Below are 72,089 nucleotides of genomic sequence, written 5' to 3'. Positions count from 1 at the left end.
CAAATTCAGTGGCAAGGAAATTAGCAGTATATCAATGATGCTTAGACATCAATTACTAAATTACATTTAACATGTGGAAAATAGCACATATACCTACACGTCCAGGAAATGTACTGAATTTGAGGTTAATATTTGTGTTTAGCACAGCCCAAAAGCAGACTGAATGAATCCATTGTTCCTATAGCACAGCCCAAAAGCAGACTGAATGGATGCATTGTTCCTATAGCACAGCCCAAAAGCAGACTGAATGGATGCATTGTGCATATAGCACAGCCCAAAAGCAGACTGAATGAATGCATTGTGCCTATAGCACAGCCCAAAAGCAGACTGAATGAATGCATTGTGCCTTTAGAACAGTCCTGATAAGGGCAGTAGACAGGGGAGGCCCCTGCTGTCCGTGGTCCTGAAGCCTTCACAGGATTTGGGCAGCTGTGGGAATGTACAACAACAGTAAAATGTGTGGGACTAGCCATGCTTCCCAGCAGCACATCACCATCACAAACAACATGACTCCCCACTAAATCCATGCTACCCAGCAGCACATCACCATCGGCAACAACGTGACTCCCCAGTGAAGCCATGCTACCCAGCAGCCCATCAACATCAGAAACAACGTGACTCCCCACTGAAGCCATGATACCCAGCAGCCCATCAACATCAAAAACAATGTGACTCCCCACTGAAGCCATGATACCCAGCAGCCCATCAACATCAGAAACAACGTGACTCCCCACTGAAGCCATGATACCCAGCAGCCCATCAACATCAGAAACAACGTGACTCCCCAATGAAGCCATGATACCCACAGCCATCAACATCTTACATTACAGGCATTTAGCAGACGCTCTTATCCAGAGCTACTTTCACAACTTTTTACATAGCATTTCTTTTGTTTTACATTGTATCCATTTATACAGCTGGATGTATTACTGAAGCAATGCAGGCTAAGTAACTTTTTCAAGGGCACAATGGCAGTGTCCTACCCAGGAATCGAACCTATGACCTTTCAGTTACAAGCCCGGTTCCTTACCCACTGTGCTGCACTGCCACCTACACTGTCACTGGCCAGTCAGAAACAACGTGACTCCTTACTGAAGAGTCTCTCCATTCACTACGAATGTTTCTCCTCTATATTCTCCGATGCCTCCCTTTTACAATTTAGCCTAATTTTAATTTTACTGACAATGGGCTGGTCAGTAAAGAATGGCTTTCTCCTGGTGCCTCACTTGCTGTTTTTTTCTTTTTCCTAGTTTCAAGTAAAGTGTCTTGGTTACAGAGCCTCTGAAAATAGTGCTTTACAAATAAGATTGAACAGAATTGAATTTAGGAGTAGTGGAATTGTGTTCCCTGGAAACCACGGCCATGTTTCAAAGATAGGTCCATTAAAGTCAAGTAAATGCACGTGTAGCTATATTTCCCTGGGGAATGTTGAAAAAATGCTTATTTCTTATATTTGTTTTTTCATTAACGCCACATTTCTAGTGTTATTTGTGAGAAAGCTATTAGCGCTACTATAGAAGATTTACCACTATGTTGTGATTTGTTGCGGGTCAGACAATATTATGAGGATGTTGTCCAGCCTCTGACTTCACTTTGAAAACATTTATTTGAACTGGAATACGCAGACGAAGAGCTAAATTAATGTGGGCACAGAATAGTATGGCTTACGGTCAATTCTGCAAGTTTCGAGCTTGCAAGCTTTGTATTGTTTCCAGACGGTTGACATTTTGGGAAATGTATAGCAGCAGTATTCCAATAAAGCTTGCGCATAGACTCTGCTCACCTTTCTTACATCATAAACCCGGAATACAGATCAGCCAAAATACAAATAAACCTGCTGGTCAGTAATCTTGGGTTATTATAAAAATAAACCGGCCGGTTCTGATCCACGGCCGATCGATCGGGGGACCCCTATTAAAACGATTTTGACTTTATCATGGTTAAATAAAATGAATAAAAATAAATAAAAATAACGCAATGTCCTGCACAGTCCCCAGATAGCAAGCCAATATAGCACCTTTGGGATAAGGTGGAGAGTGAGTTTCATAACATGGATGCGTGGCCAATAAATCTCCAGGAAACTGCGTGATGCTGTCGAGTTCATATGGACCAAAATCACTAAGAAATATTTCCAGCACATTGTTGAGTCCATGCTGCAAATAATTCTGGCTGTTCTGGAGGCAAAAATGGGTCTTACCCGATACTAAATTAGTGAAACTAATACAGTAGCCACTTAGTGTTCCTGTTACATTTCAGAAAACCCTAGTTCAAGAAAGAATATTATACTTTCAGTACTGTAGTAAACTGAGTTTTTGCACAGTCGGAATGCAACGTGTCAAAGAATCAGCGGAACGTAGCATTAGCAGTGCATTAATGGCGGTGCGAATGGCATCATTATGAAGTGGGCCATTTTGACGTAAATGTCAAAGCAATAATCTTCCATTCCGTTCCCGGTAATGGCCGTTTCGCCGCATGTAAATCCGAAAGAGAGCGAGGAGCGCAATAACCGGCAATTCATCAATCACTTTGCTTCATGACGGGTCGGGGTGGCCTTGTGTGTGTGGGTGAGATGAGGGACAGCTTTCAGGATAATCACACGAAAGAATGGAAAAGCACCGCCACACAAAGGCTTCCAAGTAGCCTGGATATAATCACAATCAAGTCAGTTATTATGTTTGAAAGCAACTTTTATCACATATTGTAGGGCAGCTGTTGGTCTGTTTTTCTGCAGTCCTGTCTTTCAGGGTATTAAAAAAAAAGGTTTATTTTAGTGTAACTCCCCAAATGCTCCTCTGTTCCTTTGCTTTAACTTTCCGGCACTTCCCTTCTGGACCTCCAGACCTCTCGCCTCTGACAGCAACCTCTTAGTACATAGCATGCGCCCAAATGCTTTCTCATAGTAAACAATGAAAGAGGTGTTCTGTATTATTTCATTGGCTGTTCAAAGCTGTATTTCACAGTTTTGAATCGCACACATCTTGTATCAGCTGGGCCTTGGAGATGCCCCCTTTTTTCTCTATTCCTCCACTTCTCCTATCTACACTCGACCCCATCTTCAGCTGCTTTGAGCTGCCTATCTAAGTATGCCTCAGTGCAGGTAACTCTGTCTACGACTGTAACCTAAACATTGGTATTATTAGTTAAAATTTCAGTTGGGACCTTTTTTGTGTGAAGTGTGCATGCTCTCCCTATGGGTTTCCTCCAGGTACTCCAGTTTCCTCTGCATAGGTTTGTCTAACTGAGCCTATATTGCCCATAAATATGAGTGTTTGAGTGAATGGTGTGTGACCTGCGATGGATTGGCAACCTGTGTTCCTGTCTCTTGCCCCATGTCCCCCATATCCCATGCATAGCCCCCCCCCCCCCCACCCCCCCGACCCCCACAATCCTGACAAGGAATAAGCGGAGTAGATGATGGATGTGCGGAACTATGGTTTATATAGCCTAATAAAACCAGGAAATTCTTTGTTGTCCCCCTGTAGAGGACTTGAGTCCCTGGTCTAAATCTCAAGAACCATATATTCTATGATTCTGAAACCTACACTACATGGGAGATTCAATAAAAATAAGATAAATGATACCTTCGAAAATATTTCCACTGCAACATGTTTTGTCATCCAAGACAATTGTATTTTGTAAAATAAATGATAATACACACAGGAAATAAACAAATCCTTATTGCATCTCTACTGCATCAACTCTTGGCCACACATGCACATCTGATCATAGATTGCATCAAATCAGCTCCTTATTGACTGATGAACTGATAAAGGTTCAAAGACATTAATTAAAAGGCATTATTAATGAGTAAACTCATCAAACTCAAATGAGTAAACTTTTCTCTTTTTTTGTATTAAGCCTAAATACACCATACTAACATTCATCCAAACTAAGGTCACATGATACAGCCTATCCATGTGCGATCACTGTTTGAGTACAGCCCCTTGGAAGCCATCTTTGAGCAGCTTTCTTCAGCTGCTTCTTAGGGACCAGACTCCTTTTGTAATATTTTGGTGCATATGAGTCAAACTACACCATTCATAAAACAATAAAATGTGATTGCAATAGGCATTGCTTCCCCTTATCATTCTGGCACTAGTGTGGGGTATACCCACACTGTGAAGCTGCAGACCTAACTGTTTATGTTTTTTTTTTTCCTCCTCAGTGATCAAAGAGCTGTGTCTGACTGCATTCGATCCTCAGGCCCCGAGCCCCAAGGTGATCTGGTGAATTCAGCCAGAGCTGCCTTTCCTCAGAGCTTATTTTGGTATTTTGATAGTTTGAGGACTCACCAAAACCTTGCAGTTTGGCAGAATCGGGGGCGTGTTGTAGCTGTGGGTCGGCTTGGTGGTAGACAGAGAATGGTGAACAAGATGTCTTGGTGGCCATTTTGGGAAAGCCCAGTGGTACAGATGCATAAAGCAGGCTACTTTGTGACTGAGGCGTGACCTTCATCGCTCACTAAAACATCCGCTTGTGATTAAGGCTCTGTGCGCACCACAGACACGGAGGAGAGTGTACCCATCCCCTCCCTCCTTCCCTCTTCATTTTTGCTTTCCGGCACACATTTCCCCTACAGCAAGGTTTCAGTATCAGTATCAAAAGGAATAGAGCTCTTTAGAGACAGCAAGACAAATAAACAGGCTTCGGATCAAACTGAACATTTGCAAAACAAGCCAGTAATAGAGATTTTCAAATGGTTCCGTTGTTTTTGTTCCCCAAATTAAATCTCCATAGTAATGAATAATTTAGATTTAACTCTGGAATTTTCTACTGCATCCCATTCAGAGCTATGTGACAAGGTTCTTTCTTGTATTTTTTTAATGTATTTATTCATTCGTTTTTTTTGGAGGGGATAGGCGGTTACTAGAGCAGGACAACATCCCCTATTTCTGTTCGGATATTAATCCAAAGAGAACAATTAGTAGGAGTTTATCTTCTGGAATGAAAGGAGAAAAAAATTGAATTATTTTTTATCGTCACCATAACCAGTTTGACAGGCATTACCTGGCAATCTGCTGCCAGTTTGACACATTTAATGGGAAGCCGCGTTTGGATATTGGGACTAACAAAAGTATGAACCGTAACAATATTATGAACCATATCATCTGGTCCCAATTAGTCTCGCTTGAATAAGAAAGGCTTTCTTCTTGTAGCTCTGCAGAGACCTCTGCACTGCCTCTTATTTTACTGTCCTTATGTAGCGGGACCAAATCTCAGTCACTGGCCTGTTTTAAATGCTGAAGGAAGTTTCCTGTTTGGAGTGAGTGTGTGCCGTCTCCCCTGGTCTCATGTGAGCCAGTGATTATATCTCACACCCTGCAGGCCACACAGTACTACAGGGGAGGGCTAGCGCTAAGAACAGCTAAAATGTACTCCTTACTGATGACAGCTGTGCTGTCAAACCTAAATGCCAATCTTAGTAAATGAATGAAATAGTCTTACCTTAGAAATGGAATGCATAATTCATTTCGTAAGTTACAGACCAGAGAATGCTTGCAAAGATATATGTTGCCCTGACCAAAAGGTTCCAGGTATTTGGTTACCTCTAACCCTTTGAGTGAAACTCAACTCTTGGGTCTCACAGTGTGGCAGTTTTGTTTGTTCGGGGAAAATTGTTGCATGGGACAGTCACAGTGAGGACTCAATGAAGCCCTGTGGACTTAAACCCAGCTTCCCCCATAGATAATGTCAGCTCCAAGCTCTCATTCGTAGCTCGTTAGTGATACAGCCCAGCAATGATGCAGCCAAATGATACAGTATATACAGTATACAGTACCCTCCATAAAGTTTGGGACAAAAACATATTTTTCTTTATTTGGCGCTGTTCTCCTCAATTTTGTAATCAAACAATTTGGTTAATGTTCAGATGCTCTGTTTTCATTAAATGTTATTTTTATACATTTATTTATATGCCGTGTAGAAATTACACCACTTCTTATACATACATTTTATACATTTATTTATTTACTTATTTCTCAGCCTCTCAGGTCTGTCATTCTGACGTGGTCAAGTCAAAATGTATAAAAATACCCTGAAATCAAAGTTGAGAATCTGCATTTTAACCTCATCGGAATTGTTTGATTACAAATACAAGATTATAGAGTACAGAGTAACATCAAGAAAAACTATGTTTGTCCCAAACATTATGGAGTGCACTATATTTGAATGTATATAACCAAGCCGGTGCTAATCGTGAGCTTGTGCAAGTAATGGAACTTTGTTTCCCTTGCTCTTGCTTGTATAGGTTGTTTTGCTTCCTGCAAGTACTGGAGTTGTTTTATGTTAATCACTAAATAACTCATTTGCACTCAGAAGATTAAAGCTTTTCAATGAATCTAGGCTTAATGCTAATCAACCTCTGTGCTTGCTAATCATGTAAGTTTATTTAAGATTATTTGCTTTATGCATCATCGTTAAGGGGAAAAGTATCCTAATGATGGGAAGATGTGGGGTTCGAAAAGGACGGGCCGCTCAAACAAACAAAATTGCACTTGATTATAGACTTTAATTAAGTGCGGCTTTTTGCTGCAAAGATTATTTGCTTCATTACTGTAAGTGCAAAATAATCATAAGACTATACATGTAGCCACAATGCTGTAGTTGCTAACTCTTTTATCTAATAGCCTGTCCAAACTTAATCACATAGCCTTTCACTGAAGAGGTAGAAAGAAAGATTTGCAGCTAAATTTCCTTTCCCAGTATGTTGTGGCTTGAAGATGAGCTTCATCTGAAACAGTGCTAGGAGGTATAAAATCAATTAATTACATATCTGACTTTTATTTTGTGCTGAGGGTATTAACATTGCTATGGCTCAGAACTCCAACAGAGTTGCAGAAGGTGTGTGTTTACTTGGCTCATGGAGCAGCAATATTTTAATCATACGCAGTAATAAATCTATAAATTATATATTTTTTAATCATTCTGATGATTCTACCATGATAAAATCCACATGAGACTTGCTGGTGCTTAGTTCAGGCATTAGTCACATCTTTTCAAGATAATATTTTAATCCTCTTGATAATGCTAAAAATTTAGTCCACTGGAACTACTGTGCTATGTACTACGTATTAACATGTTGTTAAAAAGCAATACTTTTATTACAAATTAAAGGTTTATTGGTTAACCATAGCAAGACTGTAAAACCTAGTGCCATAATAATATTTTAACCCTAAGCCTTATCAGAATTCTACCTCAGACACCCAAATCATATGTACAACTTTTATCCTATCCCAAACCCTACCTATAACCCATATTATTTTGTGTGATAACATCTTTTGTGACAACATGTAAATGTATTTAAGATACATACTACATTAACCTAAAGGTTTAAAATGTAATGTACAAATAATGTGTTAATTTTTTTTTTTTTTTTCCCCCTCTTGGTTTAGTTTTTTTCCTTAACTGTAATGTCTGCAATGCTGAATTTAGTTTTTTTGTTTTTTTTTCTCCTGTGACTGTTTTCATAACCGTGCCTGTTGGTCTGAGGACCTGTCCGATCTGTTTCCAGAGTCACCTGCAGGCTCTCCGGAGTCATCACTTTAAGTTCAGCTCGAGTCGGCACATTCTCTTGCTTTTTTTGGACAGAAAGCAGACATCGTTTCCCTCAAGCAGCTGGAAAGATGGCTGAAGAGTGTGTAAATGCCTCAAACTGCCCCTCTGAGCTAAAGACCGACAGTGTTTGCTTCCAGCTGATTTATTTATAGTTCATTTTATATATATACATATATTTTTTACTACATTCAGTTTTATGATGTCTGCACTGCTCTGGGCGATTCTTCCTCTGCTGTCTGATGCACTTGTTTTTATTCTAGCCAGGGTGCACACGTCATTCCTTAAGGCTGCTTGGGTTTTCCAGGAGGGTAGCGTGTCCTGACCCGATTTCCGGACCCAAGTGGCTTAATGAGCACTGAGAAGCCCAGACCCGCACCTTCGTCTTTCTCATTTCACAGAGCTGTTTGGAGTCTGTCATCTTGCAAAGAAACATCAGTCAAAGTTCCAACTGCTGTAATAAAAGGACAGGTTTATTTTTGTCATATTCTTACCAGTATGTTATTACTACAAGGAGATGAGATATCAGTTTCTGCGCCACGGCAACGGGCTGAATGCTGGCATTGTCACGTCGGAACTTTGTGCACAGGGAGGCACTCGTTTGGTGTGGGATCAGTGGGCTGTCAGAAGAGACATTCTCTCTCTGACACGTTTCATCCCACCCTCAGAAGGTTTGATTCATCCACCTGCCTAGCTGTGACTCTTCATCACATCCTCTCACTCCTCAGGGCTGAGGTGCTCCTTTCCCCATTGATAGATTCTAGGACCCTTAAAATGAGATGACTGAGTCTCAACCTTGGCAAATCATAACTAGAGGTAAGATAGCAACCAAGCTGTGACTCTGGCCAATGGCAGCACATAGACAGTGTCAAAGAAGGTGCCTGGTGCAACCCAAATGATTGCTGCAGATACATTTAAGATAAGGATAATTAGTAAGAGTCAAGAAAAAAGTCAACTGTCAGGAGAAATCAAACATTATTTAAATGAACTAAATTAAAGTAATGATGCATGAGATCAATAAATGTATTATATGTATATAATGTTTCTATATGTGACACAAGGGATATTTTTACTATCTTTATAGCACTATCAAACAGCACAGCTTCCTCATTGGTTCTGAAGTCTAGTTTAAGCATAAATACATAGCAGTATATTAGAGCATAGGGTGCCATTTTTCAGCTCAAAACAGCAGCCTAAGTATGCAGCAATTCAGTGCTGACACAAGCAAACGACTCCTGTGAAATTATTTTTTTCTCAAAAGTAGGAACAGTGTATATAACACATTTTTCATTTTGACTGTATTGTTTTTGTTTTGTCAGGACGCATATTGACACAGAATGATTCCCTAAGAGACACAAACTAACTTTCTATGTGACTCTGGAAAATCTTTTATATCTTTTGAAACTGCTGATGTAATTTGTGTTGGGGAGGTTCTGTTTCCTTAGTGAAGGATATGACCACCGGTTGTATTAGATTATGGAGACTACAGATGTTACAGGCCTGAGGCATTTCTCATTAAATCCACAAAGATCAGGGCCTGGTTTATGTCCACTCCTCTCTTTCATCTGAAGGCATAAGAATCTCCAAGCTACTTTGCTGTTTATGGTACAAGGAGTGTCTGTTTTTATGTATTTATATTATTTAAATACTCAGGCTCTGCTTAAATGATTTAAAGAGCAATTCCAGCTTCTTGCGAGGCAGAAATAATTACCCATGACCCCCATGGCTTTTACTGACCAAATGATACTGAAGAATTTGATCAACAAAACACTGAAAAGAGCAGTTTGTTTTCTGTGCCATTCCTTTCCAACCACACCTGAAACACACAAGCTCACATTATTATATACTGGAACACCAAACAGCAAGCCAAGGTATGTAGGGTTTATGTTCCAAGGGAAATAACCAGAAAGTCTTCACATGCTGGGACACTATATGACCAAAAGTCTCCGGACACCCCTTGGTCTGGGAATGTTTTTTTATGGTTTTGGTTAGGCCCCTCAGTTCCAGTGAAGGCACATATTAATGTTACAGCATAAAAACACATTCTAGATTATACGCTTCTCCAATAGTTTGGGGCAGGCCCTTTCCTGTTCCAGTATGACAATGCCTCCGGGCACACAGGATTGTGAAATTGTTTTGTCAAGATCGGTGCGAAAGCAATTGACTGGCCTGCAGAAAGCCCTGACCTTAACCCCATCCAACACCTTTGGGACCAACTGGAAAGCCAACTGCGAGCCAGGCCTAATCGGCCAATCAGTCCCTGACCTCACTGATGCTCTTCTGGCTGAACAGAAGCAAACCCCTGCAGCAATGCTCCAACATCTAGTATAGCCTTCCCAGAAGATAAGAGGTTGTTATAGCAGCAAAGGGTGGACCAACTCCATATTAATGCCCATAATTTTCGACGAGATGTTGGATGTCAGGTGTCATATACGTTTGGCCAGGTATTGTATTAATTCACATGAAGCCAAAGGGGTCTAGGGTACTCAAAAGTGGCAGCAGTCACTTAAGATTCATGGAGATGGTACAATGCAATCAGAGCCAGTGGCAAGTTTCACATCGGATGAACCAAGCCAGTCTGTTGAATAAAGAAGAGTTAACTTGCAAGTGGAAATGTCAGATACAATTTTAATATTGCATATAAAGAATTTAATGATTTCTTAAAGCATTTGTGATGATGGTGCCATCCGTAGGGGATTTGTTTGTTGTTAACTGATGCATATTCATCTGATGCTGATGCATACGTAATCACTGTCATTAAATGAGGCCAATATTACTGCTGCAAATTGTTGTGCACCCTACAGTGATTATTTATTTATTTTTATTTGTTTTGCCTTACTTGCTCTTAAATGTGTTCTCAAGTATGCATTTACAGTGGAACCAAATGAAAGGCCAAAAGTTTAATAACTTGCCATAATGTAATAAAAGTCTAATGTAATGCAATAAAATCAAATGTAAAAAGTCTGTGATAATGTAATAAAACTCCTGTAATGTAATAAAATTGTGAAACTAATGTAATGGCATTTTGGCTCCTGACGCGCCCCTGTTCTACCTGCCATTCCTTGATGTTTCTGTCTTTCAGCAGGTTGGTGTAGGTTTAGGGGGGGCGTGTGGTCCCTTAACAGGCAGCCCCTCATTGTTAAAAAGAGCTCCGGGGGTCCTGCGCTCTCCCTCACCCTTCTTTGCCGGACAGTCTTTTGTTTTTGCAGCTGCAACACAGCCAACATTGACACATCCAATACTCCGCTTACACACTGATACCACACATCCCATAGTGTCTGTAAGTATCATAACATTGACACATTCAACACTCCGCTTACACACTGATACCACACATCCCATAGTGTCTGTAAGTATCATAACATTGACACATTCAACACTCCGCTTACACACTGATACCACACATCCCATAGTGTCTGTAAGCATCATTTCGGCTTTAATGAATAACTATTATCCCTAAAGGCCTTTGTCGCGTGTCTCATTTTCCCGTTGGTGACTGTAAGGTGCACTCCTGCAGGTACCCTTGACCAAGGCACCTGCCTCAGAACTGGAGTTGGTCCCCGGGCGCTGCACTGTGGCTGCCCATTGCTCCTAGATAACTAAGGATGGGTCAAATGCAGAGGACAAATTACCCCACTGGGTTCAATAAAAGTATATCTTATCTTATCTTATAACTAGCGGTCATAACACTCATAATGTAATAAAATTCCTTTATTGACCATTTATTACAGGCCTGGTGACCATTTTGGATAATGTAATAAAATCAGAGAGTAATTGTGGTGTGGGGATGGCTGGTTTAAGCAGCCACACCTGCCCTGGGTCAAGCTAATTAGACCTGGCCAATTGGATAATTGGTTAAGAATTAGATAATTGGCCAGGCTAATTGGACCCAGGAACAGGAGTGGCTGCACCTGTGCGTAGTGAGGTAATCACTGCGCACAGGTTAAATCTGCCATCCCCACCCACAAAAGAGAGCCTCTCTGTCATGATAGTATTTTACATCTGCTCATTTGGCTGTACCATCTTGCCAAACCCTCGTAAATAAATGTGGGCTATTTGAACATCTTCTCCCTGTGTCTCTGTGCTGGAGGGCCCCTAGGAAAGCCACTTTGGTGGCCTGTGGCAGGCGTGTTTGCCACAGTAATGTAATAACTCACTACATCATCTTTGTGCTACACTGTTTTTTGGGTTTTGGGGTGCTATTTGTTACACTAGAGTAATGTAGTATGCCTTTGTGCCATTCTGACACGATTCATGCCATGTTTTGTTGTGTGCTTTGCAGTACCCTTCTAGAACATTCTAGTATGCTTTATGGTACTTTGGAACATTATGGTGTACATTTTATGATTCTTTCATGCTTGGGTGTTTTCTGTGGTACTTCTTTACTATGCCCTGCAGTACCGTGTGGTACTTTATGATTTCTGCGGTACTTTTGTGGACTACTTTTGATGATTGATGACAATATAAAGACCCGAACCCCACACTTTTGCTTCACGAATCGCACGCTAGTTTTGTAGGAACTTTTCTTAAGGAAAAAGTAAGTCCAAAGGCATGCAGGTGATAGGAGAATATAAATTAGCCCTACCCATAGGTATGGGTGTGTGAGTGAATGGTATCTGTGCCCTACGATAGATTGGCCTGTCCAGGTTATATTCCTGCTTCTCACCCAATGCACGCTGGGATAGGCTCCAGCACTCTCCGTGACCCTGACCAGGAATAAGTGGGTATAGATAATGGATGGATGGAATCCATTAAAGACACTTAAGTACACTTTTTCTGAACTAAATGCCAGGTAATGTAATAACCATTTCAATCATGGCTTACCACTTTAGGATAGAAAAGTTTAAAATAAATGTTATAAATATTCCAGGATATACTTTCAAAGCAATCAAATTGTATGATTTGGGACATGCTGGGACGAAATATTGCCCACTATTCACCAACTTGTTAATAAATATTTTTTTTTAAATGCAACAAAATGCAAATAAAAACACAACTACTCCATAACTCGATTAGTGAAGCAAACAGTCCCTGCATTGAAAACCTTTCTTAAAAACAGGAAGGAGCATTGACATGATCAAATCGTGCTTACGTCTTAACGTTAAAAAAACCGTTTGCATGTTTTTTACAAAAAGGATGGATTTGGTAACTGAACCCGAAGTATTTGTCCAAGGGCAGAAACTTGAGGTAGTATATGAGTTTAAATATCTGGGACTCATAATTGATTCACAACTTCATTCTTAAAAACATACAAAGAAAATAGTGAACATGGTGAAATTTAACCTGGCTAATTTTAGATTTATTAGAGACAATCTTACGACAGAGGCTGCAAAATTGTTTTTGAATGCCATGATTCTCCCTCACATCACTTACATGTTTGTGTCCAACTAGTTTGACAGTAAGACAACTCTCAAACCCATTGAGACAAACACGCTCTAAAGGTCCTAGACAAAAGGTCAAACCGACATCATCACTGTGACATCTTAGCAAAGTATGACCTCCTAAATTGGGAAAATCTGGTCAAATTTGCAGACGCACGTTTAGTTTTTAAAATCCTTAATGGTCTCGCTCCTCCTGTGCTGACAGAGTTTGTGAAAAAAAAAACTACAAGTAGGTTCACTAGGGCATCCACAAGAGGGGATTGCATAATAGCATTAAGGAAAAGCGCTTTGAGCCAATCAGCCTTGTCTTTTAAAGCATCACATATTTGCAACACCCTGCCTGCAGACTTGAGAGACCTGACAAACATTGACACATTCACCCAAAATTTAAAAATTTGGTTATTGGGTAATCAACAATGTCAACATGATATCTAAATATGCCGTCAGTATTTTCAATTTTGTTTATATGTGTATACTATGTATATGTATGTGTGGATATGTGTGTATATATGTGTATGTATGTATGTATGTATATATATTATGGCTGTTAAGTCACTGCTAAACTGCATGTGTGTTGTGTAATATTGTGGAGTATCTGCATGTCATCATGTGATCACGTTTTGTGCTTTTTTATGCTTTAATACCTTCTGTATGTGCTTGTTTTATGCTGTATATGCTTGCCTTATGTGCTCCATTGTTCCTTTGCATGTGCCTGCTTCTGTGTTGCTCATGCCTGCTTGAAAGCTCTGTGTGTCTGTTTTTATGCACTTTTAATGTTGTACCATGGCTTCTAGTCTGGTCTGCTTGTTATTAATGTGTTAACATCAGCCTGCCCAGGGACAACAGATGGAAATTAGCGATCTAGCTAAATCTGGCACATTTACATCACATAATAGTGATGTTGATCAATGTGTATTGTCCCTGTCAAATAAATAAATAAATAAATAAAATAAATAAATATGCAAATATGCTTCAGAGGACTGTGGAACTGTGTGGCAAAGGAGAAACACTATGTCACAGTCATAACAGAGGCCATAGTGCAATTAAATCCAAAAGGCCAAATGAAGCAGATAGTGAATGAGTTGTAGGGGAAGCGACCTCTGATAATGAACAAATTGCTAATGAATGTAAAACCTTTTTTTCATTCAGTCTGTAGATTTGCCTTTGTGAAGCTAAATGCTCTTGCTGCGCACTCCCATGTCACATTTGCGAGCAAACAGTAACAGTCTAGTATAACCACTGGGAGCACTAACAGTGGCAATAGCAAGATTTCAATGTACAGAGCATCGCTTGGCCAGTCCAGCATTTCTTTTAAGGGTGCCTAATTCAGGAACACACTACTAAATGAGCTGAAATTATCAGAACATTTTTAATACTTTCAAAAATAAGACTAAGTTCTGGCTACCGCAAAATTGGTTGCGCGGTCATATCTGAAGTAACCGTGTAATCGTCTTCCTCTGTAATCATGTTGTGATGAAATGTGCTTAATTTACGTAATATACACAAATTGTTTTTGTAGTTTTTGAATATTTTATAGCTGTTATATTTTCATTTTCTTGTTTTTAAATTTTCTACCTTTTAAAAAATAAAGCCCATCTAGGGACGAGTGTTGGAAATCAGCATAAGCTAAACCCTCTAAATAGTTGCATCAATAAAGTAAGAAATATTAAAAATAAGGGGAGTTTATCCCAGCATGCATTGGGAAAGAGGCACACCCTAATATCCTGCTATCCACAGTACCACCCAGCTTTTGTTCCTGTTATATAAAAATATGATGTTTGTAAGGAGGAAATTTTATTTATAAACCACATTTATGTGCATGTTCCATGCATGCCTTCTCCACCTTGTCCCATTAGATCATCTACAAGCACATTTCTAATTGCATTGCTATTGTCTGCTGGGCCACATCTTGAAATGTATCGAATAAGAAGGGGAAATGACCTGACATAATACTACAACCTGAATCTTGCTGAGACTTGTTTTGGAAGGAGCAAACAACTTCTTTCCCCAATTAGAGCTGCAGTGAATCCAGATAATGTTGTTAGTGACAGACTGTGGTGGATTCCAGAACAGATGGCTGTTCTGAAACCAGCAGGTAACGCAATTATGAGGAATTGAGGAACAGCCAGGAAAGCAAAAACGCTGATTCCACGGCCCATTTTCATAAATTCATTCATTTTCATCGTGTTTATGTAGCATGTGCTCTTGTCAGGACAGTTACAGTGTAATAGAACACAAGTGCATTCATCTGATTTATCTGAGGAAAAGTGCCAGAACTGACTAGAAACATTTCCAGATCTGCGAGGGAGGAATCAGATCCAAAATGGTTGACAATGCAGTTCTCATTTCCTCTTTATCTCTTGTAAGGGGGATGTAGGAAGAAACACATTTTCCACAAAGGTCACAGTTACACAGGACAGGCTGTGGTTGGTTATTTATTCATTTAGGTATTTATTTACCTATTTATTTATTTCACAGGGGCTCACACATGATTGCGAGAGTTTAAGAGAGGTCTTGCAACCAACTGCCAGCTGGCATTAGGAAAACCCAATAAAAAAAAGGAAAAAATTAGGTCATTTCAGCTCCACACCCAATCATTGGATCCTATCGGACACATAATGAATAATTTGTTTTGCTGGGCTGATTTACTGGGACAAAGTACTTTTTCAAAAGTAATGTGCAAAACAAGGTTGGATAGTTTCAGAAGTAACACCTGTGGGCCTCAATAAACATGGTATTTAATCCTGACTTTACTGTCATCAACAAACTAAAGTGAAGGCAGATGATTTGCCAACGTGAATTCTGGGAACATGTGAGCCAGTGAGAAAATTGTCCATTTAAGATGCTGGCTATACTGTTTATGGTGCTCTATGTACTGCTTAAACTATCATTTGAGTTCAACTTTTGTCCTTAATGTTGACTTAAAAATAAATGCAAGAGTACATTTTGACCATCACCAGCATATTCTTCTGATCAATGAATTCACCAAATTTTTACTTTAATAACTAAAAAATGAACGAATATACTAATTGTGATCCTTCATAGTTTTGTAACTCATTTAAGCTTATCTTTGCAGGATCCAAGATGAGTCCAACTTGCTAATCACCACGATACAATGAACATGCCAAATTTATATCTTTGTAGGCATGACAGAACAGCTGAAATACTGATATGATTTAGATGTGTTTAGTTGCACATACAAAAATGTAAAAAAAAGGGTGTAAAGGTGATTTAGATCTCGTGTAACATACTGTGGTATATTTTTCAAAACCGCTTAACATGTCAGAAAGTGATTCTCTTCTCACTTTCATAAGTGTGTGTGTATGTGTGTGTGCATACAGGGTGTGTACATTCCAAGATTGCCTTGATTGCTGGGGTTACGCAGTTCAGATACATTCCTAATATTGTATTTCAACTGGAGACAGCATCATGATTGACATATGAGATTTCATGTTACGCTAATAATTATTATTGCGTAGTGTTGTGAATGATTTATCTTTACAGTTTCCACGTGTTTTCTGGTTTTACGTTATCATATTAAATGTTGTGTATCTGTCAAAAACGGCTCCTTTATTTCAAGTTTGGCTCGAATCCATGTGTATCTGTTCAATGTACACTTCAGACAAATGCAACGTATGGTTATTTAGAGCATTGTGCCTGGAACCATGCTGAGCATGTACTGTAGACTGAAACCCATAAACACTCCTGTAGCCTGGAGTACGATGTATGGCTAGGATTCAATCAAAATCTTTCCTTAACTCTGACTTACAAACAAGTGTAGGAGTTACATTTCCCCACATTGATTTTGTTGACTGCTGAACTGTGTTGCACAGGGGAGTGAGAAAAAAAGCCAATTCGATTGTGCGTTTAAAATTACAGACAAACTGAATACAGGCCATAATCTTCTGAAAGAATTGGCAATGTTCTTGTTCATTCTTTTTTGATATTCTGAAAGCCTTTGCCTGAAACATTTTTGAGAACTTGACTCTGGATGTTTGTGGAGATTGGGGCCAGCTCAAAAGCTTCGTAATTCTGGGGCGGGGCAGGTCCGGGAGGGGGGCTGGGGGTGGGGCTTCCCCTATCCAGCACAATAAAATAATTAAATTCTTGCTGGCTTTTAATCATATTTAACACCTCATTAAATCACCTCGCAAGTAACTTCTGCCAATGTCTGCCTGATGTTGCCACGGTTACCGTGGCATTTTGTCAGCCTAAAGCCAGCCAGAGGTCATGCCACATCCACAATTTCAGGTTCAACTCTTTCTTGCGTATGGGTGGTAAAGCCAAATGGAATGGCTGAAATATTTACCCGTCATGATAACTGTAATTATCCATGGTGTGTGTTTACTCTAGTGGCCAAGTCTTTGCAACATTCATTACTGTGCCATTTTACCTGCACACACAGAGTTTGACAAATTGTTTTATTTTTGGAGGAAACATGATTTTAGTGGCCATGATGCACAGCATCTCTCTCTCTCTCTCTCTCTCTCTCTCTTATTAAATACTACTAAATGACAAACCATATAATTACAGATTTACATTTACCTTGTAGATTAATGTGATACCATGCGATAAAAAAGTCCCCATTGTTACACTGCAATGATGAATACATCAGTGATGGACCATGCAAATTCCACTTGCTCAACATGTAATAGTGCTTTCAGTCCCGGTTGTGTGGTGTACAGTTCCCCAGTGAGGGTATTATGTGACAGAAACTGCTCCAGAGCCTCATTATGTAACAGTGCCACTAGCACACTATGTGGTTTTAAATTAAAAGTGCTGTATTTTGTTTCACATCGTGTCTTCTGCAGACATGACAGAATAAAACAGTCGCCACTTCATTCATTACAACAATTCCAAAAGTAATAACCTTTTGTCATTACACAACTATATTAAAAAATCTGTATTAACATTTGAGGTAACATGGGTAAATATTTGGCAGCACAGAGCAATCCAAAGTACAAGACGTCCAATCAAGGCAACAGGGGCTAGAGCTATTAGCAAAGGGAAAAGTTTTACCTTCATTCCTTTTATTATTTTCTTTATAAATCAGCTCTGTTTTTAAAAAAATCTTATTTGATCACTTTCTTATGAACTTAAAATTTGAGTCATCTTGCCATTTGTGAGGTGGTGACACCTCTCACTCTGATTTCTGCAGGTTAATTGACCCTGACGAGGGGCAGGTGTGTGAGTGCTATGGTGAGGTGATGGCACCTCACAGGCATTTGCTCTGAGCTAATTGTCCCTGATGATGGTCAGGTGTGGGAGGCCTTTATCTAGCCCCTGTTTTCTGGGGTTCAGCGCAGACTCATTTTTTGTCAGACTCTTGGTGTGTAGGGGTGTGAGAATTGGCAGAAGTTACTGTGTTGATCCTATCTGCCAGATTTGATCACCATTTAGCTTCTTCTCGAGCTGTTTATCTCTTTGCGCTGTGGAGGACATTTTGTCCTCGTCTCTTTAGTTTTCCTTTTGTTTTCTACCCGCCAGGCTGCGAGTGTCCTTTTTCTTTTGTAAGTGACTCCACTCTGTTTTTCTAGTGGGGGTTTTCTTTCTGGGTAGATCCGCTGCGGCGGTGTTTCATTTCTTTTGGTTTTCTGAGCCCGCTGACAAGTTTCAGTGAGTGGAGGGAGCGATTACTTCGCTCTTTATTTGGTTTTTCCCCTTCCCTTTCTATAGCTCGGCGATTTTGTGGTTACCCCTCAGGGTTAACTTTTAGATCCCCTCAGTCCGCAACTGCGTCCCACCCTCCTCAACCGTGACACCATTGTTTTAAAATGATCATGTATCAAATTCAGTAATGCCACAATCACTCTGTCTGCACATTTTCAGCATGAATTATTCATGTTTTTGTCTCAAGAGGAGGGTGCAGGGGGTGTGACTTTATTTGATTAATTTGAAGGGCTCGGTGCAAACAATGATAACTAGATACAATACATCTTTCACAAAGAAAGATTTTGGGAATTTTCAAAGGTAAAATTGTGGACAGAACCGAGTTTGCATGTTCATACCGTGACTCTAGAGATGCTGTACCACTGAGCCATTGTCCATATAAACCTGCTACATATGGGGAACATATTCCTACTAGAATCTGTGCTGGTCATTCAGTGTTGGCCATGCTCCAGTCCCAGTGATCCCAGTTGAAAAGACCTTTCCATTCTGAGTTAAATGGCCCAAACAGAGCTGTCTGTGCCAGTGCATATTAGCAGTGCACCACAGACATGTTCCCATGTCAGTAATCTATTATCAATGAATGCTTAACCCCAGTTCCTATGTATATGACCTACAAAAAATCACAAAGGTGTCATATTGTGGCTGTCTCTCTAAAACTGACAAAAAAAGAACAAGTAAAGATATGCTTTCCTCCATGATATGCTAATGTGCAAACATAGATGTTCAGATGTGTTTTCCCTAGTTATGCTGACTGTACTCAGCTGTAACTGTTAAGCATGTGGAAAGCTCTTCAATGGGAGTCTTAACTAAATGTTTGTTGGATATTAAAAAATAATGTCCTAAATTCAATGAATTTCCTTCAGTTAACTGAAATTTATTTTAATTCACCCCAAGAAGCATAGATAATGGTTTTGCATGGATTCAATCTCTAAAGTTCTGAAATTGAACTCTGAAGTTAGAAATCTGTGGGTAATCATAGACTCAGGGCTGTGCATGAAATCTCATATTATTAAAGACATCACAAAGTCTCTCTTTATCACTGCAGAAATATAGCAAAAGTGAGGTCAGTTCTATCCCTGTCTGATGCTGTGAAAATGACCCATGCTTTTATATCATCTGAACTGTCTTATTGCGATGCTCCCTGGTCACACAAATTATGTCAGTGGAAAATTACAGAGTTCCCAGAATGCAGCAGGCAGAGTGCTGACATGGAGCAAGAAGCGAGTGCATCACCCCAGCACTCATATCTCTGAACTGGCTCCCGGTCAGTTTCAGAACTGATTTCAGAAAGTTGCTGTCGATGTTAAAAGGCAAACTTTGGGTAGAAACTGACTACATAACGGACATGCCTTGTGCCTAAAGAATGTTTATATCAGCGACACCTGGGCTCCTGGGTGTTTCCCACAGCCTTGCTTTAAGAGCTGATTTAGATAATCTATGCAGTGCTTGGGGTGGCTGGCGGCTATTTAACACACAAAAAAACTTAGTGGACTTAATAGTAACTAATAATCCTCAGAAAAACTTGACAACTAACAAACTTGGAGAGGGGAGAGAAGGTAGTAGCTTTATAACTAAATACCATCAATGAGGAAAATTAAACATAGGAAGAATGGACAAAGTAAAGTTCATTGAAGACCTACAATGAGCGATACCAGGGGTGTCATAATGAATCCTAAGAGGGCCCCGGTGTCTGTGGGGTTTTGGGGTTTCCCTTCAATCAGCTGCCAATTAAGGGCTTGGGTACAAGGTGTGTGGATTCATTTCAATAAGTCGAGCCAATCAGTGACTTAAATGAGACACTTGTGCTGAGAACACTCCAAAAACAACAGCAGACACTGCGGCCCTCCAGGGCTGGAGTTTGACACCTGTGAGCCAGAACATCCATAGATTTTCTTTCTTGTGAATATTCCTGGCAACACTGCTGGTTGTTGATGGTATTGGTGGTTGATGGTTTTATGGATTGAATTTACTGTAGTATACTTAAAATCCCCAGCAGCAGGTAAGTATCCGTAAATGTGATATGTTAGTATTAGCATTAGAGAACTTTTAATTAGACCTCTTTGTAAGAATGTTTTTATCATCAAAAATGAAGGAAAAAGATTGTCCGCTAAGAGTTCTGCATGTATCTAGAAAGCTAAGCTATGCTTGTGTCCCCCTTCCTTCCTTGTTGATGAGTAATTAGCTTTCCAGCATATTGGCTTTCAAAGTTAGTCATATTACCTCTCCATTGTAAGCTTGAGAAGGTTAATACCAAGAAAGCATTATTGTTCATGGATTCCAGCAGTTGCGGTTAATTCAAATAAAATAATAAAAGTGCAATAGTGCTCTACCCAGTTTTTGCATGGCAGACCTAGCATCAACATGTCCCACACAAGTGCATGCTGGGCAATGTGCTAATTTCAGTGCACCCTGCTAATCCTCTCTTTTGGAGCTGGCACAGGCAGAGAATCATATGTGTTTACTGTATAATCTATTATGACAGGGTGAGGTCTCACTTGTGGTTCAAAAACCCTAATGAGCTTTGCTAATGCTCTGATGAATGGTGTTTCAAATCCCTAAATGTTCAGATTTGGGCAATTTGAGGCATTCAAAACATTTCCTTGAGCATCATAGTAAAAAAAAAAAAAAATCAACTTTAACCCCTTAGCACACATGCCAAATCTGGCCAATCCTCACCCTTTTAGGGAGTATCCTATTTAAAGCTTTATAATTCCAGATGGAACACCACAGAGACGTTCATACCATTTATAATACTAACTTAGATTAGTTTGCATTCATAATTTTGGGCACAAATGCAATTGTCTAGCCAAAAATTAATTGCTTCATTTAAGCCATTTTCCAAGTCTCTGTTATGCTCGCACCTGGAGTTATAAAGCATTAAACAGAACATCCCGTAAAGGGGCTAAGATTGGCCTGCCTTGCCATCTGCATGAAGGGGTTAAGATAAGACAAATTTGTTAAGACAAATTGTTTCAAGTTGGTCTTGAAATCCTGTTACCATTTGCCATTTTTCCTTTCTTGTCAGCACAGCAGGGAAAAAAAAAACAAATTAACATAAAAACAGTATTGCGTTTATATACTGTCAGAACATGATTTATGTACATGACTAAGTTGCTTTAAATCTCAAAGCCTTTCAATCACTCAATATCGCCACAAGCAAGCACATTACCTAGGTCTTCTTGTTAAAGGTTTTTGGCAGGTCAAGGTGGACGCCTCTACTCATGACTAATGTGAATCACTCAACATGAATAAACCAATATGCACAAATGAACCAATGACTCCTACACTAATGTCCCTGTTATTTATTTATTTTTTAATGTAGCAAGTAAAGATAACAAATGTAAATGATGAGTCATTTTTACTCAGTTGGTAGCTTGTGGATAAAGTGATGCTAAAGCAGAACTTTCTGATCTAGTAGCAATTGGGTGTGGAAGCTCAGATGAAACAAACAATAGGATGAAACTGAATGTAGGTGGGACATTGATGGCATCTTACTGTGAGGATATTTGTTCTGGCAAGCATGATGCATTGTAAACAAATCTCCCTCTCTCCTTCTTTCCTTTTCAAATTCAAATTCAAAGTGCTTTATTGGCACGACAATTTTCATTTGTATTGCCAAAGCATGGCAAGGAACATGTGAATCCTTTTCTCTCTATCTCTCTCTCTCATTATTTAATTTATAGCCTACCTTTTCTGCTCACGTGCTGCTGTGTTCACAGTTGGCACATGGGACGTATGCTAGGGAATGCTTGAAGCAGTCGAGAAAGCCTTAGCTGTTGAAGATTAATGTTGGAGCTTATTAAAAAATGAGCAAACTAACTTCACTCTTTTGTACTGTGCGGCCTGCTCAAAGATCCAATTAGAGAAGCTGTCTCTGACATGTACAACCAATATCGCTCATATGAAGTACCATTTTGTGCTCAAGACTGTTTCTCTATTCAGACATATACATGGCCAGTGTTAAGGATAACTATGGAGCTTTGCGTGAATGAGGGTTAATATTACATTCATTTAAATAAGTTTTAACTGAACATTGCAAATTCCAATTCCCCAACCACGTACACGCAGGATACTCTCAGTCATGTTTAGCACATGTTGCGGCTGCACCATATCTGTATAAAAGCAAGTCATTCATCTTCAGACAAGGAAAAACATAATTGTCACAGTACATGTGTTGCAGGCCTTTGAGAGCCCGTAAATGCCCTGTAATGATCAGATGTCTTTTTCCTTTTCTCTGTGATATCCTAATTCCTGCAGTGAATCAGGAGGAGCCTTTGTCCTCCTTAATTCATGCTCACATTCTAATTACTCACCCGATATGTTATCTGAGGCCTTTCTGTGTGTTCGGTTCAGAAACAATATGAGTGACAGTCGTGGCGGCGGCACTAAGTAACAGTGTTAGTGCTGGAGAAGATTACAAGCTGCCTGATCATATATCAGCTATTCTGCAGGGAGAGAAATTTCACAAGTAATTATTGGATCATAATTAACCTCTTAGCGCAAAGCCCCTAGCGGTCGGCACGCTGGCGTGCCGAGATTACTAAACAATTGTAAATTGTACAAATGTCTTGCTTCATTTAAGCCAATTTTCAAGTCTCCTTGATATTCACATCTGGAGTTATAAAGCTTTAAATAGGGTACCCCCTACATGGGCAAGAATTTGCAAGATTTGGCATGTGTGCTAAGGGGTTAAATTACCATATTATGGAGCAGAAATTATGTAAATCTATGGAAAAATTACTGATAAAAGGAAGACGGTTTAAAAAAGTGAACATCATCTCCTGTCAGGCAATAATGAATTTCCCTGGGTCTTTATAAAAATGACTTATTCTCTGCAGAATCCTGTAGATTAGGAACAAATTACAGCACCGCCGATGCTATTTAAGGATGTGTCAACATGGCTGTTGCATTTGTACTAATATTTTGTATTAGACTGAGGCTGAAATTTGAATGGTAGACACTCTGTTCAAAGTGTGTGTATAATTTGTACTGCTCCACCAGAACGGTTGTCTAGATAATTAGGCACGGCCTAGCTTTGAGGACGCAGTGGACTTGCGTAGTCTGTCAAGGCGCCCGCCGCTACGCCATGTTGATGCTGTCTTACATGCATCATGCCAGGCAGGATAACTGAGGCAACTGACAGTTCTGGGAGGCCCTTGTTCTGTGGCTGATATAGAATTCAGTTCCATCACTGGTCACCTCTGGAAGTCCCTTCCCTTCATTGTTATGCTTTTCCACCTTTCTCTCACAGTTTTGACTGTGAAGGCCCAGTCAGTTTACTCATCAGCTGCTACCTAGTCTGTCAATCCAGGAGAGTGTAGACAAGCACGAGCTCTCAAAATATGTGATGATGTGAAAGGGCTGCTTGTGTTCACACCACAATCTGCATGTTCAGTTTGCATGAATATGAGTCGGGGGAAGGAACTTCATGTCCAGCTTCAGTAAGCAGACTCTGGGAGCCAAACATTTCAGTGGGGGTTGCCATTGAGCAAAAAGAGAAGGTCATCCCAGCTTGAGGAATCCTTCTCTCCCTGGCCAACACTATGGCCAAATATGTGTTGCATTGTGGGGGTGCCAGCCATAGCGGGCACCGGTGCAGTCAGAAAGCCAGAATAAGAATACCTTAACAGAAACCAGACTGTGGGGCCCATCCACATACTGGAAGAGAGTCTTAAAGGTATACTATGTTGACTCTGTGTTTGTAAACCCCACTAACACCTCCTTCGTCCTCAACCCCACCCACACCTCCATTGAGGACACACCCTCGAGTGCTACAAGTAAATTGCCAAGCAAAGAGATGAGGTGATCAGAGATAGTGAAAATAGCATTTTTAGCAACATGAATGATTCCCTATAGATGGTAACAGTAACATGTTGTGATATAACAATCTTAACACTGAGTGCACCCCTTAGCGCTTGAGAACATTGTACGGTAGCTACTCTGTACTGCCGGTGCAGCTATTTTGTGTTTGTCCTTGTTTGGTGTTTAGCTATTCCATTTTTCACGAACCCTCCCAAATCTGGAACATGGACTGAAAAAGAGCTGTTCTGTAAGTAGTAATCCTGCTTCCTGAAATACCCCCCTGGGCATTTAGTTAGAATTAGGATGTAAACATGGAATCATAGAATCAGGTCTATTATAGCTGGCTAATATACTTAGAATGATTTTTTCATTTCAAGTTATCCGTAGCCTTTTCAAAATTGTTAGCAACTTTGTTATCTTTGTGAGCGAAGTTGGCTACATGTAACTTTACATAGATAGCATGCATGCTGTATCAAATTCATTTCCCCTTACTGAAATAAATGCAGGTGAACCAAGCTAAATTGCAACTGACATCTTGATAGAAGAATAGGGTTCGATGCAAAAGCTACCCAACTTCCGGCATATAGCTGCATATGGTAACTTATGCACAGGGCTACTCCGCATCGCTTTTCATCCCCTTGATGAACTTCAGCTGACCCCACCAAAAAAAGTAATTCCAAGGTTGACTCTAGTTTTTGAACAAGCCCTGTCGGATTGTCTTTTTGCTTCGCTGTATCTTAACTTCTTAGCATCTGCCATTGCAGCAAACTAGCAACAAACACTTTGTTGGAATCTGATCCCAAACCACAGGCTCTGTAGCCACGCCCACCCCGCCCCACACAGAAAAGAGTGCTATGCCCAGAAATGTCCCGAACACAAATACAGGTAAAAGGTGCACAAATTCAGCTGAAGTGTGTAAAGACTGAGATTTCCACTGCATCGCAGATATGCCTTAGCATAGTTATTTTATAATATTTCCTAATAAAAAATCCTGAATAGTATGCCTTTAAAACTAGAAGGGGCACAGGTAACGCCATTGGGCAATTAGACTTTAAAATTAAAATTACTGTACACCAACACTGTAAATGCAATACTTACAAAATAAAATATTAAATTTCTTCACAAAAAACCCTGTCAGACAATAGGCAGCAGGCTTGGTACCCTGGTGCAAACATGTCGCTCTCTCCTCCAGCATGCTATTCAGCAACAGAATGACAGACACTTTGATACAAATTGCTTGATCATGCGTCATTGAAACTAATTTTGCACATATAATCACACAAAATTCATTCATTACAATGATCTGAAGTTGATAAAGGGAGGATGAATAATTGTGGGTGTTGTTGTTATGGAAATGATATGTTTAGAGATAATGAATATGTCTGGGATAACGCCTCTGACATATTTTCACTGAAATAGACTTTGAATAAACTGAATAGACTACATCTCAGAACTGAGTGATATGTGACCGATTTGCGTGTGATCCCTGCTCACAAAAAACACCAAAGCTGTGCATTCTCTGTGTAATAGATGAGTAAGAGGAGAGAGACTCCAATTAGCAGGAACAGGAGTGGGGACAAGCTTGCTGAAGAAAGTTTTAATAAAACAGAAAACAAAAAAAAACAAAACACTGCACTTTTGTATTTCCTTAAATTCTTTTTTCATTTTGTATTTTGTTTTGTCTTGCACATTTTAGTGCTTTACACAGTGTACCTGTAATATGCCTGGATACATTTTCCCTTATAAAAAGTGTGATAATTTAGAAATATAATGGTTGGAATTGATTCAGTTGTGTCCTTTATTTCAAGAAAATAGTTTTGCAAAATATGGTTTCATAAATGAAGCCGTTATGGGTACAGAAATCAATGCTGTGATGCTGGGCAGTGTGGCCTTACTAGTGGTATTTGGATGAGTCACAAAGCAGCCCCCTTCTTGCTCAAAACTATTCATATGCTTCAAATATAACCCCCTCAGTGCCCCCCCCCCCCCCAGCCCCCATCCATTCCCTCCCACCAGCAAGGATGGCATGCTGATTGAATTTTTTTCTCTTGAGCTGTTGCCTCCTGCCATCTTTGTGCATCTCCACATGAGCTGCGGTTCGATTGGCTCTTTGAAGATGGCCGACCAGAGGCCCCTTGGACTGAAATGGAGTCTGGCGATTATTGTAATTTCATTCTTTCCTTCGCTCTCTCAGTCCCCTCTAACTGAATTGAGGAAGGCTTATCGTTCAGACAGGCCGGCTCCCATTCAGATGGACGTTTTGCAAACAAAAGATAAAACGGAAGCATAGGAGGCAACATCGCTTTTTCCAGATAGACCTTAAGCGAACTGTGGACCCCCGACCAAGGTGAAGGCATCCAGTGATATCCAGCCAGCCTCCAGTAAAGAGAAAACATCGTTTCAACAGCATAAGATGCTTCTTTCTGGCCTGAATCCAATTCCAGTAGCACTAAGCCTTAATGCCTCTGGCTGTATCTTTCTGTATCATGGTGGATAGAAAGGTACCATCCAGTAAAAGTTTATTTTTTTCAGGTTTTCTAACTACAAAATACAAATGGCGGAAAACCCCATACTTTCCTCTTTTTTAATGCTTTCCCCTTTTTCTCCGCAACTTTGAATCCACCAGCATGTAATGCCAGGGCCAATTGCACATCACCCTCCAGGGCTGTATGCCACAGTTGGCGATGGGAGGGTTGTGTTTTGGTACTGGACTATGGGGCCCATTTTTGCACATGAACATCACCTTAACGTGAGTTCTCCTAACCAGAAGCCCTGGTGGTTCTATATTACAGGTTATGCAGTTTGTGCTTGCCCGTTGGCTCCAATGAACTTTTCCCGGTGGCTCATTTTCAAAAGCGCATAGATTCCTTTCAACAGCGTGTGAAATGAATCACAAGGGCAACAAGTTACCATACGCAAGTTAAATGATCATTGTGAAGTGCTGACAGATGTGTGACATCTCTTGTACTATTAAGCACCATGAGCTGGAAAAATGGAAAAAAGAATAGGTTTTGAGTAATGGTGCACATAGCTACATTTTAATTTGTCACCAGGACTTTTGTTCCTCATCTTGTTTCTCAACATGTGTTCTACTGATTGTCTTCTAGCCATCTCTCCAGCCTCTAGATTTGGATTATCAGGTACCAATTAAGCTTTTCAACAACAAACTCATTAGTTTGCGGACTAATAACGAGCCCTTTAACGATTTCATTAATTTTCATCATTCTCATTAATCAGGTTTCAGAGAGCCGAAGAGCGGAAAACCCACCAGATAATTAAGGGCCCATGAGGTTGAGCCTCAGAATGGCAGAGAAATACCTTTGGAAGATTTATGGGAATGAGGTATTATGCAAATTACGGATCATACTCTGTGTCACTGTTGAAATACAAAGAATCAGTGTTTCTGCAACCACACTGTCTTATTCAGCAGACATCATTGAACCTGCTGTTCTGTACTCTTGTCTTTTAAATGTTCTTATCTTGGTTCTGTTTTCATGCCTACAGGTAGAAGTGAGCTGTTTAGATAAATCAGGGACTCTATGCAACTGCGGCCATGATGCGCATTGTGAAAAACATATCTGACTGTGGATTGAAATACTGAGATTGAAATATCCATTGAAGACAAAAATGGAATTGAAATCTCTCTCTCTCTATCTTCCCTAACAGCAATTCTACACTATGGGCTAAAGTAAGTCTCAGTCTTTATCTCTTGCTTTGTAGCTGAGAAGAAGGAAACATTCATTGTTGTTACCAAAATATATTTTCCAAAGTCAAGAAGTTCTAGATGATTTTGATTTCAACCGGCCACATTTTAAAATAGCAAAATTGGTGCAGAAAGCTAAAATATATATATTAGTAGAATATCTGGACTAGAATGAATCTTCCATATCAAGTTTTAAATATACAAGTTATGGAAAGCACACTGAGGGAAGACAATCTAGGTACTTCAATAGAAGAAGAATTGAAGCACACACACCCAGGGAAGACAATCTGGGTACTTTAACTAGCAGTTTTATTTAAGCACACCCTTTAATGAAAACAGCGACGATACATTCCGCAGTGTTACTGTTGAATGTTTTGAAATACATTCGGTTCCAGAAGTGCACAGCACCATGTCATACTGGAACCTCAGAGATTAAATGGAAAGACTCATCTTATATGTAAACCTCAATGCATATCCAGTCAAACTAGATTTCAGGGGGAAAATCCAGTTACATTTTGAATCTCAACTCTAAAAAAAAATGCTCTAAATAGTTTGCATTGCAGAATTAATTATTCATGAAAATGCTAATATGAATTCTTGATTTACATCTGCCTGCAAATCACAAGTCAGCTCCATTCAAAATGTGAGCTGTGCTCACAAGCCCATGCCCCCCACTCAAAGATTCAAAAGCAAACCCACGTTCACCAGGGCGATTTAGGCTTGGACTCAAGTACAGAGATGTAGAGGTGAATTCAAAAGGTCTTAATTCAATGACTTTGGCAGTTGCACACAAAACACAGGTGACAAAAAAACACAAAACTCAGGAAGCATGGGATGCAAAACACAGGAAACGGGTGGCAAAAAAACACCATAGATATCACAATGAAAATAGAGGCACAAAGGGCTGCCACAAAACCAGGTATGCAACACAAAGCCTCAGCGGGGAACACAGGGGAAACAGGTAAGTTAGTGCACAGGGGAGTGCCTGAGGACAATCACCACAGAACGCAGACATGAGAGACTGAACGAGAGTTAGTGAGTCAATCATCACAAACAATCAACGCGGACGAGACACAAGGAACACAGGGAAACAGGTGGAACTTGTAACAATTTTATATGCTCTTAAGTAGCACTCATGTAGCACTCTGCTGTATGTTGCCAGGAAAAAAATACATACACACAATATATATAGGGCAGCATAGTGGTGTAGTGGGTAGCAAGAAGTTCCTGGGTTGACATCCTGGCCTGGGCCTTTCTGTGAGGAGTTTGCATGTTCTCCCTGTATCTGCATGGGTTTCCTTCGGGTACTTCAGTTTTCTCCCACAGTCCAAAGACATGCAGGTAGGCTAACTGTACACTCTAAATTGCCCATAGGCATGAATGGTGAGTGAATAGTATGTGTGCCCTGCGATAGTTCAGTGACCTGTCCAGGGTGTATTCCTGCCTCTCACCCAATGCATGCTGGGATAGGCTCCAGCACCCCCTGCAACCCTGAACAAGAATAAACTGGTATAAGTAATGGATATATACATGTATACTGTATATATATATATATATATATATATATATATATATATATATATGATGGAGAAGGGTGTTCAAGGAATTAAATGTTAGGCCCTGTGGCTCCCATATTGTGCTGGAAAAAGGGTAAAAATCCTTCCATTTTCTGAAATGTGTGGTAAGGGCAATGAGCCGTCACACAGCAGCAACATCTGGCCATGGTTAGCACCTCAAGGGACAAGCGGGATCTGTGGCTATAAAGCATTTCCTAAATAAGAGCCGCTCTGTCACTGCATCCCGCCTCAAAATGGGGCAACAGTCCCTACAGGGGTCATCCTTTGCCTCTACATCTGATGGGAAACCTGCGTCACTGTGCATTCACCTACCACCGACCTGCACTACTGCTGTAGCAGAATCAGAAATACCTGCAGGGTCTCTTCTCCACAACCACTGTCTCCCAAAGGAAGAATAATTCCTTGAAAGCTTGTCTCTGTTTGCCCTCATTATAATACGCCTGTTAGCCCTTCCAGCTATTGGAGGGGTCTTCTGCATTAATTACCTTTTGGTGCCTCTTTTTAAAATATTTCCGCTGGTTTTCCTGTGTCTGTTCCTTATTTCTTGGGCTTTATGTACCCAGCCCATGGAAACCTGTCCACATCAGACATTTTGAATAAATAAGCTGAAGAAAGGTAGATGTGAAACATTGGAGCTCTTGGTAGTGTCTTCAGAATTAAATTGCACTCAGCGTCTGTGACGTAAGGTGCAGGCTATGTTACAGTGGATTGCTAATTTCAGGACACATGATCACAGCCTATTCAAAAGCCAATCAATGATTTCCTGTCCAATTTCTCTTTGATATAAAGCAGGGAAAATGCATACTTTGCATTTATAGTTCATTGTCTTTTTTACACTTACACACACACACACACACACCATTTCAATTCCTGTATTTATTCTATTTTTAATTGTTTATGGCTGTTATACTGCATTGTGGTCCCTGGAGTACTGTGCTGCTCTTTTTCTTACACCTGTCTGTAATGAGAAGAATGACAATAAACGCATCTTGAACAATCTTTTCATTTTAATTGACTTTAGTTAAAATGATAGCTACAGTACTGGCACAAATTATGGGTAGACTGCCTTTATAAACAGTGTTATGTTTGAGTTTCATGATTAATGCAATATTTTCCAACAATCACTCTTTTTTGGCATAATAAAAATAACGTGCAATAAACATAATAAACAACATAAAACAAAAATGTAGAAATAATTAGCATTTGAGTGAAACAAGTAATAATCATTACAAATTCCTTTATGTGTTAGTTCATACCAACATAACTGAGCAGTCTAACGTATCTTGCTGGTACACATTTTATAATCAACTTGAACATGTATGTACTGCTTTGTCCAGTATTTTTCTTCAAATTATAATATTTGTGAAATAATTTTATTTTCTTAATTTTTGGCTGGTATACTTTCATAGTACTGATGGTCACAAAATCACTGATGGTCACAGGAAGTCAGGATTTTCACTTTTTACTGAATTACATAGAAGTAATGCAATCAAAAGCTGTGACATTTCATTACAAAGAGCATACACTTGTCTGTAAAAAAAAAAGTGACATTAAGTTTGAGGTGATCACAAACAGTTCATGTACAATTTAAACAAATGTTAACATAGTCCGATGTTATATCTGTGACATGTGTGAGACATTTGTAACAGAGGTACAGTAAAATTGTTTAAAACCAGGAACCAATTAGGAACGTCTTTTTTCATTTATTGGTGCATGTGTGTGGTGAAAAAAGTCTTGATCATTGTGTAATACTGTGGACTTTACAGACAGTGGTGAGGCCTCCCCTTGGGGAGTCGGAATATAATGCTTTATTTTTTATTCCCAAGTACCTTCAGAGATTGAAAGCCATCAGACAGTGGTCCCCCCTAGCTACAGAAAGGTTGAGTGACTGTCTTTCAACAACTGGCTGGGTATAGTTAAGGAGGCAAACGATTATTTGTACTCTTTCACTGATGAGGTCACATCCTATAAAAAGTTTGTAGAAGACACTAGTATCCCATCCAAGTTAGTTGTAGTATATAGCATCAATAAGCCATTGTTCAGCAAAGATACTAAAGAATTATGGAAGAGAAAAAATTCAGCTTTTAAATATATAGGGCATCTAAATAAGAACTGGGTAAGGCAGTAAAGAAATATAAAGTAGAGTGTGGAAATAAACTAGAGAATAAGTTCAATTCTAATGACAGTAGGGGACTGTGGAAGGGTATGCAGCTAATCACTAACTACAAAGCAAATCATGTTGCCTTAGACACTGATCCTAACTAGCCAGATGATCTGAATAAATTCTCCTTCAGGTTTGAGACCAAAGTAGACCCACAGCCTTACTCTCTTAGCTCATCAGAGCCTGCTACTCCTCCTTTTTTAATCAAGGAGCACCAGGTCAAGGACCTGCCGCGCAGGCAAAATAGCAGGAAGACTGCAGTCCTTGACTTAGTGTTTGAAATGGTGAGCAGATTAGCTTTCCCCTGTTTTTACTCAGATTTTTAATCAATCTCTCGCAGAGCAGAGAGTTCCCGTATGTTTTAAGTCAGCTGTTATTGTTCCCGTGCCTAAGAAAAACAAGCCCAAGCTGCCTTAATGACTATAGACCTGTTGCTTTAACATCTGCTATGCTGAGAGTCTTTAATCGCCTGGGTATGTAATCCTTTGTCCAATGTTGTCTGTGAACCTTATCGGTTTGCATATAGAGCAAATAGGTCTGTTGATGATGGTCTGTCTGTCTTTCAACACCTGGAAGCCCCTGGCACATTTGCAAGGGTCTTGTTTATTGATTACAGTTCTGCCTTTAACACCATCCTCCCATCTAGGCTGCATGAGAAACTTCTCTACCTAGGTGTTAAAAAGTCTCTGTGTCAGTCTCTTTGACTGTTTTTTTTCCGGGGAGGAAGCAGGTGGTCAGTGTCAACAAGTTTTCCAGGTCTGTGGTCATTAGCACTGGGGCACCGCAGCGGTTCACAGTTTTATCCCCTCTCCCTACTCACTGTACACAAATGACTGTGTCCGTCACTCCCAGTCTGTTAAGATGTTCAAGTTTTCTGATGACACCACATTAGTGGGTTTGATTTCTAACAATGACGAAACAGGAGTGAGGTGTCATTCCTGGTGGACTAGTGTGAAGGCAACAACTTAGAGTTAAATGTTTCCAAAACCGAAGGACTAATAGTGGACTTCCGTAAGACTCACTGTGTCCATCTACCTTTGCTCATTAACCGTCAGGAGATTGGGGCTATGTACAAATGAATTAAAATGAAAATACCCTCAAATTAAAGCTGACAGTCTGCACTTCAACCTCATTGTCATTGTATCCTGTCAAACTCAAAGTGCTAGAGTACAGAACCAAAATAAAAAAAAAATGTATCACTGTTCAATGAATTATGGTGCTCACTGTATAGATTTGGGAAAATATTTCACAATACATAACCTTTTTTTTAAGAGAACCCTTTTTTAACGTATGATGTGGTTTCCCTGGATGCCATCGAGGCTGGGTGGGGGTCCCTGGATCAACAGAGGTTGAAATCCACGGCTGTACGCATTTTGAAGGAATTTGCGGCAGTGAGGTTTAGCCCCTCCCGGCAGTGATATCAGTGCAGCCGAAGACTCTGCGATGTAATAACCCCGAGCAATTCACTGTGTGGAGAAAGAACATAACTAAGTTCTGAGAATCCCCAGATACACACTTCACAATTTCCCTGTCATGAACCATTTATCCCAAGTGACACAATCCTGCCATTTTCTCGCTTTCACTGAATTGCAAAAGGCTGATCACTCAGGGAACAGGTTCACCTGCACTCGTTTCCTAAATAATAGATCCCAGCATTTTGATTAAACAGAGAAGTGCCTCTACATGTTTTAATCTATTTGTTTATTTTGCTTATTTAACCCAATAGGTCAACTAAGAACTCAGTTCACATATGCAGGGATGATGTGGGGAATCGGGGTCAGCAGGGAAACTGTAGCCAGTCAGATGTAGGAGAGGATTAGATGGCCAGATGTAAAGAGGCAGTTTTTATGGGAAATAAAGGACACTAGGATTCAGACCCTTACTACGGGAGGATCATGAGTCCGGTTTAATGTTTCATCCAAAGGATGGCACCACCTATAGCACAGTGTCCCTGCTACTGAGTCAAGAGGAAAGATTTCTCCCACCTGGCCCACAAACACCTCCTCTAACCACAACTAACAGTGCAGTACGTAAGTATTTGGACAGTGACACTTATCTTATTTTGGCACGTGGCTAACCAAACACCTTTGAAGCCATTTGTCCCAAACATTATGCAGCTCACTATATATATTTCCTGTTTTGCTGCAGACTATGTTAGCAGCATAATATTGGGTCACAGGGTGGCCTATACTCTCATTAGAAAAAGAAAAAAAAATCATACCAGAACAGTCAGCTATCGGCAACAGTCGGCAAAAAAAAAAAAAAAAAAAAGAACTACCAGTACAATTGTAACATGCCAATGGTAAAATTATAACAACAAAACAGAATAACCTGGCTTTAAAAATTGCAAATGGTGAAAATTAATTAAACTAAATTAAAATGAATCACACAAAGAAAAACTACATTTTAAGTGAAATATTTGCATTTGGCAAAAGCCTCCAAAGACAGGAAACTGATCAACGCTAACATCAGCCTGCTCTCCATCAGGATGTAACAGCACAGATCTTTGACCACTGCTACAGCCCTGTATATGTCTACTGTACTTCAGACAACATGTACTCACCACTGGGCAGATTGCATAAGAATCAAACTTTCTCACAAAGAGCCTAATTCATACCCCTCAGCGCTCAGTGTAATAGACAAATGGATGGGACGGAACCAAAGCCCTGAACACATTCTGGGTAAAGTTTAGACAAAATGTAAGTGTAAAAAATAGCAATGAGGCACCATCAGTGACTGCAGCCTGACTGGCAGCTTGAACAGAGACTGTGATAAAGTCGCTGTGTGCTGGTAAAAAAAGCAGCCAAGTACTCCCTTCAGATAGTGGTGCTTTTGGGACATGAACTCTGCACCCATGTGTGTCCAGCTTTTCACAAGAACAGCCAGTCTCTTCACAAGGTTCCTCGTGGCAACCTTCAGACTGCAACCCGAGATGGCCCAGCTGGGCTGCATAAGGAGTCTGCCTGTATCCCAGCCAGAGTGACAGCACCTTGACTCAGTGAAGCACCATTCATACACGCACACACACACAGACACATACACAAACACATGTGCACACACACGCACACAAACACGCATGCATGCACACACACACACACATAAACACACACGCACACACACCCACCTACACACACATGCACACACACACACACACATGCACACGTGCACACACACAGCTATGCATGCACACATACATGCACACCCATGCACACACACCTGCATGCAAGCACGTACACGCTAGCAGTCTGAATAATGACTGTTAGAGCACACACTCACACACACACACACATTTCTGTTATAACAAGATGGTCGGGCTACAGCATTTTCTTTCTGTTCTCGCTCTGCATGTTTATGAACTCAGCCACATCACTTCAAACCCTGTGCTGTCTAATGCTAACAACCGCAGTCAGCAGGAGCAGGAGCAGAAGCCTGAGAATTAGACGGAGCAAACAACAGCCGCAATCACAAGAGACTCAATTCAAAAAGGTACCGGAGAACATGGGAACAAGTCACGCTCGAAAAGAGACTGCTTTAGCAAGTGATTCAAATATACTTTGCTTTTTTGTATCTACATTTTGTTGTAGTACTGTGCTCACAGTCCATGAAAGATAGATACACAATCACTATAAGTAAGCTTAAGATTTCTGCCATAACAGACATGTAGTTGTGATAAATTCACACAGTATGCTACTTCTCACACACTGACATGGGGAAAGGGCAATAGGCATGTTCAATTTAGCAGATGCTCTTATCCAGAGTGACTTCCTCTGCAGTGATGTTCACATAACATCCATTTTTTACAGCTTTATATGAACTGAGTCGATTCAGATTAAGCACTTTTCTCAAGAGTACAGCAGCAGTGCTGTGCCTTGGAATCAAACCAGCAACCTCTGAGTTACAAGGCCATGTCCTTAAATGTGTACTACCACTGCAACGTGTTTTGATTTGGGAATTTACCTGGCGTACGCAAGCAAAATCCCCGCAGATGAAATATTTCCCTTTGGCTGGTATTGCAACATAAAGGGCAGTGAGAGATGCATGTCTTTGAAGAAAACAGAAAGCAGACACCAAAATGACAGCACCTTACCAGAGAAGGCTATGACTCATTCTACCACTGGGAGCAAGATGGTAGATGGATCACAAAATGGAAACGGAAGGATAGAAACTAAGACGCTAGTCTTCTGCTGGCTGATAGTCACAACAAATTAGAGGGCCTGTAGAAAGAAATGAAGATAGAAGAGGAAGACACTGACTTCTCTAATCAACAGTAGAGAGGACTAAACCTTAGTCAGAGTCGAACAGATTGAGTTCAGAAGGGATTCATTCAGGCGCCGGCAGATAAGTAAAATATTACCCCAGTAAAGTTTTTTTTTTTTTCTTTTTCCCTAATGGTTTGTCATTTTACTGTTTGATGAGTAGGAAGTCAGGTTTGTTTCTGGAGTTGAGGATAAACGATACTCTCAGAAAAAAAAGCACAAAAAAATTCCTAAAGGTACTACAAATGCTTGTCACTGAGGTGGTACACTATAGGTACATAAAATTCTACCCCTAGCCAGCAACACATAATTTGTACCGTTTCTGCTTGTAAAAGGTACTTGTTAGTACAAAATAGCACTTCATGGTACTCCAGCATGGGAAACGCCACTCCTTTGCCTGTACCTCAGCTTCTGGGAAACCAAGATTGGCAGCTCTAGCTAGTCTCTTTGTGGCTAGATCACTGAGGAGGGCAGTTTTAAACACACAAATAAGTTAAATCTTATTCAGTTACAATCCTGCACAAAGGCTCACCACAGACCCCAGCCCTGAAGCATTACCTGGTATTTACTACTAAACTGATTAACGGACTTGGCTGTCATGGTTACTGTGAACCCACTGCTGGAGCTCCCTCTGTTGAGTCCACTTCCCCCTGAGGTTACTTCCTGTCTCTCCACATTGTGTTTGTGTTTGTTTTCCATTGCCACTGTTACCTCTGGCTTGCTTTTGTGCAGTTTTTTATTTTATTTTTTATGCCATAGTATACTGTGAAGCACAATGTGGGAAATGATGATATAGTATCATTTAAGTTTGGAAAAAATTAAACGGCAAATGTGGCATGTGCAAAAGTTTATAATGAATATATTCAATGAAAGATTTGTGTAGAAGGCTTGTGACTTTCAGCTCCAAGACCCAGACCGATTGTCTCAGTGTGATTTCTAACATACTGCTATGCAGTGCAAAGATCCTTTTAGCAGCTCAATTGAACATTGACTACGTTAGACACAATATTTTGAGTTGCAATAAGCAGACAATAAATTAATGTCATTATATGTTTTTATCTCCATTTTAAATCGCGAAATATTTTTTTTTCTTTGCACACCAATACAGCACTAAGTATGAACATCAGAAATATGATTTTATTTCATGTCAAGCTATTCATCATGCATGAGACCATTGGCAGACACGTTTTGCAGATGCGAACCTAATGGTTGACTTTGTTTGCCATACATCACACTGTATAAAATGTATTACTTATTTCATATTTTAACATATATCGACATACATATATTACTTTCATTCTTCACAAAAGGGCTTTCGAACTCTAGGAAATGAAAAATGACTTGATTCAGTTATTTATTCAGTCCACTTAAAAAAAAAAAAAAAAATCGTAGCAATTTTTCAAGTGTTACTGATAAGTGAAAACTCTTCCATACCGCCCCACTTTTTTGAACAAAACAGACTTCAAGGACTTCAAATTACTGCAAAGCCTTAAACGTGGGTAAGCAGTCCTTTGTCCATCACTGTGACTGCCAACTCTCATATATATCAGTCAAAACCTACACATTGTGCTATGGCTTCAAATTGTCAGTTAACAGAAACCCACACGGGCCACTTGTTTTCATTAAGTGGAGGCATGCTCTCTACTTGTCAATGTGCAACACTGTCCTCAAGACTCAGGGGAAAAGGTGACAAGGCTTGGCAGTCGTCACTCAGTCAAAGAATAAAGCAATCACACAGAGCTGTTCTGGCTGATTGAATGATCACTTAACCAGTGCACCCCAACAGTCAGAAGGTACCAACTTCTCAGAGAAAATAAGATGGGAGGAAAGAGTTTGCGTTGGTACATCGCACCCCATTCTCTAAGGACAAACCCTATTCGATTTATCTTCAGAATCTGAATCAGTGAAATATATAGTTTAAGATGGCATTAGCATAAAGACCAGCATGCCTTATGACAGGGGTGCACAAACTTTTTCAGTGATGACCCAAATATATTAATCCATGCTTTTCGTGACCCAAACTGATGTCATTCTCATGAATAACAATTACTTGATAATTAATTGTTAAACTGCTGACAGTAGTCTTGTTTTTTAATACCTATAAGCTAAATGAAAGGACAAAGTTACAGAAACTGGCAGGCAAGTAATCACAGAAAGCATATTTAAATTAACCAAACTTAAGGCTTTATGTCTAATTATTGCTACAGCCAGTATTTCAATAATCTTACGGATTTTTTTATGTCAAAAGCACAAAAAGATTAGTTAAATCCATTGCCTATCTTACATTGTATGAGCAATAAACAAGTTAATTAGGTAGAAACAGTGCTATCGCATGCACTATAAAAAATGAAAAGTTGAGAGAACGCAGAATTTCAAGGCAATTTACTTCACTAGATTTGTTTGTTTTGTGCTTACCATGGACTTTTACGGCATAATGCCAGCTAAAATTCAATGTTATGCACATTGAAGCAGAATGGTTTGGTTTTATTGAGAATTTGGCAGCGAGGCTGATCAGGGAAAGTATTTTCTTTGAGATGTTAATCTCACGCTGCGCACTTTGGCGCCTACCTTATTCATAGAGTATTGTTTAGCCTCTCCCCCCACCCTCACAAACGTCTGTTCTTCTTTTTGTACTTAAAAAAAAAAATACAAGCTGAGTGATGGACACTGGAATTGCAAGGATTTGATCTTGCTTTTTGTTTGTTTTTTTTATGTCATAACATAGAAATCATGAAAGAAATGCAAAGCTGGTTTTAGTCAGACACCTTTTGGATGGGGAGACCCAAAGCGACACACAACACACTGAGACGAGACAGGATAGTGATTATGGCTTACCGCCATCTTACACCTCATCAGCAGCAGGACGTGTCTAGACGGCCGTCAGAGAATCCAGCGTGTTTGTATGAAAGACGAACGGTTCCCACCGCGAGGGCTCTGAACACAAACATCACGGTGTGTCACAGAAAGAGCGGCTCCATGGGCCCTCGGGAGCCCTCATGAGCAGCAACAACAGCGATGGAACACTGGTCAAGCCCGTGAAAGAAGCTCACTTTGAAAAAGTCTCAGCTGTGGAGTCAAGATTGAGGTTAGCTCCAGGGATAATTCAAAGCAATATCAAAGGATCTGCGTTATAGGAAGCAGTCTGTGTAAACTCAACAGCTTGTGCTTTTTATAAAAAAGCCTTCGTTAAATCCTAGATCTTAACTAATCAAAGCCTAATATCAAAGTTCACTGATGTAAAGTTAAGAGAAAAGCCTTGCACCTCTCGAGTTAGAAAGATAAAGTTGCCTAGGTTACATTATGGGGTACCAGGCCCCCACCACCCAGCATTTATGATACTCATAAAACCAGATGTATCTGAACATGAATATGCTATTTACATATACGCACATTATTAACCTTTGCCCAGGCTTAACAGCAACATCCACATATTATACAAAAGTCTGTGTGAAACCTGAAATGACCTATGGATTGAGGAGTAAGGAAGTACTTCATTAGAAGAACCTTCTGCTGTTCTCATTGCATTGTGTACACATGACAACACCCCCTATTGCCTTGTCACATAATTCATGTTTGGCCAGATGTTTGAAAAGAGGGATGTTTGAACACACTCGTGAAGTGAGCTACATGTGTTAGAGCGAGGAACTGCACACTTAAGGTCCAAGTCAAACTGCACTGGGCTTGACGGATCGTTCAATAAAACGCATGACTAGATCTCCCTTAAATTCTAAAGCAAATACTCCTTTGTAAAATAAATACATACATAAATAAGTAGCCTAAATAATGGCTTCTCTCTGCTGCTGAAGAATGGCTGTTCCTGTAGCCCGTGTACAGTGAGCCTTTTAGCACAGGTGCTGGGGAAATTGACAGCGTCACTTTGGACAACAAAATCCAGATAAGGCTAATTAACAATGCTGGCTCTGATTAAACGGGTAATTACAAAGCATGAACAAGCAGTCTTTTCCTTTCAGATACACAGAGGAAACCTCAGCAGTACGGAGACGGCAGCAGCCATGTGGAAGGTATACATGACACGAAAACTACTCTATTATTATTATTATTGTTCTAGGACTTCCCCTCTGCTGGGTGTGACACAGTCCACAGGAACGTTAACCCAAGGTGCATGCATTGATTTGTAATCGCAAAACAGTCAAAGTTGTTTCTGACGTACATTACATTTAACTGGTTTACGGTGTGATTAATCGACCGATTTGCTGGGTCATACTGTGAAATAATGATTAGCTGTTATAATGCAGTTCTGTGGTCTAGGGGTTTTCAGCCTGTGGTTTAAACTCCAGCTAAACACGCTGGAATTGACCCAAGTATGTTAGCACAGGTAGAGTTAATGTAGGTGTTACTGTATACTACAGATACCCAATTGTGAAAAGAGAGTGTGTGTGTGTGTGTGTTTTTTTCTTCTTCAGTTGCAAGATCTCAGGCATTTTTAAGAAGCTAGCAAATGGTGTACACGGAGCCAGCAAATCAGACGATTAATCAAAGATAAACTCCACATCGTAATCAAGTTCAGAGCACACATTACTGCAGGAGCAGGCGCTTGCTTTCCGTCGCATCTGTTTGATAGATGGTCCTCGCGAAACAAATTTGTTGCTGCGGTAAGGTTTTTTTTGTTGAGTCCACGAAATGTCTCATTATATGGCACCATGAGCTGCTGCGTTACCGTGGGTGACAGACATCGCATGTTTCAAATAATAACATTGGTTTGTATTTTCAGAGCTAACTGCAAAGTGGATCATATTAGTGCAGCCCTCAAACATGAATTCAAAACTAACCAAGCTATGTCTCTTGCTTCCAAACATCCTGACCAGTTTGTCATCCTATTTAAACATCACTCAGTTTAACTGGTTTAATAAATCTCCAGCCCTCATAAGGAGGCTGTGAAGGGAGAAACTGGCTGCTGTGCATCATCCAGACAGGAGCTCCCATCAGCGGTGTTGGCGGGAGCATGGTAGGGTAGTTGGATTGTAATTGGCTGGGGAATTGCAGTGTAATTGGCTAGGGAACTGGGCTTGTAACCTGAAGGTTGTAGGGTTGGTTCCCAGGTAAAACACTGCTGTTGCGCCCATGGCCAAGGTACTCAACCTGAAATGTTTCAGTATATATCTATTTTTTATACTTTACTGTGTAAAAATGTAAGTGCTGTTTCAATTGTTTGGCACAAGAGTGTCTGCTAAATTCCTGTAATGTAATGTACTGAGTGCTGAAAAGCATGAACTGTCCAATAGTAACAAGATGAAGTAGAAGCTCTTCTCTTGGATTCATTTTTTTCAGGAACTCTTTGTAAAGTGAAGAACTGCTGCTCCAAATACAATGTCCAAAGTTTATAGTGCCAATCATTAAATTAGTCTAAATTCTCTTATAAAAATGTATATCACACAAGATGCAGATCCATTTTATGTATTGTTTTCTACATATAGGAAACTACCGATTTTTATATTTGAAAGTCAACATGGTGCAAATGAATGACTACAATGTTTTGGTGTCATTCATTTTTATCATATTTTTATTTTTATCAAGTGTGAAGATGTTTTATTTTCCCAGTTACATAATTCCTAAATTTGGAACATCTTCATTCAGCCAGGAAGAGCACGCAGGTGCACGTACGGGTCTTCTGGGAGAAGCACAGTTAGGCGCCTCCTCTTTTCACCGTGCGATCGTCCCGCTCATCTGGGCCTGCACCACAGACGCAGATTACAGACACTCAGTCCACCAGAGGGGTTACTGTGCAGTGGGGTTGCCAGAGTGGCTTTGATTCAGCGGGGAGGTGGGGGGAGAATACTCAGCTAAAAAAGGAGCTCTGGCTTCCCTGAGGGGGAATGTGGCGGAATTCACGTTTCCCAGGAGGAGTCCGGCCACCTGGCGCCCGTACGGAAACGCCTTCCGGAAACAGAGCAGCACAGAGTGGCTGTGCCGCACAGAAAGGCACTTGGTGAGAAAGAGAGGTCTATGGAAGGGAGGGGGGGGGGGGGGAGGTTGCTGTGTTGTGAAAAAGAGGGCAGTCTTGGCCACCTGGCTTCCTCGTACATGAGACTTCCTCCCTCCCTCCCTCCAACCTCCTCCGGAGCTCCGCCGCATCTCATTCGCCACAGGAACCAATCGAAATGGCCTTTTCTCTTTCCTTACCACGGAGACCAACAAGCTCCCGCCTTTTACCTCAGGAACCTCCAGCGACGTGCTCATCAGGCGAACCCAGATTCTGACAAGAAAGGGTGGGGCTTGCACACCCAGATTCTGCCAAGAAAGGGTGGGGCTTGCACACCCAGATTCTGCCAAGAAAGGGTGGGGTTTGCACACCAAGATTCTGCCAAGAAAGGGCAGGGTTTGCACACCCAGATTCTGCCAAGAAAGGGCGGGGCTTGCTGACGATGTGACTGTGTTATTGATTTCACACGCAGACGCCTCTTGAATCATTGGTCTGTGTTTGGCTGTGTGCTTCAGTGGGGCTAGCCCTGTGGACATTTGAAAAGCAGAGGCACTCTCAGTCAATGGGTTCAATCTTTTTGTTTATTACTGTCACTTCTGATTAAAAAAGAAATATATATATATATATATAGCAATTTACCTGTAACTTCCTTGATTCAAATCCCCTTAGAAAATCAGTTTAATTTATAAAGGAAGGCTAGACAGATCTATGATCTAACTGATCTTGGATCTAAGGGTTGATGATATTGTACTATTTGTATAGATTGAGTTAAAGAAACTAACAGAGCTGGGATGAAAATTGAATAACAGTCTGACAGGATAAATTAAATTTGTTCAACAGGTAGTTACATCACAGTTACATATATAACCAGTTGATTGGTGGATATCTTCTTGCTACACACCACAAACCGAGGTTTTGTCTAAGGTCTCTAAGTGTCCAAAATATCCTTCATCACACATAAAGACAACATACACTAAATAAAAAAACATACACGAAAACTGAAATAATATCATAAAGTGAAAGTGAACTGTGTTTTTCAGCTGAAAATGCAAGTCCCTCCTCAACCACTTGTATGTCATACGTAATTTGGATGGGATGCAATTTTTCACAGTTTCTTAAACCGCCATCCCTGGCCTTGATTACTTAATGTCCAAAGCAACCTGAATTTAATTAGTCCAAATATATATCTTATTTTTTTCTGTTTCAAACAATCATCTGTCATCCGGTGTGTCAGTATGCAGCAGGAGAACATTGCAAACTTGCTCATCAGGAGAGACAGTCAGGGTGTTTACAGAGCGCAAACAGGGCTACAGAATATACAATATCTATCCCTTTTCACATCAAGTTTATTTGGGGATTGTGAATAGTCAAGACCGCAGTGAGGTAGCTAGCTAGCATCTCGGTCATATCTGCTAAATTATACAGTACACTCCAAAAGTATGGGAACAGATGAGTATTATTATTTACCATATACTTAAGTGATTTGAGATCAAAATGTGAATATGAGAGAAAGTACAGACAGCTTTTATTTCATGGTATTTGCATTGTACTTATGCTTTACCATTTTAAAGAAATTGCTGTTTTTGTGTTGAGTCCCCCATTTTTACAGAGCACAAATAACTAATTTCACACCACCGCTCCCATGCTTTTGGAGGACGCTGTAGTCACCATTGAAAGCCATTATTCTGATGCCTTTTGCTGCTTTTGAAAATCATTGAGGAAGTATAGAGTGGCTCATTTGAAATGTGCATATTTTTCTATGCTTTTTTATTCAGTCTGGAGAATGCAAGTTAGTAAACTTTTATTTATATAACACCTTTTGAAACATACAATTACAAAGTGCTTTACAATAGTAAATGTAATGAAAAGATGAGATAAAGAGGTAAAAGCATAGAGAAAAGCACAGACAACAATATACAATACATACATTTCATAAAAAACATAAAAACAATAAAAATGCTAATCCGGCAAATGCTAGGGAATAGAAATGAGTTTCAGATGCTTAATAATTTCAACCGATTCTGCCAGTCGGAGGCTTTGGGGGCAAGCCGTTCCACAGTCTGGTGGCCAGGACAGCAAATGCACAGTCACTTTTAATTTAAGCCGGGACCTGGAGACAGCCTAGAGCCCTTTTCATAGGACTACAGAGACCCTGAGGTACTGGGACAACAGCTCAGTAACACACAACAGCGCCTGACCGTGCACTGCCTTATAAGTTATTAAAATAATCTTTAAATCAATCCTGCATTGTAACAGGCAGCCAATGAAAGGAGGCCAGAATCAAAGATATGTGTGGCCGACGCCTTGTTTTAGCAGCTTTTCAACCAGCTCTAACCTGGCCAGCGCAGTTTTGTACGTGGTACGTGAACAAAGCATTGCACGAGCATAGGTGTGATGAAACAAAAGCATGAATAATTCTCCATAAAACCAGGAAAGACAGAATAGATCTTAGTCTAGAAAGATCCTCAACTGGGAAAAAGCAAGAGAGGGCTAAGAGTCGGCTAGCATGTTCAAATTTCAAGTTCAGAGAAGGGTCAAAGATCACGCATTGACTTGACATCGGATGCCAGCAGATCAATACATCAACGCACCCAATGTGCTCAAGTGTATAGCTCCACATGCACTCAGACAGTTAGCCGGCAACAGCGAACTGCTTTAGGGTGCAAACAGATCAAGGGCTCTGGTTGTTATGACATGGTGTGCATTTTACTGACATGATTTGGGTGCCAGTACCTTCCATCAAATATACTTCAGCTAAGTGTGTTGATTGACCTTATTGCAGAGGAGTGGAATTCCATATCCCACAGTGCGTACAGGTCACACTGGCCACACATTGGAACCCAACACCTTATTGAGAGACATTTCATTATTGTTTCTCCTTTTATGTGACTACATTTCGAGCATGGCCAGGGTCAATTCCATTTACAATCGGTCAGTTCCGGAAATAAGTGCCCATAATTAAGTAGTGTTTTTCTATTATTTGAAATTGATTTCATTTTCAGAACTGACAGAACTGAAGGGGAAGTGACCTTTAACCCGGATGTCATACGTGGATGATGAACTGTGTGGTTTTCCATTTTAGATCTCGAGGCCTTGAAGGCTGCCCCTCTCTCCACTGTGTCCCTTGTCGGCTGGGATTTCACAATGAAGAAAAGGGAAGCCATGTTGACGTAGTTAATATTAATATTGACCGCTATCTCCAAAGTTCCATGCTCTCAATATACTTACTCTCACCCATAATTTCCCATAAGCCTTGACGAGTGCAGATTCATAACCGCAGGTTAATTAACAAATCTAACCTTGGCGGCTGGTGAGGGACACCTGTATTAACATACAGCAGAAATTATACATGCACACTGATGCCCAGTGATTATCCTCAAGACCAGGTTAACCTCTTCATGATACCATTATGAACACAGAATAATAACTACCTAAATGAGAAAGTACCAATCACAGCATTCACATGGTGTCAAACAGTAAGGCTGATGATACCTTGCATCATACTACCATACTCATTGTCAACCAAGTTCCATCTCATCTCAAATACCTTACATCTGATTTAATTAAAAAATATATTTGATACCAGACGTTTGGCTAGTGGTCAGTATGAGTTCTGGAACAAAACGTAAAGGGAAAATGTGTGATTCTGATGTTGGTGTGTTATGCATTACCCAGGGATTTTGGGAAAGGGGAGGAAAGAGAGTGATAAGCATCCATGTCATTGAGAGGGAAAGGGAATGATGGCAGGGGCAAAGTAAAGTTCTAGTTTGACTGCCACTACTGTACTGACCTAGCCTCTGCTTACTGTGTGAACTAGACTTGATGTTCATGGCTATGGATCACGGTATACGCTATAATGAGAATTGTACCTTATCAGACCTGTGTTCTGTGGTTGTTCCAGTGACCTTCGGTGTGTGCACTTATTGTACGTTGCGTTGGTTAAAAGCGTCAGCGAAATAAAATGTAGTGTACCCGGAGGACTGTTACAGGCACCGTGAAGTCCTTCTGTACATTACCGGTAGCACAGTCACCCATTTTTTCATTCTCAGCATTCTCAACAAATTTCCTGATATTTACGATGATGGATAGATAGACAAATGAATTAATGAATAAATAAATAGTTTCTAAGAGCACTGGGTCAAAAAAAACAACTCGCAGCTTGAGAAGTTCTTACTTTCCCTCTGCCAACCACGGCCTTGTTCTCCTTGTCTGGTTACAAAAACTGACAAACTGACGACTGGAGCAGAAATGATTAATCTATTAGCTGCTGCGGCACGTCTTCTTCTCTGAAAGAAATGTCTGAACGTGAATGAATGCTGTCATATGTGAAGCTGAATTCTGCATCTCCAAACCGGCCCAGGTAAAACTGCAGATTTAGCCTTCTGCAGTCTGCACCTGTCTAATTTCACAAAGCTGCGCTAGAATCATTAGCAATGAGATTATATGGAAACCGTTTTTAACCTATATTGTAAAATGATGACTCTTTGTATTGGAAAACTGTCCTTATATTACTCTCCCCCTCCTGGCATACAATGCATAGCATAATGTATTTTGTTTTTCCCCTCTTTTTTTCTTGTTTTTCCTTCTATTATTATCTTATGTATTTTGGTAATATGTATTTACTTGTTGTTTACTTCTTTAGTTTAGTTTAGTTGTTTGTTGTTTTTGAGACGTTATTGTATATGTATTTATGTATGTATGTATTTTTTGTATATATATGTTTGTGCATTTAGAATTTAAAAAAAGAAAAAAAAAAGAAATTAGATTATATAATTGTTAAATAACTATGTACAAGAACCATTTCTGCTATTAAAACTAGCTGACATTTATGATTAAGAATTTACACGATCAAAAATCAACACATTAGGAGTGCTTTGGACTAGAAATGCTTGGTTTTAAGATATTGTCTATATTCTGTAATAGGTATTACAAGGATATTAAAATACCTTGTATCTTGAATAAGCATTGCATTTTTATGATTGTTTTCAAAATTGTTTATATCCAGTAATGGATATACATGGATGTCCACAAAATAGATTTGTTCGAATATACCTTGGGATTTGATTTGGTCATATTTTACCTGCAGGAGAGCCAATTTGTCTTAATGGAATATGCCATGTGTTTGATTGAAAGGGAAAAGGAGGGAGCGAAAAAAAAAGTGGTATGTAGCTATTGTCATAGACATACAATTTTAATAATTTAATGAACTCATTATTTTACATAATTTAATTAAATCATTGTTTTGTAATACTCTTATTAATTTTTCTTTAGTGGCTATGTTCTTACATGTTCGGTTTATTTAAGTTTATTTTCAAATGTGCCCTCCAGGGTCGTTTGTTTGTTGACAGCCTTTGGAACTAAAGGCATTCCACGATGTGAACTGGTAGATTAGGAACAAGTTAAGCAATCACTGCAAGTATGGGTGCTTAATTATAAAAGTGGAGGGAGTAATTGTGTGTATTGAGAATAACAGCACATAGCAAATTAAACCATAGTGTTTGCGTGTGTGTGTGTGTGTCTTTGTGCATGAATAGCATATTCAAAATAACCTTCAAAAGCTAATAAATGCAGTCCAATGTTCAATACCTATTAAATGCAATAGTCTATGATTCACATGATTTAAAAAAAAAAAAAAAAAAGTAATGAAAAGCCTTTTGGAATGTAACCTTTTCTAGCTCTGTAGCCGGTGCTACACTTTCCCTGCGGCCTTGCATGATTATTGTCAGGAACAACCAAATCCATAATTTCACAAATCCAAGGCTTTCGAGATGTTTTCCTGTGCCTCAAGCAGTGTTGGGCCTGCTGCAGGGACGTGCCATGGAAAGGGGGCAGTGTTGCTCTGCTTCAGACGGTATTACTGGTACTCAGCCGGTGTGGAGCAGATTCCACTTAAGCCTAATGGAACATTATATGAGAGGATGACCTAAATGATTTATTAATTTTTTCTTTGGTATTTAAGTTTTTCAATGCTTTATGCATGTTTGAGACATAAAAATATCTACATTTCTTCACTGTTTTGAACACACACACACATGTACACACACAATCACATAGGCACACAAACACACATACACGCAGTCTCTCTCTCTCACACACACACTCTCTTACACACACACCATGCACACACATAGTCTTTTTCTTTCTCTCACACACAGACACGCAAACACACACACTCAATTCAAAGATACAATTTCAGCTGATGTGGCTTTTTGGCGAATACAAAGATCGCTCTCTGGAAAGGTAATGCATTCCCATTTCAGAGCCAAAATGGCTTCCTATGGATTATCTAACCGATAACTCAGCTGAGGTTCGTATCTGCAGCTGTTGGCATTGCATTGCTGCGGGTGGAGCGATAAGGAAACTTCCTCCATGCAGAGAGGTGCCACAAGCTTAAGCTGCAGTGTGTGGTGTCTTTACATACTTGAGTAGGCAGTTTCACTATTCTATTCACCAAGCGCTACGGATCCATTCATAACAATCAGTTCCGTTAACTGAAGTGAGGGTTCAGGTAATGAAAAAAAAAGAAAAGAGATCATATGCCGCCATCTTTTCCACTAATTACTTTGTTCAGGAATCCTCACTCTCCCAACACTTTTTCATTTTTTGTTTTTGAAATCAAATTACATTGCCTTTGTAGTTATTATTTGGAGTAGCGAGCCTTCGGAAAGCGTGACACTGCAAACGGTCACTCTGTGTGCGCGCTAACCGGCTATTATGCGCATTTGCATTTAAATGAGACTCAGAAACACTCGGAGTCTGTAATGTGTTTCCTCTCCCATCTGTCCGGCCGCAGCGGCGGAGATCAGGGCTCTGACAGCATCGACTGCGAAGAGTCACGCGTAAATGCCCCGCCCACCTGCCCCGCCTACCTGCCGCAGGTAGTGCTGACAGGCCTGCGGGTCCTCAGGCACTCGTTTACATGAGGGAGACAGGTTACAGGTGCATTTAATGAGGATTACACAGCATGCTTGTTCTGTGGAAGTGATGTGACTGACAGCCAATATTCATACAGAACACCCGTTTCTGTGTTGTTGTTTTTCCCTCTCATGCAAAGCCATGCCTGGTGCTGAGCTGGCTCTCTTGAAGTCTGTCAGAGGAGCAGGGAGTTTTATATCTTTATTCTGCTCGTTTGTCTCTGCCCATCGTGGAGCTATCTGTACTGCCTCCTCAGAGCCATAGTCATGGAGGCAAAATGTGTCCAATCCGTCGATGCTAGGGACTACTTCCCATGTCCCAGGCAAACGCTGTACAATTCGGGCCTCGTTGCCTATTGGACCAGGGGCATATGTCTCACAGTGGTGCATTGTGGGAAAAGATAATTGAACAGTACAAGAGGGAAACCTGGACATAAGCCTGCCCCTATGCTTGATAGGATGAAGGCGGTGGCCTATCAGATGTCATAGCCAAAGCCTGCAAGGCCTCAGCTCACCTGTTAGGAGGCTTTATCAGCTGAGTTAGCTGGGCTGTATGCAGAGGCAACCAGCTGGAAAGCTTCAAACTGAAAGGAGTCTGTTCCAGGCATTCCCATTCCATATGCACGCGTGGTTTGTGTAAACCAGCACAGCACACCACAAGCATCAGCTACCCATAAGACACTTCAGGATTTCTATTTAAACTAATAGGTGTGCTAACAGTTGTGATTTTAAGGTCTATTTCTTATATAGATTCAATAGATATAGTGGTAAAAATATACAATATGTAACCAACCTCAAATGCCATGTAGAAATATTAACCTTCAAAAAGGTTCATATGATATCATATCAATTACAGCACTGTGGAATGTTTTAAATGTAATTGCTAGAGTTAAATTGCATAGATTAATTACATTCTAGAATTACATTTTAGATGTGTACATGATTTCCTTTAGAAAGTTCTACTTGTATAACAAATATCAATATTGTACTAATGCAATGAGTGATCTATGATTGCAAATGATAACTAATAACTTTAACAGCTAATACTGTAGTCTGGGTGGAGGAAGCTTGGGTGTGTGAGGGAGTTCTGGCCAAGCTCTCTCAGAACTAATAAACTAACTCTGGAAACTAGCGGGGCGTAACAAATTATGATTTGCTAGTAATTTCAGTGCTTCATGTAAACATCAATGATGTACAGTAATATGCATAGCAGTAGGGCATACAGTAATATGCAATTTGGACATTCAACTTCGTTGTGTTGACTGACTTCACCTTTGCAGAACAAAGAATTTACTGGATATTTACAATTTTTTGCCTCCTAACCTTTTTTCATCTCCTTTGGTTTCTAACACAATGAACATTTGTCTTTAACTGTGACTTCAAGTTTAAATACACTTGAAGTCCCGCTCATGCAGGCATGAGTTGGAGGAATAAAATGAATGTGCAGCTCAACAGGCAGACTTGTGGGCACCTAATCGACTAGTGAGGACCGCTGGCACGTGAGACACCGTGGTCCTGGCCAGCTGAACCCCTCCCGTTCCTGAGTGATGCGATAGCCAACCATGCGCCGCCCTGCTAGGCTGCCTGCCAGTAGGGCCTGGCTCAGTCCCGATTCAGTAAAAGACCACTGGGACCATCCGTGCTTTAACCAGGTGAGCTTGCCAGTAGACTGTGGCTGGAAAATTACTTTGCTTTTGATACGTGTTACAGTGATAATTGTCCCTGTGCCAATAGACCTTTGTCAGGCCCCAGTAGACGTCAACGTCTGGATGGAAGGAAGCATCGTCTTATTAGGTCGTTTAAAAATTAATCTACAAGCCTTTCTCTTTCATGTCCTCAGTTAAATACTTTCACATCACACATTCTGGGCAGGTTCCACCAGAGGAAATAAAAAAGATATATCCATCAATGCAGTTTTACTGCGATTTACTGAGACCTTCCTTCCAACTGAAGACCCGATACTTCATTGCAGAAGGAAAAAGTCTGGAGCACATGAATGCAAAATAACACTCACATTTAGCATAATTAAAGGGCTTATTTTAGCATCCGTGTGCTCCAGACTTTTTCCTTCTGCAATCTTATATTGTCCTTTACCTGAGAAACACCGGACTGGCCTTTTGACTGGTTGATACGTGGTGACCTCCTGTTTTGAATTCCTTACCTGATATCTCATGTTGGTTAGAACTTTACCCGCCTGTGGCACACAAACTTTCTGTGTAAATGTGATTCACACCTGAGACTGAGGTACAGAGGGATCTGAAACCCTCCCACAGGGCCTAGCTATCCCACATGCAAGGACGCTCATGCAGACAGGTGCCCCCACAGACAGGTGCCCCCGGGGGTTCGGACTCTCCCGGCACTGGCGTGGTGCTCCAGGTCAGGCTGAGCCCAGAATAGCGTGCCCCTAAAGTTGACTAAAGCCCCCCATTATTCTTCCTTCCTTTAATAGGATGCTCTGAAAGTGCCTCGGAGCTTCCATATGAGACCCAACAGACTCTTCCTGTGTGTTTGGAATGGTTGCAGCTAAAATAGTTATTTTGAGAGAGTGGAAATCAACTTCCTCTCCTTGCTTTAGGAAATGGCTCAATGATACGGTTTACTGTTTGCATTTGGTAGAGATAAGACATTCCACATCTAACACTTACTCAGAATTGTTAAGGATTTGGGGACCCTTCATTGACTGTAACCAAAGCCAGGCTGCCATTCAAGGTCTGTACATGTGAATGAATGTACATGTGTTGGATGGTATCCGTATGCACTCAAGCACACATTTATTGGATTTGTTTACAATTCATTTGTATCTTTTGGTCTTCCCCTGAGTGTATCTGGTTTTATTTAATCTCTCGATAACTTTAAAACATCATGTATTGCAAGCATGGACATTCAAAAACCCTTGATACTGTATTTCTTTTTCTTTTGTAAATCTGGCAGTTCTTTTTATTTCTACGTGTGCATGATCGTCCTCAGAATTTGGCAATCAACAAAATGTATATAAATACTACTGTGGCTCAACCACAAATATGAAACCCCTGGTTCTAGGAAGTCATGCTTTGATGAACATTTATCATGTAAGGAGAATGTTCCAGTAAGATTAATTATTATTATTTATTTATTTATTTTTGCTGTGTTTCCACCCTTAAATAGGTTTTAGATTTGTAAACCGTATTATATTACCAGTATTGCTTGTTACTCCTGCTCCTGTGTATGCTCATGTGAATGTGTTGCTTTGTTTACCAGTGTTTCTGAGTTCAGAGAGATGGCGATGCATGCAAACCACACAATAAACTTGAGGTACCAACCAAACCAGGCCTGTAAATCTCTGCGGGGACCTCCCGTCAGTGGGTGTTGGACGCTCTGCAAAAGCAGTGGTTTTCTCAATATCACACTGTGCCCCACTGCCACAGTCAGTGTAAGGCTGCTGCTTAAAGAAATTACACCTCAAGTTCAATATCAAGTTAGCGGGATGGAGCTCTGATGGCGTGCTAGAGTCATTGGCGTCCAGCTGAGACAATGACGATGTCATCGATGCGCATGTAACAGTCTAATGTACTTTAGCTTTCCTGGGGCCTTCTCCATTAGCTTCTAAAGAGTGGCTGCCACATTTTATAAATTTAAATAGCACCACCTTAAATTTTTATAGTTGAAGGGTAAGAAGCAAGAAGCCCCATGTAATGACTTGAGCGTGTCATTTTTAGATGTCTAATTTTTGAGACAAATTAGAGGCCAATGTCAAACTAGTCCGCTGGGTTCGAGCTATGAATATGCTGGTGAAATTGTACTAGGACTAGTTAAGGACTAGTTTCAATAACTGGGAAATTATTTCTCTTAGCCCATGGGCACAGAATTATTAGCATACAGACTTTGAAGAAACAAACATTGTGGCGTGTTATATTTGAAAGTGTTTCATTAGATTATCTCCCTGACACTCAACAGCTTTTTGGCATAAAGTGCATTTTGCTTTATTTTCATCTGCTTTTTAAAAGTGGTCCCACACTTTCAAGCATTTTAACCTGTCTGATATGACTGGATCGCACAGAACATAAACAGACAATTAATTTGATGGCATATTAGAATGTCATTATTAGGATCAACTAGATATATTGTATTATAGATGACCAGTTTTTTTGTTGTTGTTGTTTTTTAAGGAATCTTTTTATGGAAAGACTTATTGTAAAAAATATGATTTTCTTAACACTTTTAGCTATGCTAGAATGAATTAAAGTGGATGTAATTAATAAATTATGTGGTGCAAATACTGAACCTGCACCGTTTGTCCAAGAACCTACTGGTATGTTGGTTCTGACCAATCAGGAACCGGTAGAAATGAATGATTCTTGATACCCATCCCTAGCACTGTGTGAATGCTACAACTGGCACTGTGCCTCTGTTAATCTGTTATTGTCATAAATAAATAAATAAATAAATAAATAAATAAATAAATAAAAATTTTGGATCACAAAAACAATTTTGGAAAAAAAGCACTAAAAACCCTCATCCATTTTTTGTCATTCTGTTCCCAAGCATATTACTTCACTAAAGAAATATATCAATCAATATTTTTATAACATTTTGTTTAACTGATTAAGAGCAATCATACGCATGCAATGCTTTTGGCTGACCCTACAGTCAAAGTTATTGCTTTAACTCGTGCTCAGAAGATTATAATGCACCTCAGAGCATATCTCTATCACTCTGGAATTGCTCGTAGCCTCTGAAGCACTGGTTTGGGGGTTTCACCACTGCAGTTTTCCTACTTTTGGCAGTTAAATGCTCATTTGGCAGGAAAAGCACAGAGAAATGTTTTTTTTTTTTATTTTTTTACCCCCATTTAAATGAGATTCTACATCTCCACCTTCTCTGCCTTCAAACAGCTCCTCGTTTGACTAATCAAAATCCATAAATATATGCCACAAGCTCTGTATTTGAAACAGACCCCAGTAACAAAAACTTTTCACACTACTTCACAAAATTCACCACATCTGGTTTCTCTTGATTCAACCAATTTCTGAAATGCAAGCCTGATAGGAGGTAAAACCTAGTGCACTAGATCTGAGACATTATTAAAGTGGGTGATATAACAGCATAGGGGGAGTGCGTGGGGACACAGTTGTGCATTTTATTTTAGTCACCACTTTCTTACATTTTTCATTCTGGCATAAGATGCATTCAGCTACCCTGGCTCTGGTTCTTTCATTGAATTCCGAATTTGTCTCAGTATTTTTTATTTATTTTATTTTATTTTATTGGGGATAAACCTTGTGAGGAACTGCTCAGGAACAGATCATAAACAGTATATTTATCTTGTCAACCTACACTCTTCCTAGGTGACCTCACATCCTATGAAGAAGTTGATCAGTGGTGGCTGTTGGGCAGGGTGGTTGGCTCCCGGTTTCTCCGTTCTGCTTAGACACGTGTGCATATGCATCGAGTCTCATACAGGTTGTGGGATTTTCCATTGGGCTGCAATGCCTTGCAAGAGTGCCATACATGGATTGTGGAGGTGTTTTGGCCCACTTTTCATTTCTTTTGTGTTCCTTATTTTATGGACTGGGATGGCGGAAGCATGTTGTTGATGTGTTCACAGTACAGATTTTGTAGCCAAAATCTGCAGCGCCCAGCACCTGTTCTTTCACTTGATTCCACAATAACTCACTCAAAAGTCAATTGTTTACTCAAGTTACTCTGAGCTATTGCAAACAGCAGAATAAAACATTGCTGTCTTAACTTAACTAATTAGCAGCTAGCTTTGCTAACATCACAGTCAAGAAGCATCAGGTCATGCACTTTATCAGCCATTGTGTTACTGTAGCTAGCTAGAGCTAGGTACTGCTTTGAGATAGATAGCTGACTTCCAAAATAAGTAGATGTGGTCGGTCATGGTACATCTCAAGCAAAATGAATCAAATTCATCTCTGAAAAGTGACTGGTGCACACAGGGACAGGAAAAGCAATAGTTGTGGACAGGATATAATTTACTTCAGTTTATCTACCTGCTTTGTCTCCAAAGCCTACGGCGCATGAAAGAAAATAAGAGCTTGTCACCTAAATTCAATATTGACTCATTTTAATTATGTACAGGGAACAGTACAAATATGGGCCAAGACAGCCAGTTTTCTGTACTGAATTTTTTTTTTTTGTTCGTTTTTTGTAGTGCATACCATACACTAAGTTAGGAAAACTCATGCCCTCACTCTCACATTCTCTCATTTGCAGACTCACGTTTAGCCATAATGACTGGAATAGACACAAATATTTTTTCAAGCCGATTACTGTAATGGCAGTAAGAGATGGGAACATCAACAATGTATGCAGGGCCTGCCCTTGGTGTTCCGTTGATAATCTAGTAGGGGGCTTGTCATTCATGAGGCCACTGATTAGCAAAGTGAAGCCTGTTAGACTCCATATATGGAAAAAAAAATTAGGCTCAAAAACCAATCGAACACCAGCATGAGAGCACTCTGATGTGTTGGAAGGAGACTGATTATTTTTAACAGCTGACTCAGTGAGAGTGGCATGATAGGAACTGCAACAAGTCAGCCTTTGATTTCCACTGGTTACAGTCTTTTCATTCCAATGAGGCACATTAAGACCGATTTCATCCTCAGACTAGTCTGTAGGGTGATAAAGCTTTTACACCATATCGCCCAAAATATTATTCTGTCCTTTATGACCATAATGATATTCAGTAGCATGTAATGTGTAACACTTGGTTTGTCCAAGCGCTTTGTCAGTGTAAAAGGCTTCTTAGCACTTGAGAGCATTTCAAATTAGACCAGTTGGTTTGCTGTTCGTGGATTGTGGTTCATTATAAAAGTAAAAATGCAAGCTAGGTGTTGATAAACATAATACTTCCTCACTGCAAGATATCATGTAAGAAAACCATATCTGACAGTTGTCTTACTGTATTTTCCCTGATTATGCAAACCAAACTATCACCTATTGTCAGCACCCCTGAAAACAACATCAGTTCACTTGACAATCTAGATAAGTGTTCCTTGTTGTAATTAGAATCCCTTTTTGAGCTTCAAAAGGCAATAGCCTACATTGTTGACTGCATGTTATGAAGTTTTGGTTCTCGTTGGCGGTAGTGCTTGGTCACATGTCTCGGGATGTGTTGGTATGACAGCAATAATAGCCTAGTCTGTTCATTAGTGCTCACTACACTCTGTTGGATCAGTGTATTGCAGGATCCCTGCCCTTTTGGTCTTCCAGACCCTCAGCACCTAGTGCCTGTATCTGTGCAGTGGACTCACTGTGGACACTGGACAATTTTTTATTTATTTTTTTGTATAGTTTTTGGAAAGTTGTTGTAAAGTTCTTAAGCTTAGGGTGTAGTCACCCTGTTTTAAATTGTAGATGGGTGCATGCAGGGTGGGATGTTTTATATGAATTTTAAATGTTTTTGAGTTATATTAGCCAGCTGAGCAATACAACTTTATGCTTGTACTGAAGTGGATGGTCTGTTTTATGCATTGTTGTTGTTTGTATATTGAGTGGAGCATTGGCTGTAAGACAAATTTCCGTGTATTTGGACCCTTAATGTATAATTCCAATTCAATTAAAAGATTTGGAAATGAATCGCTGCTTTCAAATGTAGCAGCTTTTCAAATTGAACTTGCAGACATGTATGGGTCTAAAAACACTTAATTAGCATTCACATTTTATTTTGAAAAAAAACAAACAAACAAACAAAAAATAAACAATGCTTTAAAAATCACATTTTAATAATTCTGCTTTGCAGATCTCATACCTAGGCCTGGTCGGAAGGATACTGATGAGAGTGTATGGAGAATAACGACCAACTTTTTTACTAACTATTTGGCCAGAAACATAAACTGGAGTGGTGCAAATAACAAGAAGAAGATTGAGAAACTTACCATCAAAAGGTTAACTTTTTTTTTTTTTTTTTTTGTAATGCATACTAGAAAGTATGCATTACAAAAAAAGTTAGTTAGACAAAAAAAAGTGTTCCGTTTCTGGAGTTTATTTTCAGACCTGTCCTCCACCTTGTGTTCAGGGTCCATACTTTGCGGTGTGTTATTTTGGTGCTCATTTCCATGGTGGTTGGTGAGCTTAAAATTTGCAGGGCAGAAAACTTCCTTTTAATCTGATTTTTGGTCTAAACCTGCTTTCATCTCACTGTCATTTTCCTTGATTATCGATAACATGGTTAATTCACAGAATACTCCCAAAAAAGTAAAACTTGAGGTTTCTGTTTTGATTCAAAATTTGAGTGACTGTCCATCATGCTAACGTGTGCCAACCACTGTGATGCTCGTAAAAGTATAATATAAGTATAATATTTTGTTTCACTTTCTTGTGTATTTTGGCTCTCAACAGTGTAGTGTAACCAGTATTTTATGATGTCCTGGTGGAATCATCCATGATCCTGGCCTCCTTACTCAAGCCTCCCAGAGCTTTGGACGGCACACCTCGTGGTTGGCAGGGTTGTAGTATGAAGTATATTTTTGATGTTCATAATGCAATACAAGCTACGGTTGTGTCACTGCATCTTTCACCTTCTTTATTTTTTCATTCTTGACAGTCAAAAATATGCTTTTTTGCTGTTGCTGTTATTTTTTGGCATCTGCCCTCTACCCAATGTCACCGTTAATATTTTCAGACCCTCCTGTGGTGCAGCCTGCTGGTGGGGTGCCTTTCCAAAGCAGACTCATTGTCAGTCTCGACCTCGAGTGGCCTAGACAGTGAGAAGTGGAGCTGTATGTCAAAAAACTGATCCTGTCATGGACAGTACCCATGCACAATATGTAAGTATATTTATATTTTCCTTTCTGCTATTTCTGCCGGATGATTTCTGTGTCCTGATGGTTAGTTTTAGTTTAGTTTTATTATTATTGCAAATGTGTGTATGTAAGTGCGTACATATGTGCGCGTGTGTGTATTTGTGCCTGCGTGTGTGCGCGTGTGTGTGTGGGTGCGCGCATGCGTGTGCGCGTTCCTGTGAGGGGGATATTGATTTATACACATGTATTGACTACTGAGCAATAGTAATGACACATGTCATTATGAGTGAAAGAAATAAAACATGGATACATGGACAACAATACATAGGGAAAAGCAGTTACAAAACAGCAGTTAACTGGTCTTTTAAGAATCTTTTCTAACATTTTATAGAGGAACAGTTTTTTGCCAGGTGGGAAAAGACATTCCATAATTTGGTACCCCTAAATCTTATCGAAAATTGACCTCTGCAATTGAGAAATTTAGGAGGATGAGGAGAAATTTAGGAGGATGAAGTAGTTAATACATTCAGATAGCTCTTTTGGTCAGAACCTGAGCACTCATTGGTACAATAGGTTTTCTATGTAACATTATATTTTTTCTAATTAAAGTTAAGTTTTAGAGCACAATATCCATCAGTGTCATTTTGTTTGGCTTTTTTTTTTTTTTCTCGGTGTCTGTCATTTAGACTGTGGCGTGAATTCTTACCAAGGCAGCAAAGAGTATCAAAGAGACAGGGAGTAGTGAACATCATGGTTGCTCACATGCAAGAACTGTAAGGGTGAGATACTTGCTGTTCGTTAACAGTGTATGCTTTTACAGTTTATAAATTGAGGCAAGAATCCTTAGAAATTGTTATGTTTTACAAGAGAGCTGTAACTAAAGCAACAAAGTAATTCTATGTCCTTGGGGTTGTGACATTATTCTGAGCTTCGAAGGACCCACATTCGAAAAAGTGTTTTGTGAGTTTGCATATAAGCTAAAATTGTAGCCGTGCTGTGACATTTTATTCTTAAATTATTTCATCTCTACATACCAGCAGTCAAAAAATGCACCAAATTGATCCAAAACATGATATTGTCTACATTCCAAATGAATTGTACGCTCTTCCTTCTCAGGAAAGTTTCTATGACCTCCAGAGCAGCAAAGGTTATCTCCAGCCCAGTGATGTGTCAAGGCGGTGCGCTGTAAGTCCAAACCCACCTGACAGAGTGGAGCTGAGAGGAGGTGCCACATCATCGAAATGTCCAGCGAGAGGGAGGTGATTGCATGGAGGCCCTATCTCTTCGCCACCACACAACTGACCATGACATGGTCTTCCAGAAGATGAGGGAGACCTTTCCGTTATTGTCAACAGATGATCCATGACTCACAGCGGTCGAATGAGGTGCTGCAAAAATGTCCTCCCTGCTTTGACTCCTAAATTGGCAGGTAGCAGATGGCAGATTTGCTCAAAGCTTGTTCATTATATCTGCCTTGTTATCCCCACCGTTAGTGCTCTGTAAGTGGCAATGTGTGTAGATGTGTTGGTTGGTTAACATTGTAATCAAGCTTGGTATTCCTAATTTTGTCCCTGAGTGGCCAGGCATGAAAGTGGGGAAGGCCGTATAAGGCAGGTGCCGTTTTCAATTTTTTTATCTATCTGTCACTCACTCTGTCTTTTTGAAAAAGGGGAATATGTTTAATCTACATTAGGTGGATGTCATGATTATCTAACCCTTATCTATTCATTAAATCCTGTAAGATTTCTCATGGGTGTTTTGAGCAGAGACAGCCTCAACGTTTCTGGAGAAATGGAACATTGGTTTTAAAGACAAGGTGACCTGCGAGGCCAAGACGCTCAGGAAAACAGCATTCCCGCAAAAAACAGTTGAGCTCTGCCCTGAATGAGAGGAGCTGCCCTGAATGAAGAATCTTGTTGTTGAGGAGCCGGGTAGTCTCACAATGGTCTTGCTTCAATAATATGGTCCTGTAGCCATGCAAACAACCTAAAACAAATCTCAGCAATTTGAATAGAAATTATGTATGGAGTACTTACAGTGGCATTGCAAATTCCATCAGGTGATACTCTCAGTCCTCTGAGTGAACTCGAATGTAATAAACTGTTTGGGTTCCCATTATCAAAATGTATGCCTCTATGAATCCAAGTAATCAGAAGCAGGCATTACCTCCATAAGGTATGAACGTGAATACATATTGTTAAACGCTGGCACGTTTTTTTTCTTTCCTTTTGTCAGTATAGCCTATGAAAAGTGATCCACTGGTTTATGTCATAACAGAGGCTTGTATTATTAAATGTTGGCATGTAATATAATTTGAATGCAAATAACTTTATTCATGCAGTGATCTACCATATGGACTGGTTGCTTGCAATGAATAATGCACTTGAAGTTAAAATATGTAAGTTTGTTTTAGACCACTTTTGTTCACATTTGGTTAAAAGTCCTTCACAACCTGACAGATATCAATAGATGAAAAGCTTTTAGAAGACATCTGGTCTCTCTGACTGCCCCAGCCTCTGAAATCAGCCACTCCAAATTCCACCATGCCTAAATGTTAACAACCAATCAGGACAGCATTCTGTAAGGAGGCTTTCCTACCTGCCTGTCAATCATGTTGCACATTCCCAGCGCTGCCGGAGAAAGGGGGGCGGAGCTACACAGGTAAGGGCAGAGCAGCAGCACTGTGTGTATATGAGTATGTGTAAATGTATATACACAATCAGTGTTCTGTTGTTACCCCTTTTTTTTATCTGTTTCACATGTTCCTTGCCTTGTTTTGGCAATACAGATAATTTTGTCAATAAAACACTTTGATGCTGCAGAGATATTGATAGCTAGCTAGTAGAAAACAATTGGTTGAGACGTTACTACAACAAGAATTGCAGAGAAAAATCTGCCAAAATGACTATTTTCACCTTTTCCCACAATGGCTTATACTGAAGAATAAAAGCAAGAACATAAAAACTGAAGAAGAAAGATTTTGACAAAAAATAAATTGAATCTAGCAAGAGACAAGCGTGAACATCGGTTTGGCTTTTCAGTGATGACAAGAACTGTGAGAATTTGAAGGGCTGCAAAAGTGGTGGCAAGCTTGCTATATTTCTATTGGACATGTAATAATTTTACTTGTTCAATTTCTGTTGGAATTTGTTATCGCCTCCATCTGTGTAGCTGAGCTTCTGACATAGTTAGCAAATGTCAGTTAGCTGATATATTAATGTTAGCCTACTGTTTATATTATAGCTATGCTGTACTGTAGGTGTTACCTTGTAGCTTATCTGCAGCAACAAAGAGGAATTTCCACGATTTCCAGTTCCAGATGTCTTTAGTAATGTTTGTTTGACCAATAAACCAGATGTCAGGCAATGCCCATGCATGTATTTGGAGGGAGGGAAGGTGGTAGAACATTTTGTTTTTTCTTCAAAATGTACCTCTCACATGCTTGTTTCTCCAAATCTAAATACTGCACCTTTAATATGTATTCCAAACATGTAATACTTTAGCAGCGTTCATAAAGTAACGTATATAGGAGAGAGCGGGGCAAAATCTAACATTGGGTAAAATTACTTACAAGTCCAACAGAAAACAAGCCAACTCCGCCTCACTTTTCATCGCTATGACGATCTTCAGCCGATGCCACCAAGGAAAAACAATCCCAAGGTTGACTCTTGCTCTTGAATGAGCCCTATTGGCATGTCCTTTTGCTTTGCTGCAATATGCGCCATTGCCATGGCTAGCTATAGCAACAAACACTCCACTGAAGGCTGATCCCAAACCACCGGCTCTGTAGCCACACCCACCCCGCCCCATACAGAAAAGAGTGCCACGCCCAGAAACATCTCGAAAACATTTTACAATAACAAATGCAGGTAAAGTTGCACGAATTTGGCAAAAGTGCGTAAAAAGAGAGATTGCCTGTGCATCGTAGATATGCTTTAGCATGGTTATTTTATAATATATGCAAGGTAAAAATGCAGAGTATGCCTTTAATAGCAATGAAATGCGAGACAGTCACAGAATGTGGCCGATTTATGGTACACCGTAGCCCCATCTGGATCTACACTGAAAGTGGCAATTGATGGCTGAGATCAGGAGTCCTGAAACTGTGAGGACTGCCAAAAGAGATTTTTTATAAAAATTAGATACAGGAGACTGACATATCCAAAGTCAGGATGTGAACTGTATAAATAGGCCCCAGATCCCCACCTGAAGGACTTCACTGTTGTACCTGTTGTTGTATTCCGATAAAGTTGTGTTCGTTGATTTAAAAAAAGTTTAGATGTTTTATTATTGTCCTTATTAATCACGGTTAGAATATTTTTTTAGCTGCACTGATGTGCATAGGCCAGAGGAAGACACAGTACATGTACAGCGCACACACAACAGATGCAGATATTTTGGTTGCGATACAACATCTGCCTGATTTTGAGCCAGGAAAAACCCTCACTTTTAGGCCACTCACTGTCTGGGCCCACCTGCAAGGCCCCCTCTGTGCCCCCCTCCACCTCCGCCTCTCATGATAAGAAAATACTTACTAGGGAAAGAGCACAGTAAAAAATATTTTTTAAGGGCAAATTAAGTTTCATCACTTTAGTTTTTGCCAGTTGCAAAAAAAAAAAGACATGAAATTAAAATTTTAAATAAAAACTTAACCTACATTTGGAGTTCCCTCAGCTAGGCCACTCAACATTTCTATGTCAATTCTGGCAGAAATTATGAACACTGAGAAGGTAAGTGAAGAGGAACGTGTCCAAAAGGATTTATAGGAACAGACTAAGCCCTGTGGAAGGGCTGACAGAGCAGAAGTTACTGTTCTGACAGAGAAGGAATATTAGGCATAGCAACACTCTTGGATCAGGATCTTCACCCACAAAGCATGAGAAATCACACGGTATTGCCTGCTGCTTTTTTTCTCCAGTCTATTCTGGCTGTCGTTTTACATATACATATGTTTACTGTATGTAGAATTATTCATAGGCATGCAAGAGCTCTGCAGGAGGGGACAAACATTTGTCAGGTTTTCAGATTATGCCCAGCAGAATGAATTTGCTGCCAGGTTCTCTGTCTTCGCTGGATTACTCCATGTATGTGCTGCCATAGATGGCACTTCTGAGGATTCAGGCACCCCATGCACATGAGGATGCATATATCAACCGTGAGCACTACCATTCAATCAATATTCAATGTGCGTGCAATGTGGACTACAGAACCATCAACATGAACATGGTGCATACAAACACACATTCAGTAGTATGTGATTTTTTACAGAATATCCATCCATCCATCCATCATCTATAGCCACTTATCCTGAGCAGGGTCTCGGGGGGGTGCTGGAGCCTATCCCAGCATGCATTGGGCGAAAGGCAGATATACACCCTGGACAGGCCGCCAATCTATCGCAGGACACACACACCATTCACTCACATATTCATACCAATGGGCAATTTAGGGTCTCCAATCGGCCTAACTGCATGTCTTTGGACTATGGGAGGAAACCAGAGGAAATCTGGAGGCAATCCACGCCCTTTTTTTTACAGAATAGTTCTTGGAAAATACATTTAATAGTCATCAAAAAAGTAAATAAATCCATAACCCTACAGTTCTTGTGAAATTAAAATAATTTCACATCTGAATTGAAATATTCAGAAAGCAAAACGTGACTTGAAATGGCATAGGTAACCTTTTTACACTCATTTTATAAGTGGGGTTATTTTTAAACATCACGTGTACTCTTCACATGTTTGGTTGTCATGTGGTTTTTGAGCACATGATCTTTTTAATAAGGGAGCGGACTGAATAATCTGATATCACATCAGTATCAAAAAGATGTAATTTTTCTTTTCTCAAATTAACTAATTAATCGCAGAGGGATTTTTCTTTTTTCAAACTTATTATTACCGCATACACACAATGCAGCTCTGGACAGAACAGTCTTGTGTCCTTTTCAGACTGTTGTTGCTTTTTATTAAAACAAAGTAAATGATAGTGCAACAACTGCTGCATCACTGTTCTTGCACAGTGTCTATCAATGAGCAGTAGGAACTGCTAAACCTCCACATAATGACAATGCGGAAGCTCCTTTAACATCCTGTTTCAAAGTGCTGGCTCCTGTGAACGGGTCCGAGGGCCAAGGTTCTGCCTGCACTTCTGTGAAGCGATTGATTTGGACGGTCTCTGGAGGAAACCATTAGCTCAGGCTGCCTTTGTGACTGTAGAAAGCCATTAGCGCTGAACTCTGTGTCCCGCTCTGGGCATAGCGAGAAGAACGTCTTCTGTTTCCTACTGATAATCTTCCATTCATCCCAGTGTTGGCGGATATGGACCATTGACTTACATGCGCACCCTCTTTGAAGGCAATTTTCAGACTTTATTTATTAATTTTTTTAATCAGAGCTGGGTGTCGCAGTGTAATTTCCAGTGCGGATCTCCTCTTGGGTATTTGGGGTAGAAGAGGAGAGTGGAGCGGCTCATTAGAGCTCTTTGTTCCGCCTTCTCATCCATCGCGAGGAGTCTTTTTCACCGCTCCTTTTAGCCCCAAAAGTGCAGACAAAGGCATTTAAATACGGTCCCGGCTGGTTTGATTTAACTGTAACGGCTTTTCTTCTGCAGCCAGAGAAGTGTGTTAGAACAGAGGAGAGGGAATGCACTACACAAATGAGTAATGCTGCCTCAACACGAAAACAGTCATCTGTTTGAGCCCTAAAATACATTTTTGTGCCTTTTTTGTGATCAACTGTTTAATTATTTCGCACATAAAAAAGGGCATGATAACACAAAAAGGGAGAGGGGTTAATTAAACACGGAAAACATCTGCACACAATATAACTATTCTACAAAGGAAAAAACCAAAAGAGGCTTTCCACCAGATCCATATGGGTAAAAATACATAGTAAATAAGTGTACGATCAACGTAGCAGTACCAGTTTCGCAGTACTATAATAATATCTAGTGCCATCCATGGTATATAAAAGTTACAAATTACATTCAGATATGTATTATTTTAGCAACAGCAGTGTTAATTGTATACCCATAGTATAGTAGGTAACTACTGCAACAATGCTATAATGCTAGTAGAAATGGCATCTGAACTGAATTTGATGTACAGTACCATATACATATAATTGTATATAAAGATATCTGATATACAATTATTCAGATATTTGATAAGCTGCATCCCAGATTTGTATGGTTGAGGAATGGGTATTAATAATGTGTGCAACAGATAAAATAATGTTTGGAATTGAATAATCCAAAATCCCTGGTTAAGTGCGTCAGGGGTCACCCGTAAAGACCGAATGGCATTTTTGGCAGCTGTTTGGTATTGATTAAAATGAACATAAACACTTCACCACCGTATGCTTGAAATTAAATGTATTGGTAAAGACATTCAAAAATAAATTCCAGAAATATTTTACAACAGAACCTGCATATATTTAGCAAACTGGTATTGAGTGAAATCAGGCCCAAAATGAAATTGTGTGTGTCCTCGAGTAAAACCAGCCAAATTTCCTCCAGTCACAAAGCCACAAAAATAATGTTGATTACAGTTCGATCTTATCCGATCAAGTTTTAAGTAGATACAAAATTGTGAAAGTCTCTCAAACGCAGGCCATGTTATTGGTTGCTACAAACGACAGCGCATAACTTAAGGAGACTGAGGAACGGCTGCATTACATTACAGGCATTTAGCAGAAGCTGTTATCCAAAGCGACTTACACAACTTCTACATAGCATCCATTTTACAGCTGGTCATATGCTGAAGCAATGCAGGTTAAGTACCTTGCTCAATGGTACAACAGCAGTGTTCTACCCAGGAATCGAACCTGTGACCTTTCGGTTGCAGGACTGTTCCTTTACCCATTACACTACACTGCCGCCCAAGTGGTAAGTCTCTTGTGGCTGCATAGGCGGTAAGTCTCTCTCCATGTACCGTATCATAGAAAAATATCTCATTATGGGTTGCTAATATTGAGGCGGTAGAGTAATTAACAGCCAGGAGGACTGGAGTATTAACTGACAGGAGGGGAATGAATTTGTGTCTTTGGGCAAGATACGTCACTCAAACTAAATTATGTGCAGCTGAACAAAATAATACCATGCAAGCTTGTAAGCAATATAGCACACCCTGGCTAATGGAGGATACATGACACTTATCATTATTTAGTTTAACTAGGCATAATTATAGATCGGTAACACTGCCCTTTGGCGAAATCCTAGCAAAGTGTTAGAAAGCTAATTTACGCTGTGGCAAAGGTTGATGTGTAAATGTTGAAATCTGTTTCGATAGAGTATAACAGCCCAGTGAAGACCTAAGAATGAAGGACTTAACAATGACAACAGAAGAAATATTTCCTTGGTGAAGGTCACAGGCTAGCACCAGTACGTTTTCAGGACGTTTAAGGACGGAGTGTAGCACAGTGGGTAAGGAACTGGGCTTGTAACCAAAAGGTCGCAGGTTCGATTCCCGGGTGGGACACTGCCGTTGTACCCTTGAGTAAGGTACTTAACCGAAATTGCTTCAGTATATATCCAGCTGTATAAATGGATACAATGTAAAAAAAAAAAAAAAAAAAAAGTTTTTAAAATGCTATGTAAAAGTTGTGTAAGTCGAAGGCACTGGTTAGCAAAGACTTCTCAAATTGTGCGAATCTATTATAACTGCTGAATTGTATTTGTAATGTTTTCATTGGTTTTCTGTGCTGTAAAAAATAAATAACAAAATGCAATTCAGTTCAGTCCATGACATTGAGATGTCTGTTGAGCCATCCGTAGTTGTCCTTAGTCTCCAAAAATACTTTGGATAAAACGATGACTTTTACGTGTGCAAGAATGAATAAAAAAATATAAAATACATTACTCAATAGGCTTCTGTGATGCAGGTAATAATAATGATTATTTTAAAAGATTTTGTATGCAGTGATTAAATAATTTGCATGTAAAATGTCAGGATTTATGCTTTCCGAGTAAGTGCCCTTCTCATAAGCTATAGGTTCTGAACTACAAATATTTGTGAGCAGTGAATATAGCACAGAATGACTGATACTGTAGCAGATGACTGATAGGAGCGTAATGGAAGCAAGTATAGCACAGAATTACTCTGATACCTAACAAAGCACTGACTGGAGATAATCTAAGACAGCAGACAATGGCCCTGTATTGTGTATACATTCACAGCATTAACATTTGAGCACCCTACATGGTTACATTTCTGGGCTTAAACCAGTTCAATTTCATAATTTCAATCACAATGAGAAAATCATAATTAGGGGTGAGCTGAATAGTATGAATATCCAACTATCTGGTACAGATATTGTGTTTTTTTTTTTGGATATGACTGCTGTCCGACTACTTTCCATGGTCAGAGAAACACATTGCATATTTCAGGTGAATCTGTGCAGTGCTGAATGGAACGTGATCTTAAAGCTGCTGTGTGATAGGCTAGACACAACCAAGGCCCCTCCTCTGAGTCCCATCTATAAATACCGTTGCTCACATTTCCATGTTGCCACTTACCAGTTCTTTCTGGATGCTTGTGTCTCGTGAGATCACACCTCACCATTGTCAGAGATTTGGAGCCTCTATTACAGCAAATGTAGGCAGTGGCAAGTGGGGTTGGCTTTAGCCTATCTTGGTGAAAGTGGTACAACCTTTGCTAGCCATTAGCAGGCTGCAGCAATCAGTCAGCTATCAAGCCTGCTTTGTTGGAAGCACGGCAACATTCTTGAACACAAGCATACACATTCACAAACATATAACAATTAATCTTAAATTGTATTGCTTTGTTTTCTAGTGTCCTATCCTAGCCCATAACATTTGTAGCCAAAACACTCCACTTCACCAAAAATGCAAAATGCATACAATGTGAACATGTAGCAATTTCATGCAGACACACCCTCATAGACAACCAGGTAGATGAAAGGCATAAAAATTGATTAACCTTTCTGTGGTAGATTAGCTTGTGTGCCTGCTTAATATTGTGAACCATTCTAACAGGAACGTTACGTCAAGGTTCTACCATGTTGGCTTGGTCACAAGGCCAGACAAAGATCTGTTCATTGGTCTTTTTTTTCCTTTTTTTATTTCAGACCCTTCTTTCGAAAGTATTCCATGTTAAGCAGTAATATGTGCATGCAGAGAAATACTCACAACAGAATGCAAATATTGAGGATTACCTCAAATAAATGGGGGTGGGTTAACTATACATTATTGTGTTTTATTATTTACAGTATTTGTATTTTTATGATACATTTCATTGTTATAGGAGCAATCATAAAAGCTTGGCAATTTACGAGTGATTGATCTAGCTTTGCACAAGTGTAAGGAACCTGTTCGTACCTGCATTGTCATGCCAAATGGCAGCACTATAAAATCGTCGGCGTGAAAATGTCACTGTACATTATCTACACACTGCACCATAAATTCAGTCCTTCTGGATTATCGCCTTACATAGATTTAATATGCCGTGGCCGATCAAAAGAAACTGAAGTAATCTACGGTTGTTAACCTCCTTAGGGTAATGGTCTTTCCCCTCTTGACATGCAGCATTTAGGAAGCACAACGTGCAACTCCATAAATTCAAGCACTCTCTGGAAAAATTGTGAAAATGGAGGGAAATGGTAAGAAAGAAAATTTACAACCAGTAGTGGTATGTCCCTCAATCAATTCCACTCAGAAATTCACACATTTTTAGGAATTCATTGGTAATGTTTCAGGGATTGTTTCCTCTTCTTCTGTTTTAGGAGGTGCCTGTGAAAATATCTATGCATACGCCCTGTCCAGAGCACTGATAAAAATTGCTCCACCCACCACTGTTGGTTTGTACTGTTAGTGTCAAAACCGCATTGAGGCACTGCTAAAGAAAATTAAAAGTGAGTTCCACATTTAAAGATACAGCCTATGATCCAGTCTAAATATTAGGCTTGGTTGAATATACTAATAGATATTAGTATTTACTATAACTTAGCATTTGGTGAAGTGTGACAGCAGTGTTTCATAACTGGATTTGCAATAAATGTCCAGTTTTAGCAGGTTTGAAAAACACAAGCAAGGAACTGAAGCAGCCTGAATTGCCGTATTATTCTATCAAAAGGAAAATGGGATGAAGTCTCAAATTTTTGCTCATCTTGCATCTGAAAATTGAAATGTATTAAAATACGCTTATAAGGTTTATGATTTGATCATCAGTTCATTTTGATTGACCAGGCACAGTTTATTAGCATGCTTACAACAACAAAATATGAAGTATCAGTCTCTGCATATGTGGCCATAAGAATTGTAAGCTACGTGTTCCTCATGGTTCTATGCCTCAGTTTACATGAACAGAGAAGCAGAATGGAGGGAACAGAAATACAAAGAGGACAGGCCCTGATCCTTCCTGCTCTCCCTGGTCATCTTGCTCTCCATGGTCTTCTTACGCCCGGTGTGGAGCATGGAGACGGACCGGAGTCGGAAGAGGGTGAGGTGGATATTTGTACGCTTCAGTGCCTGGCACTTTGCGGGAAGCGACAGGCTGTGGGCCGGCCTGGTGATCCGCCTGTTCAAGGCCATACACGATGACTTTGGGGAAAAATGAACTACAAAACCCATGCCCCACTCCCAATTAGGTCTCTCATCAGAATGAGTACAGAGGACATTTGCAAAGAGGTAATAACAATTTAGACTAATACTATGTTTATATTTTACACATTTCAATGTATTCTAAATGACTGAAATAAATTATTGCATATGTTATATCAAAGTACATTATCCTAACTGTCATGTCATTAATGCTGGCAACAAATTTCTCATTTGGCGTGCACACTTGAATTTTCAAAACCAATGCAACAGGAGGAACTGACATAACTGACGCATGCAGGTTCATCGCAAACATTGCCTGTGTTGTTTTCAATCAGTCTCCATTTTTCTCTAGATGCAAAGGCTGAACTTCCCTGGAAAATATCAGCAGCGGCTGAGGCAGAATCGACTCAACGGATCGTCCCTGGCATTTGGCAATGACGGAGAGATCAAACGGGTTCTGCAGATAACCTTGGGTGAATAGATCTCTTCCAGCTTTCATTTCCTGGGAGCTAAGCCAAGATCCAGCCCACACACGTCAAACCTGATGATGGCTGCACAGTAGAGAGGCCTTCTTCCTTTGCTTGGAGATAGATGTGAAGCTTTGCTTTATTCTCAGGCTGCTGCTATTGTACGACCTCTAACAGAGCAGTTCTGCAAGTCTTGAGAGGCTAAATAGTCATATGCCACTAACCAGTATTCTCAGTATTCAAGGATAAAAATTATAAAACAATCCAACCTAAGGAATCACAAACTGAAATTTTCACATTTCTAGATCTTAAGGTGTGTACTGCCTCCGCAGTATAGTTCCTCATCCCCATAGGGCATACATACAAGTCGCGTGAATTATAGACATGGATCATGAATGTTAAAAAAAAATAAAAATAAAATAAACCTCTGCCCATATTAATGATGAAGGCAAACAATGATTTTGATCTTAGCTGTCTACGGTTATTTTCAGAATGGTGCATAGCTAAGCAAAATCAGCTTCAAAATATACTATATCTGAAGGATATAGTATATCAAATGCATGTACTTCAGGTTAAGCCTTATTTAAATCCAACATTAGTTTGGAGAAACATGTCTTAGCTTTTTAGCCTAGCGCACATAAATAGCTTCAGATTCATGTTCATGTGTACACCCTTCTGCCAAGTGATGCAAGGGATCACTGCAAATCAAAACCTGTGTATAAAAACCTATTGATCATAAGATCATATGATCATTGTTTATTTTCTATAGTGCAAAAACAATTTTGTATTCAGGAAGAAACTTCAAAACTGCCAATCAGTATGAAGCTTTTGAATTCCAAATCACGAGCCACAATCTTAAGTATTTCTTTGTTTAACAGATAATTATTTCCATGCAGCCATTTTAAGTCTCTAAGCATACAAATTATTTTTATTAACAGAAGAATGTGCTTATTAGTGCTTACACAAATTTTGGATCAAGATATGACTGAGCTAATTACAAAATTCAGAGCAGGAGTTGGCACAAAATCCTGAAATGGATCAGCCCATGCTGTGCACCCCTGCTGTTAACACCCATAACATAACAGTTTGTAATTCTGTGTGTTGCTTTAGCACACAGTTATGTTTCTAAATTGAATTTTAAAAATAAAATGTATAAAACATCCATGCATAACAATAGTGCATGATCAGCTTCACAAACTACCAAACAAACAAACAAAAAAAAACACTATGAATATATATAGGGATGGGTGACAAATTAAGGAAAAAACTAAATAAAGTGCCTCAGTAAGGTGTTGGGCCACCATGAGGTGCCAGAACAGCTTCAATAAACCTTAGCATATATTCTACAAGTCTCTGGAACTCTACTGGAGGGATGGAACACCATTCTTCCAACAAAAATGGGTTGAGATCTGTTCAATTGGGTTGAGATCTAGGGACTGTGAAAACCATAGTATATGATTCACATAATTTTCATAATCAAACTATTCAGTGACCCCTCGTGCCCTGTGGATGTGAAATAGACCTGTCACGGGTTGATGTTTGGTGAACCCAAATGCAGACTCAGACAGTGGAGTTGCAAAACCCCCGTAGATGATGTTTAATGTAACGGTACACAATACAACAGGTAGTCTCATAGTCAGTTTGTGCAAAAGATCAAAACCAGAGAAAATCATCAGAGCAAAAGTACCAAAACAGTAAGCAAAATTATAGTTGAAAAACAGGCAAAGGTCAAAAATGGAAAATCAACAAAGCACAGACAGCAGGCAGAAATCGGTAGTCGGGAAACAGGCAATATCAAGCACGAGACAAACTGACGGGCGAAAACACTGGTAAGGCACTGTAAACAGAGGCACAATCTGGCACCAAAGAGCAGGGGGAACAGAGAATATAATTGAACATACAAACAGGGAACAGGTGAATGAAGTGCGATTGATTAACTAGTGCTTGAGAATGCAACCCGAACAGGTGAGAGTGATCAGCTGGGGGGAGAGAGAGTGAGAGGAAACCACGCCCAAGGTACAAACCGAAACAAAGATCGTGCAGGAGAAAAACAGATAACCAACTAAAAGGTGAAATGACAACAGGAACATAACAAGACCACTCCCATTACGACAGAATTGGACAAAGGTGATCTCCTAGAGTAGCTTTGTATTGATTTGCAGTGATTCGTCAGTCTCAGGGGACAAGTGGGCCCAAACCACGCCAGGAAAATTCCCCCCACAGCATAACAGAAAGACCGGACCCTCTCACTGCTGGGGTCAAGAATTATGGTGAAGGACCTGAACATATAACTTTTTTCCACATCCCTGTAGACCAGTGCCTATGCTTTTTGCACCACTGAACTCTCAAATGTGCATTTGTCTTTG

This window comes from Anguilla anguilla, chromosome 12, assembly GCF_013347855.1.
Source record: "Anguilla anguilla isolate fAngAng1 chromosome 12, fAngAng1.pri, whole genome shotgun sequence".
Classification (NCBI taxonomy): domain Eukaryota; kingdom Metazoa; phylum Chordata; class Actinopteri; order Anguilliformes; family Anguillidae; genus Anguilla; species Anguilla anguilla.
This window is presented reverse-complemented; position numbering follows the sequence as displayed.